The sequence below is a fragment of the Perca flavescens genome, chromosome 22, assembly GCF_004354835.1.
Source record: "Perca flavescens isolate YP-PL-M2 chromosome 22, PFLA_1.0, whole genome shotgun sequence".
Classification (NCBI taxonomy): Eukaryota; Metazoa; Chordata; class Actinopteri; order Perciformes; family Percidae; genus Perca; species Perca flavescens.
In genome coordinates, this window is record NC_041352.1 from 22,997,153 (window position 1) to 23,069,241 (window position 72,089).

Sequence of the window (72,089 nt, forward strand, 5' to 3'; positions counted from 1 at the left end):
TAGCTGACTTTTAAACCCTCAATTCCCCTTTTAAGGCTCCCACTGATCTATATTTTTCTAAAGAAATTCAAAAGATAGTGTTAAGAAGTGTTAAAATATGTAATGCTATTCTAAGGTAATAATAGCAAATAAACCCTAGGTTATAATCCTGGTTTAATGTTTAACATAGTTTATTAAAATAAATAATTTTTCAAGGCAGTTTGGAGGGATTTTTTTGTTGTTAATTTTGTGACATTATGATGATGACACAACTACAACAACACAGGACAGGAACAGACCACAGATTACTTTTTTTTCTCCTCACATTATATTTCCATTTATTCTTTCTCAGCCTCTTGTATCTGCTTGTTTAAAAGAGTCCTGTTGTATTTCAATCGGTAAAGAAGGAAGCCATATACTGTAAAAAAAAAGACCATATTGATACCATCACGATGAATGCTAGTTGAAGCATTATGATTTTGCTGTAGGCAAGAGTTGTGAACCAAAATCAAAATGGTTAATGATAATCAGAAGAGCCTTGTTCCCCTAACTCTTAAATTAATGAGAGACCGCATCATCTGAAAAGCACAGCCGTGCTTTTTTTTTTCTCCGTCTCAGTGTTGCTGTCCGTGTTGTAGTAATTATCACTCTACCGTGTTCATAATGTAATCTGGGGCAAAAAATATATGAGGCAGACATATGGCATCGCAACCTTGATCTCTCACCCTGGAACCCACCTCCATCACCCAATTGTATAACATGTGCGAGTTATAAAAACGATGAGTCTTGCAGCCCTTCTGGTGGCTTTGGCTCGTGAAAACGGGGCTTTGAGAGGGGAGGGTTGGCCTGTCAGAGTACCAACCCACTCCATGAATCAGACAAGGTGGTGGGAACGGAGAGAATGAGAGAAAGAGAAGTGGAATGTAATTGATGGTGTAAAAACGTATGATGGGGTGAGCATAAACGGGGCAGAGAGAAAACGTCACTGTCATGGATCACAAGTGGAGGAAATTAAGTCGTAACACTGCCAGAGACTTCCATTAGCATACAGTTCCATACATGGGTTGAAAAACTCCTGTTTAATGCAGTGCATTGCTGTTGTCCACCCAAGACCTTGTTAAAATGCTGATTTTTATATTTACATTTCAGCAAATGTCATGCTTCTCTGGGCTTTGAGATAAAAATTTGTCTTTTCCGGTATCAGACAGCCATTCAAAATCCATTGGATAAACTCAAAAACGCATGATTGTCAAACAGATAGCAAAGGCTTCTTTCTCTTGGATGGTTTTTACTGCATAGCAGCACAATGCAGCACTGTGTGAACAAAGTCTGCACAGACTTCACTCCACACTCACCGTTGTCTTTCACTAATTCATTTGGTGTAAAACAATATTCCTTCGGTAATTTTCAATTATAGTGACTGACAAAAACATTATTGTTGCTGAGATGAATGTAAGAAACAAAAATGACCCTCTCTGTGTTGTGCTGTGTGTTCTATCAGACTCTACCAAATCAGATCTAAGAGGAAGTCACATGCAATGATGCCACTGTATCGATTTTAATTATCCCATTACTGAGCCTGGAGGTCTTATAAAAACAGATAAGCTGAAGACCTCCAACTAATTACATACGGAGCGGCATTGTGCATTTATTTTGCTGTTGATTAAAGTTGCTTCGATTTATGTTAAATAACAGTGTGATTCAAATGCAAAACATATTGGCTTTGACAGAAAGGATGAGTGGGGAGAGAGAGCTCCAGATACAGAGAGTGAGAGAGAAAAAGAGAGAGAGATGGTAGGTCCACACTGAGCATTCATTTAAAAACCTCAAATGTGGGCTCTGTTTTGGCCATTTTGAAAAATTAGGCCAATGCAAAAGTGCCAAAAAAAAAAAACATCAGTTCATCTAGCGGTCACTTGTGGGGGGTGAATTTGTTTATAACTCAGCCATTGAATTGTATTCAGTCTTAAAGTTGTGCATAGTTCGGCCTGTTCTCATGAACCATACGCTCAAAAAGCTACGAAAAGTTAAGCACTATAATTTGTAAGTATTCAACGTTTTCTTTCCGCTGACAGCGCTACATTGACTGTTGATGTATAAGAAAGGTTGGGGTGGATAGGTGGGCGTTAAAGCACAGGACTTTCCTCCCAGGGAGCGGAGTTTGAAAATGTGTGTTCCTTGGGCGTGTTTTAATCCAAACCACAATCTTTTTCCTAGACTAAACTAGTCGTTTTGGTGCCTAAAATTGACTTGTGTCGCCGCATAACACTCACGTTTTGTGGCCTAAACTTAACCGTAATGTCTGCCGAAATGGCCCTGCAGCTCGCGGTGCTCTGTACCCGGCTCACAGTCACCTATTTTTGGGTAACTGAACCACAAACTATCGCTGATACAACAGAGCACCATTGGGGGCACCATGCGGAGCACCGTAGCCAGTGTTGCAGAGCTCTGTAGCAGCTAAACAAATCTACTAACTGACGCTGATACAGCCGAGCTGTGATAGAGGTTCTGTAGCCTGCGTCAAAAAGCTCTGTAGCGGCTTAAAACATCTAGCAACAACAGCCACTGTAGCCGGCGTCACGTGACCAGCCGGCGGTCTGCTAGTTCCATAGGATATCAAAGGTTTTGGTGTGCATCTATTTTGTACGATATCATACATACGAACCCGTTTATGAGAATGCGTTGCAAAATTACGGGTGCGTCGCTTTAGGTGACAGGTGGGTGTCATACAGCCCGCATCAGCTTTATACACGCTCCACCTGGATAGAAGCCGGGAGTTAGGCAACGTCAGGCACTGCCAAGATGTCGACGGATGGAGTCACCGGGAGCCGCACACTGAGACATTTATTTTGGCTCTTCAGAAACCTATGGTGTAGAATATTAGCAGTTCAAGTTGTTTTCGTGCTCATGGCAAAAGAGCTGCGTGCAGTCATTGAGGAAGAGGAAGTTAGTTTAGGCCTTACATGGCATAAAAGTGCATCGTGTACCATGAAAAACAGGAAAGACAGTAAACGTTAGGAGAACAGAAGAGGAAGTTGCACCACACAGAGGCCCCAACCCTGGCAGTTTCTGCCTAGAAACAAGAAAAGACATTCCCTGTGAGGGGGGAATAAAAGAGAAGGGAGAGAATAGATCGGGGTCTCACTTCAGAAGACAACTTGGTGGACCGAGCCCTGACTTCATGTCTGTCGCTAGGGAAACTTAGTCTCTGTTTGTGAACCCACAATTGTGTTATAACTCTTATGCTGGACTCGGTAAACTTTGCTTAACTGAACTCTTCGTATCAGATTGATCCTTGTGTTTTGGTAAACTTAAGTCCGATAGAAAGAAGGCATTAGGTAGAATTAGGTAATTGGAGTCAGATTTCTCTGGCCTTAGGGCCTTATTTCGGACAAATTCCCACTTCAATAGGTGACGTCACGCATCGCATTGCCATGAACGGGTTTGTATGATATCGTACGAAAACATATGCACATTTGTATGATATCCTACAAAATTAGGCAACATTTACAGCCTATGGTTTTGGTCCTCTGTCAATACAGTAGGTGTTCATTCAGAAAATAGCACTGTGTTGGTGGGGGCGTATCGATATCCGTACCATGATAAATATAATTCAGGAAGGCCCGGTGTCATTGTAGATGTCTGTATAGCCGATAGAGCACAGCTGTTGTCATTAACCTTTATTCATATTCATTCTGTCACTTGCTTTATGTACGAATATGACTTGAAAATCGGGCTGCATGTCATTTTCACACAAAAACAGCATTTTATTTAAAGATTTAGCCGGCTTAGTGTGGAACGTTGTCTCAGAAAATATGCAGGGGCCGATGCAGTAAATAGAAAAGAACGAGGAAGAAAGACTGTGTGATAGAGAGGAAGAAATAGGAAGTAGCAGAGTGGAAAGGTGAGGGCGCAAAGCTTGAATGCTTCAGCACCATTGCCACCACAAACAGTGCTGACCTGGAAAGCCTGTGTGGTGGAAATCAGCTTTAAGAAACCCTTTTAGAGACCTCTTCAGGGGATTATTACTGTTTTGGTGTTTGGGGTCTCTCTTTCTCCCTCTCTCTCTCAGTCTCTTGGCCTGCTTGTGTGCATGTGTGGTCCATTACGTTTGTGTGTGTGTGTGTGTGTGTGTGTGTGTGTGTGTGTGTGTGTGTGTTTGTGTGTGTCTTTAGTATGTGTTGAGATGGCCATGTGAAACAGATAAAGAGCATACAGTGGATTTCCTGCAAGCTGCTGTGTGTGTGTGTGTATTTGTGTGTGTGTGTGTGTGTGTGTGTGTGTGTGTGTGTGTGTGTGTGTCTGTGTGTGTATATGTGTGTGGGAGAGAACAGAAAGGGAGTCAGAGAGCGAGAGGAAAGGCTGATTGGCATTTTAGTATTATGTACTGTAGAGGCAGAGATGCAAGGGAGGCAGAAATAATTTCATTGGTTGAATTAAACCTCAATGGGCAGGGTGCATGATCCACAGTTTTTTTAGAGCACAAGTTAACTAAACCTAAATGGCAAAGAGGGAGCTCTAGTCTAAAGATAAATAGAAATATCATGGCATGGTTTTTTTTCATTCCCTTCATGATTTTTTTCCCCCTACTGTGCTGGACCATTGGAGCACTGAGAGGTTATAATTGCAATCTACCACTTGGGAATTTCCAACTTATGACTTTGAATGGAAGGAAGCATTTGCCAGAAAAAAAATACGGTTCTATTTTGGCCGTGAGAAATGTTAATTTAATGGATACTTAATTCTTGTTTATTATAACTTGGATCTTAGTTTTTGTAGGTTTGGACATCATTTCCTCCGGTTATTATAACATTGTACTCACCAAAGTAATTGCTGGAATCTCAGAGAGCAGTGACGTTAAAAAGGGCAGGAAATGTGATAAATCACACTGTTGTACAGTTTAAACGTACAGTTAGACAACTTACAGAGAAAACAGAGGTGAACAGAAAAATGATTTCACAAACTGTCCACTGTGAACATATATTCCAGTTTACTGACTTTCTGGTGCAACTTTGAACCAGTTTTCCTGGAACCATTTCAGTCCAAATAAATAACACATAGCTCAACTTTTGGCTCAGTGTTTACAGCCTGTCTGATTGTCTGAACAATCAGGTTTCTTGCCCCTTTGGATTTGTTGTTGCAGTGTGTTCCCAAACCCCAGCAATTAACTTTGATGAGCGCGATGTTATCATAGCCGATGAAACGATGGCCGAAACATACACAAAAATAAGATCCATAATGAATTATCGTTCACATAAAACTCCACTCTGCGTATAAAAGGAGCCGGAGCATAGACAGGGAGATAAAGGGAGGAAACCTCCTTGTGCTTTTGTTCACAGCTCTTTTTATCAACGCTCCCCTAATCATGGGACAGGGAATGGACATGGTCTAGTGAAGAGCTAATTATCACTGACAACAAACGTCACATCAAACAGGTATTATGTGAGCTGCATGAGGCCTGCCCCATTCAGCGGATCTCTCACCAGCTGTTTTCCCAACTTTGGATGCTAGATTACTTTTGACAGAAAACATACAAATAAAACATTACCAGGGCTTACAGGGAGAGCTTGCAGAGATACCCACTGAGTAAATTATTCATACATTGACTTACTGAAGGAATGAAAGCTTCTGTCTTCCCTCTAATCCCTGGCAAAGCTTTCGGTAATAGTGCAGCGCTCAAGAGTTGCCTCTCACAAGACTCTATTCATCAAACTTTCCAATGTATGAAATCAGTGTCTGACAGGCTTTTGAAATCCTGCGGCTCCCCGCATTATTATGGCGTTTAGCCTCAAACAGGCCCTCAATCTAATGACTTCACTGCAATGGTGATTGCTTTGATTTTAATTGGGATGTTCTAGGGGCGCTGCTGCTTCTAATCCAGCTGTCTCCCACCAGTTAGACAAGGGTTGCTCACGGTGAGCCTTTATTCCCGCTCTGAAAGCCATCACAGGGTTGTATGGTTGCCCAGTTGAGTTTAGTGATGGGGGATAGGAGAAAGGAGGGGTGCCATATGTCACAGAGGGGTGCCGTGTATTTCTCAGTGAAGTCATGGGTAATTGAGAGATTAAATATAGAAGCAATGGATGTGGGGAACGTCTCAAATGGATGGGGGTTACGGTACAGTAAAGTACCATTTAGCTTGTTCATCCTTGAAAGACTAAGCCATGACCCCTCTGGGGGGAAAAATAAAGAGCAGGAAGGGCTTACCTGTGGACATGTCTCCGCAGACAACCGCGGTATCGTACCAATGTTGAGAGTTTTGTTTGTGCTGCTGTCCTGTGGCGAGAAACGAAATGCCGTAACTCCCCAATGACTTCAACATCGACTCTTAAAACAACCAGATTTCCAATGTTTTCTAGACCGTTCAACCCACAATTAATGTTTGTGTGGAGAGTTTTCGTTAGGATTCTTGTTCCTCCTCGTTTCCTTTTTCCACTTTTTCTTCTCTTTCACTTTTCCACAAAGTATTTGGAACCCAGAAACCACGACACGCAGCAGCTTCTCAACCGCTCAGACACTAAAAACCAAATTGTGGTACCAAAGAGAGTAGTGAAAACTGAGAGGAGCTGCATATATTTAGCAAATTCTGGGGCTAGATTATTTGCAGAATGCACCCAACAAAAGTGAGTCCTTCAAAAGACCCAACGTCTGATCTGAACCTCCATCACATTTTTGTCATTTTCCCCTTGCAGCAAACTTGAATGATGTGTTCTGAATAAATTATGCTAAACAAAGAATGTCATATGTCACTATGAGTGAATTGGACTCTGAGAGTTATTTCCTTTGCCTAAATGGTCATAACTCAAAAATTGGAAATTTCTGTTGACATTTTTCAATTAGATTTGTACATGGTGACTGAAGGGAGGCAAAGCTGTATATTCATATACCTAATGTGTGTATTACGGTATGAGTGAAATTTGGGGGAGTGAGAACAGTTTAAAAAACCACAGCAGAACACAGAACTGGTGATGCCATTAAACACATTCATTTTTGAATGATTTTTTGTGTGCAATGGAGTTGAAAAACTCTCATTATAATCTAATGGCAAACATTAAACTTTTGCAAAAACTATACAAGGAGTCACAGCCACGCAGTCATTATTCGTTATGTCGTATTAGGCACCAAAATGGAGAGAGGAGTTTGATAAGATAAGAAGCCTTTATTGTCATTATATTACAATGAATAAAATGGAATTACAAGTGCCCCTCATAGCGGTGCTTTAAAGAAAATTATATTGCACACAATCAAATATGACATAAAAAAGCAAAACAACAACATTCAATCAATGTACATCATAAGAAAGGGCAGGCAGTTTGTGATAATAAATATATTGCACTTTTCTTAATGATAATATAATATTGCACAGATGAGTAAAATGAATTGTAAAAACACTAATAAAATGCAAAAACTGTGATATGGGGTGCAGAGTCAATATGTGTGTAGATTTAGAGTCTGGATAGCCTTGCATTGCCAGACCTTCCTCCACAGCACTGCGGAGGAGGGTCTGGCTAGTACTCATTCAGTACAGCATTCAGGGATGGGAGAAATCGCAATCGTCTTGGGCGGTGCTAAGCGCCGGACGGAGGCATGGTGCCACTGCAAAACAGCCTCGGTAAGGAACTTGTTTTGGTGGAACATGTGTACATTCAAAAGTTGTTTTAGTGATGCAACAGAAACCTCAGATTGGACAGATAGTCTAGCTAGCTGTCTGGATTTACCCTGCAGAGATCTGAGGAATTCCAACACAAAGAAAGCGGAAGGTAACAGACATCTGGCCTAAAAGAGGGATATCTGGCGGATTTTCCGGTGGCACCGGAGCAATCCCGGAAGTGGAACGTCGTGGATATAGACTAGAGTCTGGATGGCCTTTGGAAAGAAACTGTTCATTTTGCTGAAAAACTCAGGAAAAGGAAGAATATTAGGAAAAGTATGAGTAATTTGAGACATAATAGTATAACTTTCTCAGCACGCACACTAAAAATGGATCCCAGGGTGCAGCTGAGCCGGCCCCTGAAATTAGCTCTAGCTGCAGGTAACCCCTGCCACTGTGAGCCATTTTCTACTCAGTGTGATTTACCAGACTAAAGAGAACTGATGGATGGAAGCAACGATGGATACCCAGGCACACATATTAATGATGCGTGTCCATGTCAGTGGTTGTCAACCATTTTTGGCTTATGACCCCAAAAAAAAGCAAACGCACCTCTGATACCTTAGGAAACTAAATGATGATTTTTATTTTCCCTTTAGAGACATGACTTCACTTGACTAATTATTAAACGAATCCCTAGAGGCTGCAGGTATTCATTATACTAAAAGAACAGGACATTCATCACAGAGATTTAAAAGTTGATAATAAATTTATGTTGGAATTGTATTTTTTAAGATGCTATCAGTCATCATGTCACACTCCCCAAAATCATATCTGCATTGTTTTACAATCCACTGCTAGAATTGATGACATGTTTTTCAACTTTTCCCAAGTCATATGTTAGGCTACTTTCTACTCTACTGTAATAGATAGATAGATAGATAGATAGATAGATAGATAGATAGATAGATAGATAGATTTATGTGAGGAGATGGATGAAAAACATATAGCAAAAGCAAAGAAAAATATTCCATACACTGGCACAGTCTTTTTTTTGCCTTTACTCAGAGCAAACCTAAGATACCCATGGCTATCAATTCTCTCAAAAGTGTGCAAACGCACACAAACACACCCCTCTTTTTGATGATATGTTCCCACTTGCACTTTTGTGTTGAATCACTCCTGATTTCTGACTCGCAATCCCCCTTTTTCCTTTTTTATATCACCTTTGTGTGCCAGGCTATGTGAATATTTCTCCTCTGAACCTCTCAGTATATTTTGACAGGGGCCTATTCTATCTGAACTGATTCCAAAAGAGGAAAATGTAAAGCACTGCATCCATTATTGAACAACATTACAACCTGGGAAGCCTCTACAAGACATTTACATTGTATGGCCTCCGTCAGTCCCTTTGGTAAGCAATCAAACACAAAGCGTTTAGATTCTGAGGCATCCAACTGACAAGTGCTTGCCACATGAATTGTTATGCCAAAGTAAGTGACGCAAAATTTGGCTTTTGGCAACACTTCTTTAAAGAAATAAAATGGAGGTAAATTAGATTTTAACAGGCTTTCTTGAACCTCCCTTACAGCTTTGCCTACAGTTAGACGTATTTTATACACGAGGTTCAGGCAGGTCATGAAAAATGCTATTTGATACAAACTTTATTCTGCACTGTTTCTGCTGCATGTGGTAGAACGATGCAAGTGAGTCCACAGTGCATACTGTATATGTTCCTGCACCCGATGGCTCCCTCTGCCTCAATCCTCTAAAGTCTATCATAGAGAATGGTTTAATGATAAATGACAAGGGCACACATGGCTCGGAGGAAAGTGTGGTATAATTTCAATAATTTTAATAAGTGCTTTGGTGGCTTGTGAAACTGCCATACAGTATTTTGCTGTGTAATGGGCCTGCAGTGATGTGAGCGGTCACTAACCTATTAGGGTGCTTAGTGAAGGAACCGAGTCGCCTATTGTTGCTGAAGAAATATTCTGTGACAGCAACACTGTGTTTGCGTCCCATTTTAATTTGCGCGTCTTCTCCTTTAGAAGATTAATTGAAAGTAGAATCACCACAATGCTTTCAAGGTTAATACAACACATGTTCAATTAAGTGTGGGGAAATACACAGCTGTACTGTATTTCACAAGGCTTCGCTGGCAGAAGCCATACTATTTTCCGCGCTTCCTTATGATAAGCTTCCTCTCCCCCAGTTATTTGTAATTAAGTTTCTTCCCAGCATTTAGTTAGGAAGATGTCAAAGAGGAGAACAGAGGAGGGGCGGGGGTGGGGGGTGGGAAATCTAGTGAGCTGGGGGCTGAAGCTGCCCTATTCCTGAATAAATGTAGAGGGTGAACAGGCTTAGTGAATTTCAAAGTCACCCAGGCGGCTTAATAGCTTTCCTAAATGACTCAGCACATTATTTCCAGTTGTACAGTAGTCCATTACACGGTGCGTTACCATACCCATACAGGGTCCGGACTCCCTCCTTCTGTCCTTCTGGCTCAGGCCTGGCATGTGTTCAACAAACCACTTGAGCCTGAATGCAAAATTAAGTCCCTTGGCTGTAACTTTAAGGGCAGTTGAGTCTTTTTAGTGCTTACCTAGGAGCCTAGAGCCTGTCAGTGACACCCGTAACCCTTCGCACCGCAAGCTCTGATGGCAAAGGTGATAGCTAAAAGTGAATTGCGTTGGCCACAGGCATGGATGTGGATGGAATGAGACAGAAAGAGGGAGATAAATAGAGGAGGAGGGAGCAAGAGAGAGCAATTAGTGGTGCTCTACAGCATAATCCCTAGGAGACAAGGCCCATCAATCATGTTACTAATCCTTTGTTTCTCAATAAAGATAACCATGCTGCAGGGAGTTAACATTTTCTTAATAAGTCATCCCACTATAGTACACCTGAAACGCCAGATTGGCCCAGAATTATCCTTATCCTTTATGTATGACATTGAGTTGATAAGAGGGCGCTGAGACCTATTGAACAAGTGTGTTATTCCTGTTATTTTGATTATAGTTGAGCTATCGCAGGTAGCTTTTAGGGTAGAGAAGGAGTAAGAGGGTTGTCTGGTCAAATCTCAGGTTCTTTTCTTCAGTAAGTCCTTGAACATAAAAGACAAAGCAGCTTTTTTGTCTTTGCCTAAAACAGGCCGTAGGTTTTCTGATCTGGCACACTAGGACGGTCAGTGCCTTCAAAAACAGCTTCCAATGGCTATTACAAAATGATTTATATATTCATTTTCTATGGTTAAGTTTTGGTTACGTTTAATCTACCAAAGGTACTTGGTTGAGGGTAGGGAAAGACTTTAGTCATTGTTAAAATGAGACTAAGATCAAGACTGTGAGTCCACCGCCATGGCACCTTATAGGCTGTACTTTGGTACAGCAATACTTTGAGCTGAATGCTAATGTCAGCATGCTAACATGCTCAGGGTGACAATGCTAACATGCGCACGATTTTAGTTTAGCTTGTTAGCATGCTAACATTCGCTAATTAGCACAACACAAAGTACAGCTGAGGCTGATGGGAATGTTATAAGGTTTGTAGGTATTTGCTCATAAATTATTTTTTTTAAAATAACCACAACTGTGAAGCTTGTGGTGGCAAAAGTGTCAAATTGGAGGATAGGCAAAGTCAATAGAATACATCATCTGCGAACGGTGAATCCCAAATGTGGAAGTTATCCAATAGTTGTTGAGATATCTCAGTTTGGACCAAAGCAGCGGACCAAGAAACGAACCGGCATTGCCATTTCTGCAACGACACTGCTAGCATGGTTGAAAACTACTTAGTCAAGTGAAGGGAAAAATCATTGTCAGGATTAAAGGCAACCAAATTGGGAGGTGGAAGGAGACCAGTGGTGAACAGGGATCCGTGGCCCCCTGTGTCAAAGTCACCGTTTTTGGCAGGGCATTAAACAAATGCATGAATGCAGAATAACTTTTCCTGGATAAGTAATAAAGATGCACTGAAAACTTTCCCTGGATAAAGGTAAAACATTATTAACTGTGTTCAAATATCTAATCAAATAAGTTTAGGTTAGATTGAAGATCTAATTGTAAGCCGTACCTTTAAGGCATATTCTCTGGTATTATACAGTGAAACGAGTTAGCTCAGATATTCATTATGACGGCCCAAAGGCACTGCTTCGAGAATGAACCATCCTTCTGAGGAGCATAAAGGGAATGCCGGGAGGCAAATAACATATCCTTTGGTTCCTCGACTTTCTGCTAATCTTGCATGTTTTCTGTTGAAATAACATTTCTTGAAGAGTCCGTGAAGGCAACCTTTGTAGAATCAAGTCAGCTCTAAATTGATGAATTCACTGGTGACCTCGAAGGCATCTCTTTGTCCGATCCACCGTGCTTCGCTCTATTTGATACCTCTTACACAGGCTAGACCTATCCATCATGTTCCCTCGTTCACCTTTGTCTCAGAGACAACATTTTGCACCTTGTTTTTCTACTCTCTATTTCTTTTTCTTGTCTTTCTATCATCACCCCCCATTCTCTATCATTTCTCTGGGAGAAGTCAGCCATGGATTTGTTGATGTGGATGTGGCTCTGTGCTGTCATGGATGCTTCAAGGTCAAGAGTGCCTAGCTGAGAGACAGATGGGTGTATAGACCAGAGTGGGATGGCAACGCAATGCAATTATAACCCGTGCCCACTGTCCAGCACACATGCACAATCACACACACAGCGCGACGGTGAGAGAAACCAGCAGAGAAAGTGAGTGAGGAATAAATAGACAAGAGATCACTCACTCTCTCAGAAAACTCTCAGAGAGACAATCTAATATCAGCATGAGCGTAAGTCCACAACAGTTAGGGCACGCACACACGCCCTCGTGTACAAACAAACGCATGTGCACGCGTATGCACACACATGGCACAGAGATTGTCTGATAGGAATTGTAATGGCTCATTAAAGCACCAAAGTGATCCTTTGGATGGTTCCAGGAGGAGGAAAACAGAGTGAATGATTGATACAGTGATACAGAGTGTGCTCCCTCCAACAGCCCATTAGGGGTGATTTAGAGGGACTGTGGAGTGCAACTGGAATAGAAAAGAGGCTCCTGTCTTTACATTTTTTGATTCCAACCTACAGCACTCTGTGACTGATTGACAGAGCACAAAGGAAATGACTATGTTTTTCACCATCATAAGATCCCACCGTTGTTCATAATGGAATTTAGGAGAGCGTGATTGCGCAGGTAACAGCCACGACATAATAGGTGGTGCAATTTGGGCATGTGCTACTCTCCGTGTTTCTCTTAATTGTATTTTAGGCTGTACTATGAGTTATGAATAGTGCAGGGTCATGATATGGCTGCGCGTCAGTGTGGGTGACAAACCAGGCTGGAGTGAAATAGTAAAATGGACTGGAAGAAAGAGTTGTCTGAAGGAACAGTACATGATCAAGGCCTGGTGTAATTTGCCCGGATTGGATGTTATTCGCTATCACTAATGGCCATGCAGTTCGCCGCACTCTCTGGTTTGATTAGGTTCACAGGAAATGTTTCACAGTTACAATAGCACACGCATATATCATCAACTGAGCCTCGACTTGTTATTGTTTTCTAAGCCGTGTACTTGCACTACAAATATATTTTACTGCCTCATACCACTAATTAACCATAATATACCGGAGGACAGTTAATAGCATTGCTGGGCAGTACTAATGAGTAAAGGATTACTTTGCCAGGTGCAACGACTCCACAGTGTCTGGCACTTTAAGACGTTCCCAATCCACTTGCCCTACCTACTTGGATTTCAAGTGCTTATCATTAGATTACAGTGCTATTTTCACTAGCACAGCACCCAAAATCCCTTATGTCCTTGCCAAAAATGCAAATTACAAAGCAGGTGTAATATGACTGTGTCTTAAGGGCCATAGTTTTAGTTGTATACACATTTTTACTATGAAATACGTAGATTTTGTTAGTAAAAAGAAAATAATGTCAGTATTCATGCTCAGTAAATGATCCTACTAATACAAGTAAAGGGGAAAAAGTGCAAGACAATACATCAAAGCTGCAAATTGTGTGTAATTATTTAAAGAAAAATGGTAAAAAATAATTAATTAGCTTTTGGAATCCAGATTTCACCCATATTTGTGTATCAAAATAATCATTATGACAGCCAAAAGGTGACCCATACCCATAATTAAAAAAAAAAAAAAAAAATATATATATATATATATATATATATATATACAGTAGATATTACACATATTAAAAAAAGATGTCAGGGTTGGAATAAAGATCAGTTTTCAGAACAGTTTTATGTAGTATTTTGCACTGTGACATGAAGTGAGTCTTTCCTAATTAGCTAATTTAATGTCTTTGAAACTAAAAAAAGGCCATTCAGAGACACTTTAACATTGGTGTGATTCATTAGTCACCATGGAAAAGAAAGTAAAAGCAAGATTAAGTGAGGAATAAACAAAGCCGCTGGTGCCTTCAGGTCGTGCGTGATAATAGAGAGAGGATGGCATTGAAATGGAAACATTCCTTTAGAGGTGGCGATTTCCTTACCGATGTCATCCATGATTTGGTCGGTGATGGCTGATTTTAAACGGCTATATTCACATAAAAGAGAAAAAGAGAGACATTTTCTTAATGCTGTATCATGACCATGCACACAAGAAAGCCTTGCGGACGCACATCCACACAAATATGCACAAAGGCAAACACGCATGCATGAAGAGATGCACAATGATGCTTGCATGCCATCCACTCATTACTCTGACATATCATCCATATGTCAAACATGTAGCTCACTGAACCTGAAGACAAAGTAATGAAGGATAGCACGACTGCTGACAGTCATATTTGTATTTTAATGTAAATTAAATGTTCCATTTTAATTGCCTTTCAAACGGACTTAATTCACGGTTGGCCAATTGAATCTTAAGGCTTCATGGACACTTGATTGCAACAGTGATACTCATTAAAAATGGAAGTCAATCCCATTAGAGATCACAAGGCTGGGATCAGGCATTGTAACGCATGATCACACAATGACCCTTTGCCATTATTTACTCATGATGATAGAGACGTCCGCGGTATGGACTCCCTCATGAGTCCACATGATTGTGGACTCATGAGAGGGAACAGCGGTGCTGTGAAATGGAGCCCAGCTCATGCTGAGGCAATTGAGACAGGAAATGGGGGTCGGTGTGGGGTCATGGCGTCCAAACTCAGCAATCTGAGGATTTTGTATTTCCCACAATCCCTTACTCACCCACCAGCGCCTGCTGTGTAACACACACACACACACACACACACACACACACACACACACACACACACACACACACACACACACACACCTTCCGGTCCTTTATCCCCTGGAGGTGAGAGTGTGATATCAACCAATCTGTTCCAGCCACCCCCGTAACCCCAACAGTCTCACCAGCCCCACCCCCGATCCTCGCAGCTCCTTCCTGTTCTTACCCAGTGTGTGCCACAGTGTAGTGACAGCCACACCAAAACACACTGCAGTGAGCACTGGACCAGCACTCGCAAAGAGGGTCAGAAAGAAGGGTTAAGTGAGTCGGGAAGAGAGAGGCAGCAGACATTAAGTCCTGCTCAGACTCCAGTTTGACCGATATGAAAGAGCTCCTGTTAGGTGCCATTAATTATCAGTCAGAACATTTAGAGCAGCGGTACTGTAGATGACTTTTATGTATCCGTATTTTCTTAGAGGTAATAAAAATGGCATTGGACACAAATGAGCAGGATGATATGTCAGAAACAGCGGTAGCCCCGTCTCTCTGCTGTTCTCATTTCAAAGTGAAATGTGTGGAAACTCATCTGAGCAATGAAGCGAATTTTGAGGCAAAAAACTGGGACTACTTAGCCAGCAGGAGGCCGGCAGGGTTGAGAGGCATGTCATTGCTTTGAGTTTCCAGAGATTTCTTCTCTTTCTCCACCAACTTGCACCGGTTTAGAATCTGACCATTTGACGATTTAAGTAGTACGAAGTAGTGTAGTACTAGATAGACGAAGTAGTCTTTTTCTGCAAGAGAGGTTCCTATTAGATCATGTTCTAACACTCAAACTTTTCAGTAAAGTCAATTTTTAAGAAAACATTTTAGGCTTAGCAGCTCATTAAAGCTAAATCTTAGTCACACATTTAATGTTAAGAGAAACACTGAGATACTGTCCATTAAATATAACCGCCTTAAAACGAAGAATTAATTATTAACCTTGCAATTAAATGAATAATAAAAAACATGCATTTTTAATCATTCAGGGTTCCATTGATTGTTTCTATGTTGTTGGTGATCATTTCGGTAGTCCACAATATGCTTGGATAATATCCCATATTTGCAGTAACCTATATGTATCAGCAAGCCAATTTATTAGCTCAACAGTAGTTTCAACATCGGCTCTGTGAGAGGCGATGAGAGGAGGAGCACAGAGGGGAGGCAGCCATGAAGGCGATGAAGCAGAGCTCAATGTGGACATCAAACACACAGGGAGAGATGTGAAGGCGGTGGCACGTGGGCCTGAGATGTCAGGAAGGAGCGGCATCCTGACTCCATTTCCAGCCCTCCCATGGGAATCCCACGCATGTTGCAACAATGTGGCAACAGACTTCATCCCATTACCCCCGAGGCTCTTTACCCTCAATCTGCTCTTGTCTCGAAAAAACTGACAACTCGACTGTGTAGAAGTTGGTGAAAGGGTTTCAGGGTTCCTGGAAAGACTGGACGGATGAGAAATTAATCATTTCTGTGTCTTCGGAAGTTTGAGCCTTACACAAAATCCATTTGGGAGTGTGTGGGGAAATGTTTTAGATTTCAGATTGTATTGAGTTATTGGGCACTCTGCCATTTAACATACTGAGGAATGTAGCAGTAGAATGATACAGCCTTGCTGAATGATATATTTCCCAACCAGTAATAAAATGCATGTTGGACACCAGCCAAAATCTTCCATCACTGTAACAGTCCAAGATGCATGACAGTCAGTCATTTTCAGTTCAAAATGTGCTGGATCCTTATCCCCTATATTTGAAGCACTGCAATTGCTCATTCTTGACCTTTATATTACCTAAAGAACAAATTAGCCAAATCACAAGTGTTGATATGGTATTAGCAGGTGTTAGGTTTCAGTCACTCATTTTCTTTCTTTTTTTAATTGTGAGAGTGGTCCAATCACTCCCATTCAATAACACAGGGACCAATTAGCCTTGTCATGAAAGATGATAATTATAAGTTGCACTTATATGATTTTATGTACTCTATTCTGAATTGGAAACAGTGTGAGAGTAGCATGTAAGCGGAGTAGCAATTATCACAAGCTGCATAATAAATGGAGATGGCCCAGGGATGCCAAAACTATAAGCTTTTTAATGATTGGTAAGTCATGGTTTCCGGATAGGAATGAATATGGAAAAGATCTTTATCCACCGGTGTACTCAAGGTCACCACTGATCTCCTGTCCCCGGGGTGCTTACCAGGAACTTTTTACAAGGTGCAAATGATACCTGCTGCCCTCCTCTGTTTTGCCTAGCCAGCATGGTGGCATGTGACACAAGCCATATCCCATGTCATTTAGCATCATTTCTGAAGGTGTAATTAACAATATGTTAGGCAAAGAACACCAACATTCAACATATACTCTATACAGCACTGCATTCAGAATGTTGTGCTTACAAAATGTGCTGATATAGAAAAGGGACAGAGGAATGTGTTTAAGGACAACAGCAACATCAGGACATTTCTACAGCAGCAATTAGTGAACTCCACAATAAAAGACAGTAATACAGAGTTTCTCAACCTTCAAATGGGGTCGCTATATATGGTAATGTGGCTGTCAGACATTTTAAGACATATTTTACTATACAAATACATGGAAAAGAGAAGTATATTTGCATAGCCCATTTGAAATGCAGGGACAATTTTAAGTGTTTTACATGAGTCAGAACTTCTAATTAATTAATTTGTTTATTTGGGACAACACAAATTAATTCACATCAAATTGATGTAGATGTGTCAGATTTAGCCAAAGGAAAATGTTGTTGAGGTTGATTAAAAGAAACAAACAAGCAAGACATAAATCAGACAAAACAACATTAAAGCAGACAAAACAACATTGAAGCAGACAAAACAACATTAAAGCAGACAAAACATTAATGCAGACAAAACAACATTAAAGCAGACAAAACAACATTGAAGCAGACAAAACAACATTAAAGCAGACAAAACATTAATGCAGACAAAACAACATTAAAGCAGACAAAACAACATTAATGCAGACAAACAACATTAAAGCAGACAAAACAACATTAAAGCAGACAAAACAACATTAATGCAGACAAAACAACATTAATGCAGACAAAAACAACATTTAATACAGACAAAATGCCCAGCAGACAAAGTAACATCCATGTATTCAAAATGTATTAGAAGATCATTTAAAAAATAAATGAAGAGGGAATTGTACAATTATTTTATTTCATATGTATTTTTATTAGAATTATCACATTAAAACAAGAAAAAATTAACTAAATTACCATTATATAATAATTAAGTTTCAGCTTCTCCTTACGTAACTCTTGAAAATGGAAAGTGTGCCATACTGAATTTCACATGACAACTAGACAACTCTAATTGAGGTCAGGAGAATTTTGGGACCTGAAAACGGGGTCACAGGGCCAGAAAAGTTTGAGAAATTCTGTGCAAATGTGTCCCAGGTGGAGTAGATTGAACTACCTAAAAGAATAAAATGTGTGTTGCAGTGGAGGTTTTGAGTGTCCCGGTATGGTCTAAATCTTTCCAGTTTTGTTAGCAAGAGTGAATGCTTGTTTTCTGACGTCTACAGGTATGTGATTTCTTAGGAGGATTGGATGTTGGCACTTGACCACCTTCAAAATACAAAAATTCAGACCTCACTTACAGTAATGCCTGCATTGGGTGAATCCTAGTCTCGCATTGCCAGACCTTCCTCCGCAGCGCCGCGGAGGAAGGTCTGGCTAGTCCACACAGCATTCCGGGATGGTAAGAAAACGTGCTCTGGTTTATTGGCATTTCTTAAAACCAATCACAATCATCATGGGTGGCGCTAAGCACCGGACGGAGTCTCTGTGCCGCTGCAAAATAGCCTCGGGAAGGAACTTGTTTTGGTGGAACATGTGTATGTTCAAAGGTTGTTTTAAAGGCCAGACACACCGACCAGATGGCCGACCTTCGGCAGAAAAGGCAGTTGGACTGATCAGTCTCCCATAGAGTTGGTCAAAAAAGTGCCTCGGAACACACCAAAGCGACAAGACGTAATACGTCTCCATAACAGCAGGCGGAGCTAATCAGTATTGTTGCCCCAAAAATGAAAACCGGCAGTTGATTGGACGAACACGTCACGTGGGTCTGTTTTCTCTGGAAATGGCGGCTTGTTCAGAATACGATCGCATATTGTACTAAAATAGTTCATGCAGTTGACAGATCGACAAAGGTCAGTTTAAAAGATTTTTGGCAGATTTTGAGAGACTCTAGTCACGCTCATCCCGCTCCTCGTTTCCGGGTTAGCACTCTACCAATCAGATGGGTCATTTGAGTCCGACTGCCGGCAGTGCCTGCCTTCCGATTCAACATGTCAAATCGACCAAAATGAAGGCCGACGGCCCCTCGGACAGACGACGCCACGGACAACGAACAGACTCAAGTCACTGACCTCGCCAGACTGTCCGACGAACGATTATTGGCTTAGTGTGTCTACAGGCAATTTGTATATGCAGACGTTCCCTCAAAACAGATTATATACATTTTTCAAATGAGCCAAACTGTCAGTGATTGATTTTAGCAGGAGGCTTTTCAATAATGAGATCCGTGTTTGATGCCACGGACCAGTCTTTCCAGTGACTGATACCGTGATTGAGTGATGTCACCTGCACCTTGATGAACATGTCACCACTGCGACTGACAGGCTCTGTCGTCACCTCATGCTGTCGCCATCCGCGAGCCACTCACCTGATTTACCGCCCTGATCGCTCCGCTTGTCCTCATCATTTTTTAAAAGCTCCTGAAGTGTCATTTCCTGTGCTATGCTTGACTTGAATCGGAGGAAATGAAGCCTGAGAGAGGTGAATTATTACCCACGGTGACTTTTAGACTAATTGAGACCATTACGCTATGCAGCACAGCAAAGCAATGAGAGAGTGCCGACTCTGGTGGCGAACACAGACGGCCAGCGCGCCCCCCCCAAAGAAAAACAAAAAAAACGGAGCCCTAATTTGTCAGTTAACCTTAAATGTCAAGGTGAGCCTGCTGGTGAAATGCAAAGGTTGAATGTAAATTAGTGGCATAAAAAAACATGCTTTCATGACCCCAATCTGTATAGTTCATGGACTATGTTTGGGTTTGCTTTTTAAATGGGTTATCTTTAATTATCAGTGACCCCAAGGCTGAATTGCTTGGTTAGTTCATTCTGTTAACAGTCCACCGTGCAAGGATAGTTGACTAATCAAATGTCATAGTTCAGTTGCAACCACGGTGACCTGCATCATTCTAGTTTACTGCAGTAGGGGCCTGAACAGGGGGACACTCCATGATATATGGTGGCGAATATGCGGCACCATCTCTGAAATGGGATCCATGTGGCCGACAGATAATACATGCAAGGCTGTAAAGCAGATTTGATCCCACCAAGTGAAAAGGGAGAACAGAATGAAGCAGGGAGCAAAATGGAACCCAAATCCCTTGGGAATAATATGGAGATCTGCCTAACATAAGATCCTCGTGGTAATGCAATTTAAGTTAGAAGGAAAAAAATGTCAGGGTAATCTCATCAGTCCATCAGAGAGAGGGATGTCAGACGTAGCCTGTGGCGAGCCTCCAGCAGGGCTGCTTCTATCCTCCACTCTGCAGCACTACCCTCTCCCCTGCCTTTCTTTCTTTCTTTCCATCTCAGAACCATGCCATCACTCCATTGTGCCGCCAACCTCTGTCAATACTTGTAGACATGCAGACTTTCCAACACAACCCAAATCCTAGGGCTAAAAACCGAACGTCAGAAACAAAAGGGCATGTAAACAAGAATTTGCATAAGGAAAATAGCCTTGCCGTGTCAGAAAACTGACAGATTATGCCTCAGGTGCCATATGCAGAATGTCGTGGGGTCAGTCTAGATATAATACATTCTCCATAGGAGAAAAAACATCCTGTCTGTCAGATGTTCCTTTAAGCCTGGCCATATGGAGATCTGTGAATCACTGGCCCCTGTAGGCCCCAGGGCATAGACGAAGGGGCAATGACATCCCCAAAGTGGCCTAGAGACAGTGGGTGGGTGTGGTGCGCCCTCATACAAGAGGTGGCATCTTTTTCTTTGGAAGCCCTGGGCAGCACTTGCTCTGAGGTCACCAGCCTGTTGGGGAGAGCAACTCAACGGGGACAAAACCACAGCAGGAGTACAGGGCAGCAGCAACATGATGTGGGACTCATTCTTAGTTAAACTAATGGTTGATGTAGGGTGAGTACAGCAAGTGAAGGCTGCCAGGAATGCTGCAGCCTGTGATATTTGGGAACAAAATTAGCTCTGTTTTTACTTTCTGTTGTTTTTTTCTCAAGAAAGTTATTTCACCAAATTTAGAATCTCCGACTGTTGCTTTGCTATACTGACTTATTGGTGAGAAAAAAAAGTGGCAATCCATAATTGCTTTCAGCGTTCTCAGATGCAATGCCGGAGGACATTGGAGGGTGTGGAAAAGTGGCTGTGCAGCATATCACAGAGGGAGATAAGGCCAGATTGTGGTGTATTGATTATAGATAGGCATCTACTCTCCAACACAAGCTGCTGGTCTGCTCTCAAGCGCTGGAGAAGACCTGATAGGTTTGGATGTGCATGTCCCCTGTTGATCAGATCTGTTGCGGAGTGAATGTGCGGTTGGAGCAGTTATAGTAGTTTTGTATACTGAGGCTCAGATTTATTTAAAAGGTTTACACAGGCAGTGCTCAGAGTGTCACCAAAAATGAACAAAATGGCAAAATGCCATGCTGTTACTCACTGTGTGCAATCATTGGAGAGTGTGCCTAACAGTGCTATCTAAAAATAAAACCTGTTGTCATCTATCATAGTCTTAAACATAAAAGGCGCACGTAAAGCAGATTAGTTTAATCATATGCGAAAAAAACACAAGGGAGCAAAAGTCAATGTCAACACCCAGTTCACGAGGACATTACACTCAAATGATCTGTCAAATAATCCTATCGCTCTTCGTATCTTTAAAAAAGTGTAAAATAAAAAGTGACTAAAAAGGTGATTTGCTAGTTTCAGATGTCTAATCCATGTATCAAGATGCATGCGTCACCGGCACAAGTCAAGTAATTAAGAGCTTCAGAAGAGAGTGCCACCCTCTGACATTAGTCCTATAAATAAAGCATGCAACTTGTTTAAAAAGAAGTAGGAAAACAACTTTTGCTTGCATCTTGTTTATAAGGTGGAAGTATGGACAACAGTGAACCATTGTTAACTTCTATAAATTAAACTATGCACATGACTGCTGGCGTCTGCCTCCACTGAACGTCCAAAGCCTCTTTGTTACAGAAGCTGTACGTGATATATGTATTGCCTTGTTTATAATGGTTGTTTTTTTACTTCATCTTGTGTGCATTGATCGTCTCTATGGTTAATAAAAATGCATTGATCTGAATTGACTTGCCGATTTGCTCTTAGAGGTCTCCATCAGCAGCCATTACACTGAGCAGTCTTCTGTGTGTCTCTAAAACTCTGCCAAAGCTATGTGGTAAAGTGCATGAGAGTTACAGTAAAAAAACATCCCGGTCTTTAGCTCCTATCCTTCTTATGACACCACATCCTCATGCTTAAATTACATTATAATTCAATTTCTAAAGACTCCCAAAACGACCCAAGACAATTCTATTTAATGCTGCACCAACCTGTTCTCTTCCCAACTCGTAAAAATACCGAAGCTTGGTCAGTGGCGTTTTAGTGTCTGTATGGAACCCACCGGGCATAGCAGTAGCTTGACTGTGGCGCTGTAAGATGACATAGTATTAAAGTGCCCATATTATGAAAAAATCACTTTTTCTGGGATTTGGGGTGTTATTTTGTGTCTCTGGTGCTTCCACACCCATACAAACTTTGAAAAAAATCCATCTATGCTGTTTTGGCGAGGCAAGGCAATTTTATTTGTATAGCACAGTTCAGCAGCAATGCAATTCAAAGTGCTTTACACAAGACATAGTCGGAAATTCATACAAATTGGTAACAGATAAAAAGCAGTTAATACGAGGAAAAGAAAATTAAAATGAATTAAGAAAAGGCAGTGTTAAAAAGAAAGGTCTTCAGCCTTGATTTAAAAGAGCTAAGATTAGGTGCCGACCTACAGTTTAGAGGTAGTTTGTTCCAGATGTACGGACCATAGAAGCTGAACGCAGCCTCCCCCTTTTTTGTTACAACTCTGGGGATGGCAAGCAGACCTGTCCTTGATGATCTCAAAGATCTCTGCAGCTCATAGTGTAGTAGCAGATTTGATAGGTAAATTGGTCCTAAACCGTTTAGTGACTTATAAACTAACATGAGTATTTTGAAATCTATTCTTTGGTGCACAGGACGCCAGTGTAAGGACTTCAGAACTGGAGTGATGTGATCTATTTTCTTGGTGTTGGTAAGGACTTGTGTAGCAGCGTTCTGAGTGAGATACGGTTCCTGAATGTGTCCTGCCTTCAGTCTCCGGGTGAGCTGTTCAAAATCTGCAGGGCTTTCTCGTTTTAAGCCGAAACGAGCTGGCTAACCGCAACCGTTAGCATGCTAGCGTTGCTACCTCGTTCTCAATAGCAAAGCACTGCTACAACACACAAAAGTTCACCATAATCTACAATAGAACTACTTACATGTGCGTTTGTGCGCCCTTGTTTAGAAGAAGTCTCCCAGCTAACTGACCGAAGTTGGAGAAACAACCTTTCTTTTACTGTCTATGGAGCTAACTGACATGCTCTACATCTGAGCCACTGCCATAGACTGTTAATATTAATGGACAGAGCATGTTTTGAGTTAGCAATGCTGCTTACACCCTTCATTACGTTACACACGTTCACTGGCAATCTGGATGCAACTTCTGCTGAAAGCAAGCATACATAATTCAAGGTAAGATTTATCTTCGCTAGGTTTTAAATATATCTTTGTCCCATAGTCATATTACATATAAGAGGAGTCACATTGTAAAGTAAATGTATCTGATGTTACCATGTAAATTGTCTGTAACGTTAGCTAGCCACTTATGGTAAAACATGCTAACGTTAATTTTCTGCAAATTGAAGTTTAGCTACATTTTCCTAATTTAAACGTAGTGTCAGCGAAATGCAAAACGGTGATTGTCAATGCTTATCATTATCTAACGCCAACTATTAGCAAATGTTTAACCAAGTTTCTTAGAACGTTTGGTTAACTGTAATAACCTTAAAGCACCGATAAAGTCTTGCTACTGTTAGCAAGTATCATCAGTCTATGGTTGGTGCATTTAGCCTTTACATGCTTAAGAGCTAACGTTAGCAGAAATAAGATCATTTAACTGAGTTAAAGTTACACTAAAGAACAATACACTGTTGTTAATCCATCTGTATTCTCCTACATAATTAATGAAGTACAGTTACATGCTAGTGTGCATATATATTTAACTATGAGGGGCTCAAATGGAAATTGATGACTCTTTTTCTTTCTTTCAGAAATAGGAGTGTGGAGAGCCACGATGGCATGTACACTCAACCCAATGCCTCAGAATTAAGTAATAGTTACTTTTCTTTTTCCACTGTGCATTACAGACAACCAACAGACTGTCACACTATGCTCACTGTAATTGTAAAGGCAGCTTTTTATTTCTTTGCCCAGGCATTTGGACAAGTGCTTTAAGCTTTATATGTTAAGCTATATTTTTATATTGTGGTTTGTAATGTCAACCATTTCTACAGTAATTAACAATGTGGCACTAGTGATTCAACTACCTCTTTTTATTATGCAGACTTCACTTGTGACAGTGAAGTTTGCTTTTACCTTGACCCACAGCAGTGATTTATGTGTGGATTTACACTGGATTGTATTGAATTCATCACTCTAAACATAATGTTAAAAATATTGCCAGTGTTTGTGGTTTATGTAGTTTTTGTTAAAGTTAATGCCCATATTCAAATAAAGGTCTTTCTAAAGCTACATTTGTTGTTTTTCTGAAGTAACTATAGGAACATACAGTATTGTAGTCATACAAGACATAGGTAATTTGATAGTATTTGTAATTGATTAAAAGTGTCTATTTGGGCTTTAATCAACATAAATGATTTCTTAAATGTTACCATACTTACTTGAATGTTGACAAAGGATCAGCAAAATGTAGTTTGTGCTTTTCTTGTGTGTCTTTATGTACTTGTTAATTTTAATCACCATGAAAACACTTCACCAAAATCCTTTTAGATTAATTTATAGGAATATATTTGAAATACGTAGTCAAGTGTTTAGTAGGTAATTGAAAATGCACTAGGTGCTGTTTAATCTGTGTAGGGTTATTGTAAATTCATTATAACAAAAGTATGATCACAAATTGCAAAGAAAAAATAAACAACTTATTCAATATAATAATTAAATCAATGTACCTTATATTTACTGCACTGACATTTTAAGTATGAAAACTAAAAACCATACAAGGACATGCAATGTCAATATCTAATTCTAACAGTTTAATACTATACATAAAATATCTCAATGATATGCCTAATACATATTTCTAAAGTGCTAACTTTTAGGTTTGAATGGTGAACAGAACCCAAATGCAGGCAGAGCCAGGAGTGTGAATTAACAGGTTTTATTTAAAGTATCGAGTCCAGGTTTCTGAGGGGGGAAAAGCACGTCAAAGTTTCCAGGATGGAGAACGGGAAGGAGCGGGTCCGTCAGAGGTAGATAGTAAGCCGGCTAGTGGTGGGTCCAGTGGTGGTGGCTGTCTGCTCCGGTGGATGGCAGGAGTGAAGCAGTAGCAGGAGTCAGGTTCCAATGGCAGCTGAGGCACAAGAGAAAGGATAAGGACAGACAAATGTTTGTAATAGACAAACATGTAGTTAAGGCATGGTAGATCACAATGAATTATATTAATATATGCGCTTGTACATGAATCTATGCTTCAGTTGAGGACATGCAGTATTAAGTAAACATACTTCTACATGTCAAATTTATCTTAGACAATGTGTATTGTACGCAACACTTTTTTAATGATATGTACATCTTGGTAATAAACAGCACTTGTAAATATAGATTGTAACATGTATGGGACTCATCTTAAAACTCATCTTCAAATAGATTAGCAGACACAACTACAGTAAGTGGTTAATAACTACTGCAACAGCATGCTTGTACATTAACAGTCTGAAATAATGTATTTAGAATTGTTTGAGAAAAGATTTTACATAGTGACTTTATACAATACATTTGGCTGCAGAACTTAAGATTTTTCAAGATATAACACTAATGTAACTTAGATAATATATATATATATATTTTTTTTTTTTTTCTTCATGTGCAACATTTTATCGCAAAAACGCATATTCTGGCCCACTGTCCCTCCCAGAGACCTCCGTCTCCGACTCTACGCGTTCCCCCCGCGGCTTTGTCCGAGGGTGACGGTGATGCTTTGTGGGTATTCAGTATATTCAAGTAAAAGCAGTCTCTGCTTGTCCTGTGCAAATGCGCCACACGAAACTCAGATGTGAGGGAGTAATTTCTAAATCACACGCAGTCCCAAAATTATTCTAATCCCGTGCGAATATAGGGTTTAATATGACTTTGCACCATAGCATTAGCTATATCAGGCTTTGATTTTAAGCTAACATTAGCTACCATTAATGGTAGTGTTAGCTTGCGGGTATAGGGAGGCATGCGCATCGATTAGCACCACATATGGTTAAAAATAGATCACCGGCGAGACCGTTGTGCATACCTACTGTATACGACTGTAACGTTAAATATATATTTGAATCCGTTTATAAGGTCTGCATAACGTTAGCCCGCTAGCTTGGTTAGCAAGGTGCAATCTAGCTAGCAAACTGATATTATTTGGGATGCTAACGTTGGCTAACGAAAAACCGTATTTAAAAAAAATTAACGTTACTTACCAGAAAAACTGAACTGCCGAGTCCTTTGAGTGTCTTGTTGTCCAACCGAACGCTGAACAAGACATTATTAGGCGACCAAAGTGTCACAGTCACTACAAAGAAAGCTGGTCAAACTCCAAAATGAAGTTGACGTGCCTTGGATAAGCTTTGCTAAACCTCTGTCATGATTGACAGGCCGCAAACTGCCAATCACATCATAGCCACGCCCTAAAACACCCTCTGCTTTATCGCCGATTTTAAAATCAACGAGACCATAATTCAAAAAATGAACATCATTCTGTGTTGCAGAATACTTAAAACTAGCGATAAACTCATTATGAAGAGGTTTACTGAGGTAATAAATCAGGTGAGAAGTGGGTCACTTTCTCATAGACTTCTACAGAAACCGACCTCCTTTTGCAACCGCACGTGTCGCCCCCCTGCTTGAATTTAGATAGAATGCAGGTTTAAGTCACTTCCGCATTTGCAGCACTTTGCGAAACCGGATGCAAAATTACAAAACCCACTATGGCCACGCCAAGACCCGCCCTACGAAGCAGCCCGATTGGTTGGGGTTAGGCATTTCACCTCGAGTGGTTAAGGTTAGGGTTAGGGGATTGGTCAGGGGATAGGACCTGTACGTGTAAGCATGGACGCCTGGCCAATTGTAGTGTGTGAATGCTATTGAAGGGGGGGTCTTGGCGTGGCCATAGTGGGATTCGTAATATCGCAAACCGGATGGGCTGTCCACTAATAATAAACAGTCTATGGCCACTGCACATGTGCGAGTGCAATCAAAGAAAGTACAGAAGAAGAAGTAGAAAAGAGGTCTCACTCTGTAGCTAAAACAGAAACCAGGTGAAAAGAGGATCTGCAGCAGTGAGAGAGAGCTGTGCAGTACAACAAAAATATGGTGTTTTTTGAAAATTAAACCATGTAAACCTATTCTGGTACAACCTTAAAATACAATTATCAACCTGAAAATGAGCATAATATGCGCGCTTTAAGAGCGACAACGGTAGCCAGTAGTATGAAAGACTGAAAATTTGCGCAATGAGCCAGGTCGGGGTGGTGGATGGGTCAAAGAAAACAGGACTTTGACCCAGGAGACTGGGGTTTGTTATTTGTGCCACATGTCACTGAAATGTAAATTTTTTAACCCCACCCATGATCTTTCCATAACCAAAACTAGGTGGTTTTTACCATGCACAATAAAGAAATGCGTCAAAAAGTGCAAGACTCCAGACAAACCCCGTCAAGAAGTGATGCCAAGGGTCCCGACCAATCGCGTCGCAAAAAATGAAGCTAGATTGACCAAGCGTTGTTTTTGGACGCGTTGGAAGGGGGAATGTGTTGGCTGCAGTTGACTTTTGGTTTCACACAGGACACAAACTCCGGTCTCCTGAGTGAAAGTCTTGTGTTTGTTTGACCCATCAACCACCCCAATCTCCATATCATTATTTTAGCACTCCTATGTATACTTTGTCACCTCACTTCTTCGTTTGCTATTGCGATAATTACCACAGAAACGAGAGGTCGCAACATTAAAATGTAGTGGTGGGTCTTTATAAGCTGCTTGCATAATCGCCCCATACGGTGGTTTTTCTATTGAGAACACGCTGGTTATCACCACTGTTTTAATAGTCTGTCAACGATTTTTCACATCCGGGGATTGTACAGGTGCCGCTGGAAATTCTGCGGGATGTCCCTTATTTTGGCCAGTTGTCCGTCACCTTCCGCTTTCTTTGTGTTGATTTTTGAGGACTATGGTTACCTGCTCCTCAGATCTCTGCAGGGTAAATCCAGACAGCTAGCTAGACTATCTGTCCAATCAGAGTTTCTGTTGCACGACTAAAACAACTTTTGAACGTACACACGTTCCACCAAAACAAGTTCCTTCCCGAGGCTATTTTACAGAGGCAGCGTGGCTCCGTCCGGCGGTTAGCGCCGTCCAAGACCATTGTGATTGGTTTAAAGAAATGCCCATAAAACAGAGCACATTTTTCTCCCATCCCGGAATGCTGTGTGGACTAGCCAGACCCTCATCTGCAGCGCTGTGGAGGAAGGTCTGGCAATGCGAGACTACTGTTTTGATCCAAAATTCTGTAGCTACCATCAGGGACACTTCATTGTCAATGAGATCAGAAAACAGGATGGCCACAGTAATTATGAAGGGAGCAAAGGAGAAAATAAGGTGACATTATTATAGAGCTAGAAGGTCCACATAAGGTGGTTGGGGTGGATCGTTGGCTCAAACTATTTCTGACTTTAACAACTCTAGAGTAGCACCTGGGCCTCTCTTAATACTGAGTATTCTCGTGAAGTTAAATGTAAGCAAGAATCTTGGCCAATACTGGATGAATTAAATAAAACTGCTTCTGTAAACACAAGTCACACAATAACAATGTAACGGTAATGAAGTGAAAATGTGCTTTCAATTAAAAGTAAATAAGATTTTGTTTTTATCAGACGAGGACAAAAGGACAAACACATGCACATAAAGGAACAGAATAACAATGCCACCAGCTGAAAACAACACAAATTAAGGAGAGAGAAAAAAAATAATAATTAAAAGGAAAAAAGGAAATAAGATTTGCTGCTACACTGCGGGAATATATCACTTTAACAGATAAATAATTTACAGCGTGTTCTCTAATATATGTGTTTTTTTGTTATTCTTTGGTCACATAAAATATACAGCTTAATGACACTCTTTGATGCCCCTTTAAACAGCCATTTGTTTATGTCTGCATTGCACTGCACTGTATGTCTGTAATATAAACCCAACCACACTGAGGAAATAGAAACCATTGGTTAATAACTCTCTTCCTTTCACTTTCCCTCCCTCTGCTGTCTTGCCTGCATCCCTCCTATGTACTACACGTGCACACAAGCTTGTACAGCAACGCACACACAAACGCTCGCACACAATGCTGCACATTGAAACGAGAACAGAGAGGGCATTTTTCTCTCTATGGGTGAGAAATGGAGAGGACACTGTGGTTTTGTTGTTCTGTTGCCCTGTTTTCTTCTCCTCATTTATTCAAAGCTGTAAGGCAACAGTCTGGTGCCATCAATCTCAATCGGTCTGCACTTCCTGCGCTGCTCTGATTGGATGTAATGATCTCCGGATGTCACTCCACACACTGATATGTTTTTCTCTGTGACCCATCTGCTTCCCTGTTCTGCCATGAGCAGCCGGGTGTTTACCATGGACAGACAGGCAGGATCCTCCCACGCTCCATTCACTCCACACTGCCTTTCAATCCTGTGTTATCGTCGTCTCTCCTCGCCATCTCTTTTGTGTTCAGTTTAAACGCTTCTGTGTCGCTTGCTTGTGTGGAGGTAAAAAAATAACATTGCAGCTAATTTATATTAGAAGGTATTTTTGTGAAGAAAAAGGTTCATGTAGCCTCTCTCTGTGAACTATTGATGAGAGCAGTTAGCCTCCAGACATGTACAGAAAAGAACCTAAAAATATACCACTGCATGTTGCTGCCTGTATTGTGTGTGAGTAATTAACTCAGTTTGCCATGCAAGAACGTAGATGAATCATCTCTGCCAATTATTTCACAGTTTTCAGGGTTTTTTAGTAACTTCATTAAGAATTCTGCATTTCTGTTTCAATGTATAACAAAGTTATATATCCAGTTAGATAAGTGAACCCAGCTTTCAAATTCATGTTCCCATAATTCCTGATACTGTATAGATAGATAGATAGTCTTTATTGTCCACAGGGGAAATTTGTTTTCACAGTCTGTACAGGGCTTGTAACACAGCTTTGTAATTGAGGCCCATTTTCTTTGACCAGTGCAGCCGAGCACTCAAATTACTTACTATTACTCCGCTCTTATTTTTTTTCCAAGTTCCAAATGCGAACAAACCTCTGCTGTTTGCCAACCAAAGCAGACGCCGTGTAAATCTGTCTAAGTGGCTTTTGGTGTGGATCAGATAGCAGTCATGTTTCCGAGATTAGGAGGGGAGAAATGGCACCGTTAGGAGCCCATATCTGTCTAAAACCAAACCCCCAAGAACACACATTAGCCCTGCGAAAACAGCGCGGGCGAGACCCAGCACGGAGGACGGCAAGGCATTAGTGGAACAACAGCACGAGGATCACGATAAGGACGCTGCTAAGTCAGATGATACCAATCTGTTTTGTCTGTCTGACTTTCTACTTGACATGGAGGAGTGGACAGTGGGCTGTATAACTGGCAAAGGGAGAGCCTCAGCTTAGACACCTGAGGCAGTGATCAGATAGGATGCTTTTTATTGCCCAGCTTAACATGCAGCTGTAAGCATCACAGGTAACAGGAACATTTGGGCCCAGATCTATCAAGTGTCTCAGATTCCCTTTCTAGAAACCATTAGAGGACTAAAAACACTCAGCCTGCGGTAGGACTTGGGAGTGAATGACGTTTCCTACTACCATTTTCAGCAAGGAGACTCCTGGGAGAGTGTGACGTTGCTGTTTTAGGACACTTTCAGCTGCATAGAGAAATGTATCTTAGCAAATTGCGCAGGGAAAACATGGAAGATTCCAAATGCTGAAATAACTACCACGTTTTGATGCTGTATGTAGGCTTCATATGTACAGTATAGGCGAAAAGGCCTAGATAACTGTGTTCTATATGCAAAGATTAATGCCAAAGGGAACAAATAGCTGAAATCACATAGTGATATTTGAATATAAACTGTTCACATAATAGTCTCGCATTGCCAGACCTTCCTCCACAGCGCTGCGGAGGTGGTTCTGGCTAGTCCACACGGCATTCCGGGATGGGAGAAAAACATGCTCTGGTTTAATGGCATTGTTTTAAACAAATCACAGTCGTCGTGGCCATCGCTAATCGCCGGATGGAGGCACGGTGCCGCTGCAAAATAACCTCGGGAAGGAACTTGTTTGTGTACGTTCAAAGGTTGTTTTAGTCGTGCAAGAGAAAACTCAGATTGGACAAATAGTCTAGCTAGTTGTCTGGATTTACCCTGCAGAGATCTGAGGAGCACTAAACATTGTCCTCATAAATCCACCAGAGTTTGAAATGACACGAAGAAAGTGGAAGGTGACGGAGATCCGGCCAAAAAAATGGGACATCCGGCGGAATTTCCAGCGGCATCTGAGCAATCCCAGAAGTGGAACGTCATGAATATACAGTAGACTATTGACATAGGGAATTCAAGCCACCAAGCAGGCTTAGAGTAAAAAAATTACAGAACATGTATACACAGGTTTGCGAGATTATTCTATCTAGCCCTATCCAATCACATATATCGTAATGCCTATAATAGCAAGCACTGATTTATTTACCCATATACCCCACTGAGTGGTTGGGAAATAAGTCTGCATGATTTAAAAATGTTGTAACATCAAACTTGTTGGATCACCGCTATCACAAAGCTGCATTTTGCCTGTTGCCAACAGCTGTAAAGTTACAGGGATCTTGTTTTTTTGCAGAAACAGTGTGTGTTCTTATCATTGATGGAGCAATTCCATCTCAAACAAGGTCAGTTACGAAAGTTATTCAATTTCTGTCAAAATTTTTCGTTTTTATGAGCTGATTTTCATTCGAGTGTTCCCAAACCATGTCTTCTCCTGGGGAATGTGCCCACATTTCTTAGCCTGACAGCACTCTCTTGGCAACTCAGGTAGGGACACCTCTGGAGATCTCTTAACTATTGGCAGAAATATAACTCATTTCCAAGGATAAGAAAGTTGATGAAGTGTTTTTACCCCTGAGCCTAAAAATACAATCAAATGTTCGTCACTCTGAGCCATTTCTGCCCAGTTAGGACTGATTTTCTACTCTGAGATGCTTGATGAAAACAGACCCTGAAATGGCCCAGCATGCTTAAAGTGATCAATCAATTTCACATGCCAAATGATGAAACACAATGGTGATTGAGCCTATCGCCCACTGATGAAAGCCCTACATTTACAGTATTACGAACTGGGTGTCTGAGGTTACATTGCCAGGAAAAATCACCTAGGAGACACACAGTTAGGACCCTTTCCCACTGCAAAAAAACCCCACTAACATCTGGCTTTTTTTTTGTCGTAAAGGTTAGAATCAGCAATCATTCCCGGACCATATGACTCTGCAATAGTCATAGGAAATTTTCGGCTCCTGTTCGATCAGCATTGATGGAAACATAACACCCAGGTGTACGCACTCATTTTTCGATTTGCACATGCTATCACGTGCATCGGCAACTCCTGCGACTCTTTGTTATCTCAGCCACAAATCCCGTCTGTTTCCGTGTAAGCAGCGCTCGCACATCCAAAGATTTGTCGGCACACAGTTTGAAAGAGAGACTGAAAAAAAGAAGGGTAACCACTCACTGTCAATAGCCTCCATGCTGCTTTCTAGTGTTTCCTAACCTTGTTTTCCAGCGCGTTTGTGATGTCATACGTGACCACTCGTCTACTGGTAATGAGAAAAGAATTTGTTTCCATATTTTTAGGGAGTTTTCCCGAGTTTCAAAAACATGCATACAGTATATGCACAAATTCTGGTGGGATGGGTTGTCGTAGCTAACAAAACAGACTCGCTCTGTAACTCACTTGTGTGTACTTTTTTCTGAGCCCTGCTTGCGTCGTGAGTAAATGGTCAAAACACACACCTGCAATTATCGGCAATTGCCATAGAAGCCTACCCTGGAAATCCAGGGTAGGAGTTTTTGCGAGGGCACAATTTGAATTTTCCCAGCGAGTCACTCTGGCATTCATGATGCTCATTAACTATGCCCTTGTAGCTGAGCTGCACCAATCGCATCGGTGTATCTGATATAGGCGGGCCAGAGGCGAGCTAAACAGATGATGACAGCGCTGCGACATCGAAGTCATTAGTAAACGTTGCAAAATCGCTACGGATGAACACCAGTTGTTTGAAACGTCTTTGGCCACTACAATGAACGAGTTAGACCTGGCTTTTTATCTAAAAGAGGAACAGAAGACGCAGCTTGAATCGTTCCTTTGCACGAAGGACGTTTTTGCTGTTTTGCTGACCAGATACGGCAAGAGTTTAATATACCAGTTAGCTTTGCTGGTAGCTAAGCCTATGGGGCTCTAGCTACGTCACCCCGTGTATTGTTGTGATTGGTCATAGTGTTATCCAATTGCATGCAGTGAGATTTTCAAATGCATGCTTGGTACCGCCCCTCCAGTTGGGCCATTTTCATTACTCAGTGCCAGACCCTTGGTCTGGATTTCCAGGCTTATAGAAGCCGCCAAAAAGAACAAAACGTAGATCTTCGAGATTGTAACTTTAAATCTTAAGTGCGTAACTTTTTGATATTAATTACATTCAAGCCATTGCCAAATGAGTTGCTACAAAGCTAATTAAGACTATCACCTTCACAAAACTCTCTCTGTATTTCTCAGTATGGCTATGTTCAGAAGATTGTGTCGTCCGGTGACTTTCCCGCGCAGAAACTCAAGTGAAAATAATAACCTCTTCTGAAGAGTCCATCATGTTTTTTTTAATCCTCTGTGTCCTCCTTGGCTACTAGCAACTGCGTGGAGAAGGGGTGGTGGAAGGGTTGTATCATGTGGACGCGCCGACATGGGGAAGAAACGAAGCAGTATAGCTCACGAAACAAACACCAAAAAAAACTTGCATTTAATTAAGCATTACTTAGTTAGCTTAGAGAAGCACAGGATATAGAAAGTGGAAGTATTTAAGTGCAAGTTTTTTCTGCTTGCTTGTGCAGAAAAGTCTGAGAAGCCCTTTATGAAAGTGAGGACGGTGCTCCATGACGTCCTGCTTGGGAGAAGAGAGCGAACAAGGTTTCATCATCTGGTCCAAGAGATCTGCTTAGATAGCGCTCATTTCAAGGGTTATTTTTTTTACATTGCTGTAGCAGGGCGAGGCTACGCTGGAAATAGGTTCGTTATAAACTATAAAGTAGCCACATACTGTAGTTTGGAGCAGCTTGTCATGTCCAGAACATTAATAATGCATTGGCGATGCATGTGTTTTAAAAGAAAAGCATGCTACGTAATCCTGGCCTTAAGCCCAGTTGCTCAAGGTGTAGCGGTTGAACAAAACAAAAACTTTTGGGATATTTTTCGAGCTAGCTACCACAACAGCCCATAGACTGTGTGTTTAACAGTGTGTGCATGTTTGTGTGCGGGGGGGCTTCTGATGATCAAAGCCCTGAGAAGTCTGTGCTCAGCAGGTACAGAATGTGTTTGGTGAACTTGAAGGAAGTGTGATCCACTTTACATACAAACCCCTGAAAATTTAGAACATCATTCCGCCATATGGACAGGACACCACTGCAAGGGAATTCTTAACTAAAGGAGTTGGGGAAAAAAAGGCAGTGCATTAGAAATACAGAGAAAACACAAGAAAGAAAACGCACAAAAACCAAAGCAAACAACCCAGAGGCATCTGTCTGAACCACATTCCTTTATGGTTTTATTAACATGAACAAACATTGTCCTGTGTGTATGAATAAAAAGAAAAAATAGCGTTTCAGGGTATCTAGTCCCCGAACACTCCTCCCTCCCCCCTTGTGATGTCGTGGCTTGACAGTGGACATGGACAAGCACAATGGACGACATAGAGAGAATACGTTACAGCCAACAAAAGGCAGGGGTTAACATGACCGCCGCGTGTCATGCGGGCAACGGGAGCTGACGTGCGACTATATGACTGTTTCATAATTCATCAGATCTCAACCCCGAGAAATGAAACAGCAGTCCCTGTCAAGAGCATTTAATCCGGGCTCCAGCGTTGAGTGAAGATGTCAACAATCTGTCAGCTCCATTTGACGCGCAACTTGTCACGGCTTCTGCCAAACACCTACACAGTTAAGTGACAGAGAACAAAGGAGGTGGGGACCGAGGCGGGGCGAAGAGGAGAAGAGAAAGCCGACACGAAAGATCCGGCGTGACAGCGGTGTGAACATGTCACATTGTCTATTTGAAACTTTTGTGGTTACAACTTCAGATGGGTGTACCATTACCCCTTTGGATTCGCCCCATTTTTCCTCCGGGTGTCGGTTTTTGGATACTTCTCCACTCACAAGTGAAATATGAACCGTCTCGGCTAGAGCTCTGAGCACTCTGTCCACAGAAAGGTGGACTCAGCAGTTTTAGATCATTTAACTCTTTGGTCAATTTGTCTCTCTAGTCCCTTTGCTGTCCTGTGGCATAAAGGGATCACAGAGCGTCTGGGTTGCTAAACATTTGCCTGCTGTCTGCAGTTTACTGACATCGTGTCATTTGATTTGCTCACATTAAAGCTTACATTTTTCACCGTTTACGCCATTTGCTGCAAAGTCGCCCCCAGTGCCACCTCACTGTAAGCTCTGTGATTATTTTGATGAGGTACGGAAATAGCTGTTTTGCTTTTTCTCGCACTTAATTATGTCAGCTTCCAAAACATCTTAATCTTGAACTTATTTCCAAACACTACATAATAAACTAAGATGTAAAAATGGAATCATGAATCATTACTGCTGTAGGCAAATAAACAGCAACAAATACAATTAGGGTTGTTGATTTTTGGGGTTTTTTTTATAGCAGGATTTACTGATTTTCTAATTTGGACTATAGTGGCACTGTAGCAACCTTGAGCTAACAGAATCGACTGAGGGAGATGCTGTTAATGCTACTCTCTTCCTGTCACAGGTAAATTGACGAGGACATAAATAAATAAAAATCTGTATCCTACCCATCTAGATTCAACGTCGACAATTTAATCTTTAAACAATCAAAGCTGAAATAAAATCTGGTGACAACATTTCACGTTGCTAAGTTTACGCATCACAGACTTAGACTAAACACATTATGTACACATCATTACGGACTCCTTGTCGAGCACGAACGTGTGTCTATAGATGTTAACAGGTGAAATCACAGGTCAGACACCTTGTCTTGTCTGTGTGATGGAAGATAAGGGCCTGTAGTAAAGACATGAGAATGATTTTTTTTTAAACAGAGATTGAGTGGTATTACCCTTTAACCTCAACTGTCCATGTACTGTTTCTATGCCAACAGCAGTCTTTTAGCTCTGACTGGCTACTGGTGTGTGTGTGTGTGTGTGTGCGTGTGTGTGTGTGTGTGTGTGTTGCACTGCTCTGTTCTGCCCAGCAATGGCCTATTTATTGCAGTTTTTGAGAAAAAAAAAAAGGTACACGTTACCTTGACATATTTCATATACAGTGCACTACATGCCCAAAAGTATGTGGACATGCGGATGTCACACCTGTATGCAGCTGTTGAACATCTTATTCCGAAACCATTGGAATTTCTGCTAGAACAGGCTCCACTCTTTTGGTTTCAGACTTTCCAACAGATTTTGGAACCTGCTGGCAGCAGGGATTTGCTCCCAATCAGCCACAAGAGCATTAGGGAGTTCCAACCGCTGATGTTGGCTGATGTGGTCTGGCTTGTAGTCGGCATTCCACTCCAAAGGTGTAGGCTGGGGTTGAGGTCGAGTTCTTTAGGTATTGTTATGTTGAACCAAGAAAGGGTCAAACTAAAAGTGTTCTGTTTACACTGTGTGTAGCGTGAAGGATGCCACAACTACATGTCATTGTGCAATCCTGCTTTGTATAATGACAATAATAAGTCCTTGAATGTGAGAAGCACAATATTGTCTAAAATATCATTATATGCTGTAGCATTAAGATTTCCATTCGTTTGAACTAATGGATCTAAACCAGGGGTCTTCAACGAGTTTTAAGCCAAGGACCCCTTAACTGAGAGAGAGACGGAGCAGGGACCCCCTACTACATCGCAAACATTTTATTAAATTGTATAAAAATGAAGTTGCGTATTAAACTGGGCCTACAATAACATATAGGGCGGCCTAAAGCCTTTAGACATACCTTTTTTTTTGCATAGAATACTACGCTATTAAAATAATACTTTTACTATACTATTTTATAAATCATGTTTAAATGTTAAACATACATGTGGCCCAGTGAATCCTTAGGATGAACTGGATCTGTGGAGTCTACCTTGGTGACTACCTTACCTATGGGCCAGTAAGCCTATCAGCAATGGTTTTTTTCCACAAATAGGCTGATTTATATTTGCTAATAATATGTTGGATTCATGTTAACACATTTTTATTTTGTTGAAACAACCCCCCCACCCCCCCTGCAGTTACTCTGAGGACCCCCGAGGGGCCCCGGACCCCCTGTTGAAGATCTCTGATCTAAACCATGAAAAACAGCCCCGGACCAAAACTCCACAAAAAGTGTGTGTGTGGCCTCAAAGTTATAGTCATATCGATAGTTACGTATTGTAACTCCAGATTCTATGAGTATATATGTACCACCCTCTAACATAACTTAACTGGTCAATATTTGCCAAGCGCTAACCAGCCATCCTCCTGTAATGTCAATAGCAGTTTGCTTTCCTGTGGCAGAGTAGTTTTCAACAGAGACTTTATTTTGAAGGGGAACACAGAAACATATTTCACTGTGGAATGGCCACGTGACGTAAGAACACTATTGAGGCCATAGTTTTTAAAGGATTGAGATCAGATCTCAGTGTTATATTTCCTCACTGCCGTGTAGCTTTTTCTAGCTTAATGGTCACTGAGAACATGTGTGTCACTTAACAAATGGGCTGCTTTGCTCAATATGCAATTAACCTATATCGCCGGATGAAAGTTTTCAGTCCACCGAGAAGAGTTTTCATATAGTGAATTTCTAAAAGTGGCAGTATACTGTGCAGAAATCAATCCCCTTTTCTCTCCATTGATTCCATTAAAAGCCTTTTTGGAGATTGATTACACTGAAAGCCTCCCTCCGCTTTAGATTACAGTTGCACAGTTCCCATCTCATTTTTTACAGTCCAAAGATATGGGCATTTATTCTATTACAGTGCAAGGTGCAAAGCCTGAAGCCTGAACATCAGAGACCACCCTTTTCTAAGAATAATACTTTGTACAGATAGTGGAACATCCGTTTGAGTATTGGGTATTGCCCTGCTTTCTCAGATAAGCATTATCACTCTTATCATTCCCTTTCAAGATCCGTTTTCTCCCATCGCCATCAAATTGCACGTTTCATGAAATCTGAAAACAACTCTGCAAAGCGAAGTGATTTTACCTGTTTTCAACTCGCTGTCGCGCTCGTTTTTTTGCGAGCACTGACGACGCTGCACACAGTTATTTCAGTGCAGTGGGAGCTCTGTGAACTTGCATTGTGTTCTGGATGAAAACAAAATAAATTGCATATAGATTTCTTTGTATGCCGTAGCTCTCAATACTGCAGGCTTATCTCTCTAATGGAATATTTATCAGTAAAGAGTACAGCAAAAAGGATGCTGCCCATGGCGACTGAATGCATAACACATTTAGTTATTTCCTTGTGTTTGTATATCGACCAGATACATGCTCAACAATATGAAGGCTTGTACGGGGAATTCCTTACTCAGCACCTTGTGGAAGTAGCCATCTTGAGGGTAACGTCAGTGTCCTTGCTAGCCTGCTCTATGATTCATTTATCCGTCACATATTTCTGCTGAGCATACCACTATCTGCTACTGGGGTGTTTATGAATATATCCACAAAATGATATGAAAGCAATACCACTTCGAAAGATCTGGGTTATTTCACTGAAAAATTGATCGGATATGTCTCTTGAAATTGCATTTCTCTCACTCCCAAGTTGTTTAATAGTGTGAATTTCACAAGAGTGCAGCTATGTGTATAGGGAGAAAGACAGCTGGGTTTTGCATATGGTTGTGTATGACCTTTCCTTGGTCCGCTGCGCTGCTTAGTGCAGTATTTTGGCAGACTTAGGTGTTGTTGCTGAATAGATAAGTGCTCATCCTGAAACCTGTCCCTGTGAGGTCTGGCTTCTCAGTACCATGCTTGCATTTTAAAAGGTTACTTTAGGATGCCAACTTGAGCCTCCGCATTGCCCAAGGCTACTTCTCCGTCTCGCCAGCCCCTCCTCGTTACCCTCCTCCTCTGGCATCTACCAATAGGATATGGATCAGGAGAATTACGGGGGATGGGGTAGGAGTTTATGAGTCTGTCCCGGACTGCCAAATTGAGCCAGATGACAGAAAAATCTAAAATTAGCCTACAGTCACTGGACGTCTGCCCAAACAAGTTTATGACTCTAGTATGTCCTTAAAACATTTCCATTTGCTGTAATTGTCTAAACAATGTCTTATGATTATTATATGTGTGGTTGAGCCTTTGTGTTCATTTATTTCACGTACAAGTGCCCTGCCAAGGATACGAAATGAGAGAAATCGATCACAGCGAGGACATGTAGCCTTCCTGCACTTGAATTTGAAGTGGAATTAAGAATGTAACCTAACATCCATTGGCAGTTTGGTGTGGCACCCAATGCTGCTTTTTAATGTCACTATATTTTGGGCCAGATTTTGATAAATCAATTAAATTAATATGAGTGACAAAAAATACTACTGAAAAAAACAAACCAAAGAAGTACAAATCTGCAAATCCTGTCGCACAATGTTTAAGGCTCAAACACCGTATTTAACCATATACAGTAAAGGGTTGACATTACGATGTGGTCGCACACAATGCAGCTTGTTGCCTGTGTTCCCAAGGCTCTCTTGCTTTCCGCGCAAATCTTGTGTTGTCACTTGTTTTGTTGAGCTTCTCTTCCTTAATTGGAGTTTCTGCCACACAGCAGACCGAAAACTTTAGTTTAGCCTGAGTCCGTCTTGTCACTAACTACATCTACACAGTGGATGAGTAAGTTGGACTCAATAAAGGTGTGATTGTTCTCTAGTCTTCAAAGGATTCAATGGAAAAAAGTGCATTCTCATTTCTTTAAGAACAGCTGTAAAACTTATATGCAATGCATACTGCTGATTGTTTTTAGCACACAATTTCCAAATCCACGTCCCTCACAATTTAGTTTATTTAATGATTTTGCAGCACACAACAAGAAGATTCTGCAATACATGAGGACACTCCCATGTCTATATGTAGATTGAAAGAGTATTTTTTCGCGGTTTGCAGTTACTGTCCATCTGGAGACCCCTTACTGACGCAATTTCAATCTAAGTGACCGGGGGACAAGATCCACACAGTCTTTATTCTGCCTTTTGAAGCTCACTCGAAGCTAATATGAGGCGTCAGCAGTCTCAGTTAGTTAAATCGAGTGGGCACTTTCCAAACATCCAGGCTTTTTGGTGCAACATTCCGTCTCTGTGCTTCCACAGACAGTGTTTGCTTGCTGAGCCATGGCAGAGAAACAAGCTTGAGCTCAACTTTAGGTTGCCTTTTTACAAAGAACAAGGATTGTAGAATTTGTACCCCATAACTTACATTGAAATCACTTTAGTAAGGGATCTCTTTGTAGCCAATAGCCAAAAGGAACAATTCCAGCAGCCAATAACCCTTTCAATGTGGACATGTGAGTGTAGAACCTATCCTTTATCCACAGTTAACCTTTCCATATCCTTAACTTAGTTAAGTACTTACACTAGTTGCCTAACCTTATACTGTAATCGCCATGCACAGATGTTGTTCGAATAATCAATGTAAAAAGACAAAGAAACATTATCATTTGTCATTCAAAATGTCAGTGAACATAATGTCACGGTCATTCTTAAAGGGGAACCATTTTTACACAGAAAAGGTCAGTTGACTAGTCACGGGGAGTACGACTCAACCTGTGAACACAGTTGTAAAATGTCTTCTGTGACTAAAGAATATAAGCAGTCAAGGAAATCAGCCCATCATCAGGGGTGATTTTCTTGAAAGCCTGCTTTGCCAGGTGGTCATGAGCGTACAGTACAGGCAAGGAGGGTCTAACAACAACATGTTATCTGTTGCATTATGGGAAATGTAAGAGACGGCGGTTATTGTTTTTAGCTTGACTAAAAGTCACAATATCCTCACCTATGCTACTTTGATTTTCACCATTGTTAAATCAGTCCAGTGTCTTTAGAGAAGTGGGGGTGGTGAGCTGACTGACAGGGTCAGACTGACACGTCACATGAGGGGGTGTGGGGGTGTTGGTCTGACTTAACACAGCCATTGCAGCTGTGTGGAATGAGATTGATCCAGGAGATTGTTTCAGGAAGGAGAAGCCTGTGGCAGGCTGACAGCTGCACGCAGAGAACACTATTGAAGACAAAAGACTCTGAAAGACTAGTCTTGCTTCTTGTTTCCCACAACACACCGTTTTGTTAAATACGCCTTTTAAAACCTGAACTACGACACAAGACGGCGTGGTCAACGAAGCAAGCAGGCTCCAGAGTCAGTTTAAAACCGCACAACCACTCTTAGGTAGGAAAGTAGACACTCATCCAGGCAAGCACAGGTCTCATTGTCACGTTAAAGTGATGGTTCGGAGTAATTTCGCACCTCGACCTCTAGCCAAACCACACCCAATAAGCTTTTTCCCCCTTATTATAACGTACCTATTTGAGCCTGAATACACAGAAAAGCCACTGTTGTAGAAGCTCTGGGTCTTTGTATCGAAACGGCAGATCATGGAACGTCTCTGGATTGAACATTTTAGCTTTTAAACCGCAGCCAGGATATATACAACTGTGTGGCATCTTGTCCTATTGCCTCACGCTGCAGTAGCTGCTTCTGCTGTTCACTCGCTTCTTGATTCTTCTTTACCATTAGTCTCTTCCGGCAATATATGTGCTCTGTGCGTGATCACGCGTGATGTTGCGTGATGTCGCGGGATCTCGCGCGATAGCAGCTGTGAGGAGTATCTATCAGGCAAGTGTTATTTAAATATACTTCTGGTGTAGTTACAAACTTTCTAATGCCTCTTTTTATAAATACATAAAATATTTGATCTAGTGTAGACGTTTGGTATTAATCCGGGCATTATTAGTGGGGTTATTTACGAGATACAAATGTGGGTCCATTAGCGCCTGCACTAAGCTAACCAGCTGATAACGCTTACTCGACCAACGTTATAACAAGGGGGGAAAAGCTTATTGGGGGTTGTTTGGCTCGAAGTCATGGTGCAAAGCAGCCTAGAGTGAAATTACTCCGAACCATCACTTTAAATGGAGACAAATACTAGCTGTGTTCCTTCGTTGTTCTACGAGCCCAGGTTAGCTTAGCTTTGTAACACCATTCTTTTATTTTTATTTTTTTTTATCCCTCATTAATGGGAGTTCAAAAATAAATTGCTGGTGTACCCCTTTAAGATTTAGGTTTGGTTTATTGTTATTGTTTTATAATCTGTGATAAATGCATTTCACCTGCGGACAAAAAAAAGGAACAAACAAATGCAAACCCTCTCACACATGTGGACATACACATGCACACCTACCCCCACAGAGCCATGACTAAGCCTGCTAGATTACCCCATCCCTGTTGGCACCGTGCTGCTGTTGGGGACATCGGGCCTTGTCCTGTGTGGTTGGCTGGCTACTGTGCTGTGTGTCCCGGGGTGCTCAAGTCACAGGGTTTAGCTGCTGCTGCCACTAACCACAGCCATCTGAACTCCTTTCCCATTCTGACCCCAGGCAGCACACAGTCTGCTGCTTCATTAGGTCACTCCACCACCTCTAGCTAGGGGGGGATTTTAAGGCAGGTCCAGTCTGGATTACCATATGGCTCCTCTTGGTTGTGCTGTCATGAAATATGAATCCTACACAAAGACTACTGCTCCTAACACGCTTAGAAGTGTCACATGCACAGTTCGACTCTGGGGGCATCCATGTTGCAAAGATTTCATCACGCTTGAAAGTCAAGAGGTATTGTATTGTGAGTTGCTTGGTTCATGGTAGAGTCCACATTCTTTACCTTAGCTCAGTCCGCATTATCTTCACCTACTTCGGTGCAGAAAAATTTTGCGAGACACAAATATAAATGTGTTGGAAAAATCCGCTCTGCTGGAAAAATCATCGTGTTGTGGTTGTAGTCCTGAAAGACTTTCTTCAACTTTGATTGTCTTGTCTTCTTCTCGATCCACACCCTCAATTAGTGCAAATAAAATCCTGCCTTGGCGAAAAAGTGCTCTGCAAAACTACAATTGCGGTCTTACTGAACATGACATGTAGCATGCAGAGACTTTTAAACATTGCAGAGGCCCAATCTGTATGTCAGGTATGGAAGAGGTTTTATTCCTTAAGGCACAGAGGTGGTTTAAGCGACAGAGGCCAGATAGTGGAATCAACATGCCTGGGAGGTTAACACAGAATGACAAGACAGCCAAGGGTCTTGCATGATGAAGTGTGTACTGTAGAATTATCTTTTGCTGAAATTTTAAACATACAGGATTTGCCTAAACATGTCGATTAGGTTTCTTTTGCACACTTTCTGTATGCATTTCACTTGGCAGAACTGGTATGGTAGCACTGCCACAAAGCAGATTGTTTAAATAAGACAAAATAATATGATGAAAATTATTTTTTATTTTAGGTCACTGCACTAATATAAAAAAATGATTGTAATGGAAACATCTTATAAAACACCACTTGAACAATCATTGGAAACAACTTGAATCGTCTCCTCCATCTGGCAGATTGTCTCACTCATCTGGCAGTATGTTTCACCCAACTGGCAGCATTTGTCTGCATGATGGAGAACTGGAACTGGTTCTGATTCACGTTGATAAACTTCTTTGGTCCCATTTGCCATTTCTGACAGGTGTCGGCCCTATGTATGAAAAACAATATCTCAAAGTCCCGGCCTGAGCTGTGGGACAACCTTTGGGGTGTTGAATGTCACCATCTGTTGAGGACCTGCTTAGTTGAAGTCATTACAGCATGTGGAGTAGAGAGCGCAGCTCCAGCTCTTATCCATGAGGACCACCACGGTTTATTGCACAGAAACTCAGGTGGACCCTGATCTGATTTCAGAGGCACAGTCAGCGATCGGTGGGAGTATTTGGGTTGACATTATCAACTTCTAATTGTTGTGCACACAAGAAAATCCACTCACATTACATACAAGTCCAGTAGGCTATTGTTGGGAGTTAGGTCCCATCATGTTATGTACCTTATGTACTTTATGCCTTTAAATAAATACTGTAAGCTACACAGTCTAAACTATGACTAAACACAATGTTTAATTACTTCCACTTTGCCATTTCTTGGAATAATGTAGCTTCGATCAAACTTAACTCGTCCTGCACAGATGTTTCGCATGTACTATGTGAGACTTTCTGAAAACTTACAGTATGCTAACTAGTTTTCAAGTTGCATTAACTGATGCATCAGCCTACTAACAACATTAACATTGATTTTGTGTTGTGGGTCTACCCTAGGGTGACCAGATTTCCTGGAGCTAAAACGGGACACTTTGCGCGTGACCGTAGTGTGTTTGTGCACGCACACGCTTTTTAACGTGAACATATGCCTGCCCAGGTCAGACACAGACAGTAACTTCATTATTTTGATCCTAGGCTCCTCCTTTAATAATAAGTGTTTTTTCCTGTGAAATTAACAAAATTGCAGTAACAGCCTTTTTCAGTTTAGTGTGACATTTATGTTGAGATTTTTTCTAAAAAAGATTTTTTGAAGTGTTATTTATTCCAATAACAGCAAAGTAATTAAAATGATTTATTGAAAATTTTGAGCATTAAACACTTAATTTCCTGCATTCTGGTGAATTTTTATGCACCTATTTCTACCTTTTTCTGAATCAATGTATGCTGCAAATATCTTTATTTAAAGAGAAACAGATTACAATCCAAATATAAAAACATAATGGAATATATTGCAGTAAGGCTGTCAGGCATTCTGTATTGCTTTCAACTATTTATTCTCCTTTGGATGGACTTTTCTAATTATATCTGAGTCAGCACCCATGTAGCCTGTTTTGCGTCTTAAGTAACCTCCTTAATGTGCATATGACAATTATTCACCTCAATGATACATTCATTAATTTTAATTTATTAATAAACCCCTGGACTGTAATATTTCAGATGTTTGAGCAAGATTTACTGCTCTTTGTGCACATTCAAAGTATATAAACACAGTATATGTGTTCTCTGTGATTTGGAGGAGTCGTGATATTTTGAGAAAAATAAAGTGATAATAGGCTATTACAAGAAGAAAGTCACAAGCTATATTTCAGAAAATAATCTATACCTGCACCATAGTCTGCTGTGCATTACGTGATTGCTCTGCTGATACAGTAGATCTCAGACCTTCTGACAGACACAGAGCCCCGTTTGGGTCTCTGGTCTCTGAATGAGACAAATTGTTTAGCCATGGAAGTGGTTGTACGCTGCTCTACGTCGGAGGTGGAAACCCGAAACTAAAGAAATACACGGAGCACAAACGCAACACATCTGCCGCAGCATGGCCACAGCTGAGCTCATCCATAAACCTGAAGCTGCCCTGCATTTTACAGAGAGAGTGGACACGAAGAGACCCACAGGTCTGCTTCAGAGCTCCGTGTGTTTGAGTCTGAACCGTAGACTGGAAACGTCACGTCACGGGAACTTCAAACTAAATCATTAGTATTGCGCTCCTAAACTTTGTGTTGATGGCATCAATGTATTAGACTGATTTGGCTACGATTCCTCCGAAAACTTTACCCGGCTTTCACAGCTTTCCTCACGGAGCGACGGTTGCTAGGTGATAGGCAACAAATACAGCATGGTCGGACCCCGCACGTAGCTGCCCGTTCTATTCGCCTCGGAAAAATAAACTGGACAAAGTTACATTGGGGGCTACATTCAAAACATTCGGGGCTGAAGACACGGCAAAATCGGCTGACGCCGCTCCTGGTGTAAACCGGGACATTTTAGCGTCCCGACAGGCTTTTGTCGGGACTCGGGACAAGCAATTAAAAATCGGGACTGTCCCGGTCAAACCGGGACGTCTGGTCACCCTAGTCTACCCACTTTTTCAATATTTACCCTCCTTTCAGCTCTGGTTTGTTCTTCACCAAGCCCTGACAAATATCTGTCTAGCTGCTATATGTTTCTATAGTTTTCTCACAAGCTAGTTGCTAACTTTGCTACTAGCTTTTCTGATAAGCTAGCTGCAGACAAGGTTAGCAACCAGGTTGTGAGAAAAGCTGCCATTTGGAGCTATGCAGGTAGCAGACAGTGAATTGAGGTTTTTTTGGTGAAAACGGGTGACTGCTGCTGCTGATAATGAGATTGTTCAGAGCAGTGATACTAAACCAAAGAATAATTGTGCTGCAAAACAAAAAACAATGAGCTAAAGCAGGCTACAAAGCTCAGTAGAGCTGCAGAATCTGGTGAGGAGTAACCATGTACCTCTTTAATTCTTTGCTATGAGAAGCCTCTTACGTTACAGGTAGTGTTGTACTTTATTTCTAATATAAATATATACATAGGAAGGCTTTAAGTATGCATACAATGCACAGTTGGGTTCAATCAAGCTCCCATCAGCAATGAGAACCCAGCTGTGTTCAGTCACTCTGTTCAGTCCTCTGTTTTGCAAATATGCAGAAAGTGTATAGTATATTCAACGGCCACCCTTTAAAGATGCTTACAGGTGAGTAAGGTCCAGTGCTTTGAGATAGGCCTACTGCACAATTAGTTCCATCCATCTTCCATGGTAAACAGAGTTTGATTACATTTTCTGGTGTTGTACATACTGCAGGGCGCTCCGTCTTTCATCCCTGCCTTAGGATTCTGTCACACATCAGCAAGGAAAGGAGACTGAGGTGCGCCGATTCACCATAGCTAAACTTATCTCCGAGCAGATAATTCTACCGCGAGGAAGGTATTATGTTTCTCTAAACCAACTCACAGCCATAGAATCCCAGTTGATGCGCTTCTCAGGTGGCCATCTTTTTGCCTGAATGGATTTCAAGCTGTGATGTGGAATGATTCCTTTGAGAAAGGTACCCATTCAGATGAAGATAAAGTCATTTAACTGCGACAGCTGTCCTTGGATCTTTGCTTTTTCCTTGATTGCCTGTGATGAAAATATGTGTGTTTCAAGATTAAGACACTTTTGAGAATGATGCTCATTCTCAGTGCGCTATTATTGAAAACTGTTTTCTCTATTACTACTTAAGGACCGTCAGTTGTCTACTCACTGCTGTCATCATGTGGTTTAAATCAGTTGGAGTTCTACAGGTGTATCTTCATGGACTTTGAATATGGGCATTTTAAAGACATCTTGCACACATACATTCATCCTCATGCATCCATGAGCACACACTTGCAAAACTCATTTCTAGAGCCACCATACATGGCAGAACTCATCCAGCCTCCCATTGAGTGGATGTTTTTACACCCACCTTGTCTCGTCTCAGGGATGTCTGCCTGCTGGCTGGGCATTCTAGCGATTTGTTACAACCTGGCACGTTTCCCATCTTTTCTGAAACCATCTCTGCCTCACCTGGCTGTGTCTGCTCCATCTCCCCATGCAGAATGAGGGTATTGCTGTCCCCACAGGCCTACAACATGCTAGCCTCTGGAGGTGCAGCATGCTCAGTTGGCACAAACATGTTACTCAGTAACAAAGTTTGTTTTGGTAAACCTTTGCACATAGTCCTCATAGTCCTTACTGTTTCAAAGCCCATTAATACTTTTGTTGCTGGTTTATATGTATTTGAAATCCTATATTTGGACGCGTTATCTGCAATTCTTTAGAGAGAAAACATCATGATTGATGTTTTTTTTAGTTTTTAATGTATCTTACCAAAAATTGTCTATCGTATTTTTGATGTTTTTGTAATCTCATGTGGAACGTGCCAAATGTTTGGCACGACATGAAAATTGAAATAAACTAACACCGTTTGGATCTTGGCAAACACATCTTGTGCATTTTATTCAGCCTGTGAAGTTTATCCCATTTCTATGGTGCATTTAAGTATGAATGTCTATTTTCACCTTACTTCGTGTTATCTTCATTGCACACGTAAAACACTACCGCTGAGGGACTCATAAGGTTACCAGAGTCATTGAGTTTAAAATTCTATTCTTGTTTTTTTTTTCTTCTTCAAGCGATGAGGAACAAAAGCAAGAGGTTGCATTGGATGGGGCCATGTTGCTGTTTTGCTACAGGCTAACAGTGAGAAGATTACAAACCAGCATGTCCTGTTTAAAGGCTTTTCGGACAGCAATGGGATAGCTTAGTTTTTCTTCTTTGTCTTAAGCACAATGCTACAATCTGCCGGCTGTTAGATGCACTATATGGCCCTCGATGGTGCCCCCAGACATTTCTTAAAGTGGTTGCCAGATGGGGCAATGAAAATTAGGGGTGTGAATCTTTACTGGTCTCACGATTCAATTTGATTATGTTTATCCTGTCAACGGTTCAGATCGATTCCACCAAGAACTGAAGTGCCACTGATGCCCTGTCCACTTAAGTTTGGTCTGAGGCTTTTTTCTTAGTTAAAATGAAAGAAAACCATAATACTACAGCATAAAATCACATTTTAGACAGTAATTAGTCCAATACCACACTCTGAAAAGTCTGAAAGGGGGGCAACGCCTTAATACTCAAAAGTTTGATATATTTAGAGGTCCGAATCCAGGTATACAGAGGCAGCACAACACTCGACCTGCCTGGCACTACCCATGAACAAAAACAGGTCCATAAAGAAAGGATTTTCCCAGTTTGGTGTGGAAGAACTTGACTGGCCTGTACAGAACCCTGACCTCAACCGCATCCAACTCTGGGGTGAACTGGAAGGTGCCATGTCATTTCTCCGACACTCCATTGTTCCGAACTCTCAATAACCCGAAAAATTTCCTTTGATCCTACAGCCCACTAGTCCGACGTCCACGAATCCCACTATGGCAATGCCAAGACCCGCTCATCAATAGCATTTATTGGCCAGGCGTCCATGCTTACGCAAGGTAACGTAACCTGATGTGTACAGGTCCTATCCTCTGACCAATCGGCTATCTTAACCTTAACCACTCGAGGTCAAATGCCTAACCCCAACCAATCAAGCTGCTTCGTAGGGCGGGTCTTGGCGTGGCCATATTGGGATTCATAATTTCATCACCAGCGGGATGTCGGACTAGTGGGTTCTAGGACCAAAGGGAATTTTTCGGTTTATTGAGAGGTCGGAACAATGGAGCGTCGGAGAAATAAGCAGTCCATCCAGGCAATGGAATGCCATCCAGGCAGTATAGACCAACATCAGTGTTGGACCTCACAAACACTCTTGTGGTTGAATTGGAGCCAATCCCTGCAGCCAGGTTCCAGAAGAGTAGAGGCTGTTAGAGAAGTAGATTAATGCCCGTGGTTTGGAGATCTTCAGCAATCACATATTAGTGTTATGCTCAGGTGTCCACATACTTCTAGCCATATTTAATTTCCCAACGCTGTGTGTTGTCAGATGACGTTGCAATGCACTGTGGTAAAAGTTGATTCAGGGTTAACGCACTCTTTTTCTCCCAGAGTTTTTCTTCACTTTTCCTCTATATATCTTGCTGAATATGTTTTTTTAGTGTGCTGAAGGATGTGGGCTCTGAGTGTCGATATATCTGAGAATTTGTCTTTTGGTCAGAGAAGAACCTTATGTTTACGCCTTCAACAAACTTATGAACAAAAAGCCTCGAGGCATGTGAAACTATCCTAGGATGTGATGACACCAGTGCAGAATGCAGCAATGGGTAAAATAAAACCATTTCTGTGCAGAATCAAACAGATGGATGGCTAAAACGCAGGTGAGTCATGTCCAGTAACAGCAGAGTGGTAAAGGCTGAAATCATTTGGTTTCCAGTGGAGTTTTATCTTTTTGGATCATTTTCTTTTAACAAGTGCCTTGAGGGAGAGCCTTCTGGTTTATTATCACTACAGTTTCCCTCAGATGTCTTTTTTAAGTGGTAAAAACTGCATGAGACCAGAAGAGATTCCTAAAAGAATACATATGTCGCCATTTATTAAAAAGCAGTTGAAATGTTTTGACCCACCAGAACAACTTACAGGACAAGTTTTTTAGTTCACACATGTTTGATGGAAGAGTTACAGAGCACTTCAATTGTAATGAGTTAAAAAGAATGTGTGACATGCCTCAGAAGAAAAGGGTATGCTTTTTTAGCCATGCTAGCTGTATGGCTTTAGGGATGGCAAAACTGATATTTCCATCAGTCACAAATAGCACATTGTGATCACTTTAAACATTCAGTCCCCACCATAAAAAATAATTCAGCACAGGCAAGTATACATACATATATATACCAGAAAGGGGGAAATCCAATGCATTCCCCCACAAGAAAATCGCACCCTGCATGAAACAATCACAGTTCAGGTTCACCGGTTGAGACTTGGACACGAGTGGCTACTTTTGATTTGGGCACTGAGCTTTAAAGTCAATATGACTCTGCCTGCTCAAATGTTAGCACAGCAAACTAAATGACAATACAATGTTTGAAAGCAAATAGTGCTTCTCTGGTATTCTTAGTCGACCCTGTTAATTGACTGAGTAAAAACAAGTGCATCAGCCAGTCCTATGGGAACAAAAACCCTTTCAAGTCCATACAACAAACAGCAGAAAGTCCATTTGATTTGTTTTATACAATTGCATAACCCATGATAATTTCAGACCCAGCATTACACAATTATCTTAAACAAGTCATTGTTTGAGACGTGTTGTTATCTACCCTTGCACTTAAATTAATTTTGCTGGTACCCAAAGCCTGTTCTGGCTGATGTAACCTTGTTATACCAACACAGCACTATAGCAACACACTTAAGCATTCAGCCCACTGAAACGTTGGATCTAATCTCAAAAACTTGAACTTGAGTGAGTCTGTATTGATTGTGAGCCCAGAGAGCAACAATGGGCGCTTTACCCTCTAATGGGATTGTGTTCTTTGTTTGAACACAAAAGTACACCTCTGACATGACTTTTTTCATTTGCAATTAAACAAACCGTGTCCGCCTGCATCATGGGAAGTTAGCCCTCTAATGTTACCGAAGCCTGAAGCGCTCCTTGATTGTTGCTGTGCCGCCAAAATTAAATCTTTTCTAATTTCACCCAGCACTTGTCGAGATTGTTGTCTGTGATTTTTCAGATTGCTTTCTTTGATTGTTCTGTCTCTGAGCAGCTCATATTGCCTTCAGTAATAATGTGTCACTTTTCATGTATCATTTTATTGAAGCCTGATCAAATGCGCTCTGAGAGACAGTAGCTGGATTACATTAAAAAGGCCGTTGGCTGTACCCGAGTTCATTATTCATTTTTTCCCCAGCATTATAAGCCTTGTCCCAGAGAAGCTTCAGAGATTTCTATGCTTGATTGTATCCTTGGTGGGAAAAATAAAGGAGTCTCTGAGGCTTACAGGAGGATTATGACTCCATCGCTCTGCTTTTATTCAGCCAAATTGGGTGTTAGGTTGAATTGGTAATCAATTGAAAATTCCCTGTCCTTTGGTTAGACGGGAGTAATCACAGACTGTTCACTCTCTACTGTAGATCATCACAGTATATGTGTGTCTCTATCAGGACATCTGGATGCATTTCTGCTTCTCCAATTTTCAGTTTTAAATTGAGTGCTGCAAATTATGAGATGTCTGTTTGCATTGGTATATTTTTGGTTGCTAGAGACTCCAGTTGACGGGACTCCTGTAAATAAGGTGTTCATTCTCACATTACCTGATGAATTGGTATTTAATGGCGAAATGGAACTACTTAATTAAAGCTGCGAGCAGCGATGGACGGGCCCTCGCGCCTCTGCACGCGTCGGGGTTACCGGCGGACGGCGCTCCTTGCGACCGTGCATTTGCGCGGCACTCAGACGCCGCAAACCGTCACCAATGAAAAGGGAACTCCCGCCGAGTTCAACGATACCTCACACAAGACTCTACGTCATACGGTTCATTAGCTGTGAAAGGGGGCATGGCTAAAGCATAGGGTGCGGGTCCAACCATCACCAATTAAAAATGAAGACTCTGCTGAGATGAATGATACCTCACACAAGATTCTACCTTAAATGGGTCAGCATGTATGAAAGGGGCGTGGCTTAAACATAGGGGGCGGGCCAAACCATCACCAATTAAGAAGGAAGTCTCTGCTGAGTTCAATGATACCTCACACAAATGTTTACATCAATCGGGCCATTAGTAATAAAACAACTTTTCATCTTTAACATCTTAAGATGGCACAGACCGAGTTTGAAGTTGATCGGATGAAATCTCTAGGAGGAGTTTGTTAAAGTACGACATGTGGAAATGGCCAAAATCGCACTAATTTCGAACATTTAATTCAAAATAGCGGACTTCCTGTTGGGTTTAGGGTATGGCTCTAATGAAGTTTTCTGTACATCTTGACATGATACATATGTGTACTAGGTTTCGTGAGTCTACGTTAAACGCACTGCAGGGGCTCAATTTTCTTAACTTTCTAGGGGGCACTAGCGAGCCATGTTTTTGCGCCTATTCCCGAAACCCTTAAAATACGTAAATTTTCACCAGACTTGATGCGACCGCCAAATTTGGTGAGTTTTTGAATATATTAAGCCCCTCAAAAAGCCAATTCATTTGACGGGAAAATAATAATAGAAAGAAACAATAATTCCTTCAGTTTCAATAGGGCCTTCGCCGCTGTCAGCGCTCGGGCCCTAATGACACATAAATACAGTTTCCAAGTTTGAATCCTGTGTTCCTGTACTTAAGTTGTGTTGCCTCTTGGTATCAAATGTATGCAACAAGTCCTCCAAACCACATGATCATATAGCTTGTTCATTCCTTCCCTCTAATTCGACCCAAAAGAGTGTTTCATAAATTAGCATCCCCAGAAGTGGCACGAAATACGACCCTCAGGAGCGTGTTCTGTCCTCATCTCTCAACGTAACGCTCGTGGTTTTAAGCAGCATTCAGCTTTAGAGATGAAGAAGACCTAAAAATTACAATATGATAAAGAGTCCATCATGCTTTTTAAAAGCTCTAAGTAAGTGGAGGAGGGGTTGGGGTGTGGGTGGGGGTGGCTTGTGTCATGTGGATGGACAGTTTACTTTTATTTTCAAACGGGACAGTTCTCAGCATTTACCTTAGTGAGTACAGTGTTACTACGTACCTCTGCTCAATTTTCATTTTCCTTCAGTACTACGTCTGGGTTTGCGGTATATTCTTGGTATTCTTGGTCAAATCTGAACAGAGGAAGTGGCTGAGAACGAGACGTTGAGGCCATACGCTAGAGTTGTAGTTCTGTAATGGCGGCGGAGAAAGATGCTAGCAAAGCCATTTGGTCCGTTGTGGAACGCTGCCGAATATCCAGAAGTTAAAGCCCGAGCAAGAACAATCTTTGCTGAGTTTTGTTGGTGGCCATGATGTTGTGGCCCTCCTCCCCACGGGGTTCGGAAAAAGTTAGATTTTCCAGCTCACTCCTGGTGAAGTAGTTAGCTAAGGCAAACTCTAGCGATGCTAAGCCGACGTCACGACCAAAAGTTAGCGATTGGTTATGGCAGACCCAGAGTGGCTCTGGGCAGATCCAATAGTTTTAAATTTCAACAGAGTAACCGCCTTGAAGGAAGTTAACACTTGTCACTGGAGAGTGGCCAGACTCTCTGTAATAATGAAATGTCTGGTAGGACCAGGCTACATTGTTATCACAACTGACAAGAAATGACAGCTTAACATGCAAAAAGAATATAGATGTTACAATGAACCAGAATTATCCTTCAAGTAAACTCATACTATAAAATAAGCATGATTTAGGTATTTGGATTAGCATAACTATTATCAACCATCAACCATACCAAAATCTGATCCGATTACTAGGGCTGGGCGATATATTTTTAAATGAGATATGGAATTAGACCATATCGCATATATCGATATAGTTCAAATGTGATCCTTGCTCCCATAGATATATACACAGATGTCGCCTTGAGGTTCTAAACATATGTCAAAACCGCCGCCATCTTGGAACAGGGGTCCGAAGCATTCAGATCAACGCTAAAGATGCCGGACTTTTGTACTGCTTAATTATGTTCGATAGAGGAAATGAAAAGAACAAACAGCAATGAATAACATTTAACAGGTGACAATTTGTTTTATGATTATGTATGCCGCCTTCGACCAGCAATCTGAGCTCCGGCGGCAGCGGGAGGCTGAGAGCTCCGTGGCCGGCCGCAGCGTCTCTTCCCCCGGTAAAAACACAGCTTTGCCTCGCTGCTGCGCCGGTCCCCGCTGATCCAGATCGGACCAGCCAAAGACAGAGTGGTGATCGGTAGGATCTTACACGTAGTCTAGGACGACCTGTATGTCGATATCGGCGGAAAGTTCCACTAAGTTTGCCGGCGGCAGGCGGACGGAGAGAAGCTACAGAGGGGCAGCAGAGACCGTCTGCGGCTGCAGGATCTGGAGCTCAGTGCCCGTTAAAATTACATGTAACGCATAAATACATACAGAAATAAATAGTGGAGGAATGAGCCTGGACATTTCAGTCTGTTTTAAACTTCACCTTGAAGCAGAAACTCTTAGTTCAGAAGGGTGAAGTTTCCGTTTCAGATCTGTGAACCGATCATAATAAATATTCTTTGTATTAACACATTAATTAGTTTCTTTGTTTTGTAGTCGATAGTTCATCTTTTAGTTTACTTAAGTGGAAGCAGTATCAAGTGGAAGAATGGGACTATAAACCTAGGCTTACAGGCATGAGGCATTACATTTTGAACAAAGTAGATTATATTAATATCAAAAGCTTAATTGACCTTTGGAACGAATCACAAATATGGAGCTTTGATTTCAAAAAAGGTACTCCTGTTATACAGTATTTAGGTTTACATTTTATTGTTATTTGAACAGCTGAGCATTTAATCATGAACCAGGTGAAGAAACCGGTTTATTATTTATTTGATTTTGCAACTGTCTCTATGAAACTACTTGTGACATGTCATATTTGATTTTGGCTTTGACTGAACATTTGCTCTCACTTTGCGGAAAAAAATATCGGGATATATATCGTATATCGATATTCAGCCAAAATATATCGGGATATGACTTTTGGTCCATATCGCCCAGCCCTACCGATTACTGCCTGATGCCAGTGTGTTGAATGGACAGGTTTTGGTTCCAGCTGGTGAAGATTAAATGAGATGAGTGGGTGTGTTCCCTGCAAAATGCACATTAATAAAGCTCAATGTTAGAGTGAGTATCAAACATATCAAATATAATTATTATGCTGAGAAAACCGGAGAAAAAAAAGGCCCAGTTTGAACATAACCAGGATAATCTTTTAAATTTAAGATAATAATAGCGTTACTTATTATACTGTAGCACCTTTAAATTAGGCATTATTTTCAGAACAAAGTGCTTCACAAGAGTAAGACCAGAAACGTTAAAGCTTTAGTGCGTAACTTTTTGATATTATTGAACATCCGGGGGCGGTGCGCGGCAACAGTTTTGTTGTCATTACTTAGAATTCCTTATGGGGGCGACAGAAACTACGCACTACTGCTTTAAAAAAGACCAAGCAATAAAAAAAGGAATGAAATAAAAATAAACAGTAAAATAATACTTAAAAATGAACAAATTACAAACATTAGACAAAGGACAGTTGGGTCTTCGGCTGCTTTTTAAAAGCATCAACAGACAACACAGATCGTATGACAATAGGTGTTCCACAGTGTCACCTTTTATACAAGCTGTCACGTTTTTTTTGTTGTTTTTTTTTTATGTGTGTGTATTTGGAGATATTCACTCAATTAAAGGAAATGTTCTTCTGGACAACTATGAACAAATTCTTTGAAAACCCTTGAACTTAACTTGGGATATGTTTTTAATGGTCCCAGACTTCAGTTTCTCTGATGTCAGCTGGAAGCGCCTCGCAAAAGAGCCTGGCTTCCACTTGCACTGAATTTTCTTGGATGGGTCGATCTCAGTGGGACACTGTAATGTAATTTCTTTTTTTCTTCCTTCATTCTTTTATCTACTATTTCAAAAAAAAAAAAAAAAAAAAAAGCTTTTGATCTGAATCTACAAGGGGGAGCCTGTGAATGTTATCATTATGAGCATAATTTCAACTGGAATATTATTTTTCAAGGAAGCGGGCACAATAAGTGAAACTGACAATTTCAAGATGAGATAGAAAACAGATGGGGACAGAGACTAAATGAATAGTTCCCAACTTAAGAGAGGACTGTAGTTTGTGAAGATAGTCAAGCTGTCTGCTTTAAATTATATTTTCTTGGAGCCCTTGTTCTTTTTCTGTGTCTCCATCAGCTACTGAATGGAAAGTGGGCTCCATTTTTTGGTTTTTATTTGTTTCATGAGTGAGACAGTCTGGATGTGGTGATGTAAAAAGCGCGTACGCTTTTAATTAAATCTTTCACCGTGGACAAGGGGAGGGTGGACAAGGGGAGGCATTGTTTTTGTTTTGCAGAAGTAGTGCTTTAGCGAGGAAAGGTCTTCTATAACTGCATGTATACACACACAACTCTATCATATTAGAATGAACCTCTTTATAAACACAAAAGCCTTTCATTCCCAAATTATAGCCACGGTTTGAAAAATTAGAACGTGTGGCAACGAGGTTGTTTTCTAACTAAATGAAAAAAAGAAACATTTATTTTCTCTGTATATGTGACCTTTATTTAATCACAGTGGTGTCTTGAGATCGAAATCTCATTTTACACAGAGTCCTGGCCAAAATGGCAACATAATTATGTTACAAGAAGCACTAGAACCAACACTCACAGAAGGAAAAAAACTAAACATGAAAGGCATTTAAACACATTTCCTAACATGGCACTAAAACAAAGACCTTTGCAAATAAAACGTAATAACTGATTAATAGCATTTTTTATAGACTATATAGTTGATATCAAAAGATAGAATTCATCCATTTTTTATTTTTTTTCTTCTCCAGAATAGATATAGCAAGCGTCCTTAATGCAGAGGAAGTCCAGTGTCTGGTTCACTGTTTGTAGTTGAGCCCAGTCCTGAGCACTGGCTGTATAACACTGCAAGGGGAGCGATAACTTCAGACAGAGTGTGTGTTTTATGTCTCCACAGAAAGTACACTATAAAGAAACTTCAGTAGCATCAGTGCACCTTCAAAGTGCCGGAAAGCACGACTAAGGCCTTGATTTTGTGTCTTTCCTCCTTCTGTCTATCCTCAGCTGGAAAAAGTAACAGTCAACTAGGTCAGGGCTCTGTCGGGTTATCAACCTGTTTGTCCAACCTCTCCTCAAACCCACTTTCAAATACAGTATGTGCAAAACTCATTTCATGTACTAAAGAATATTCGGGAGACCTTGATGAATTACACAGAAGCATTTAATGAGCACTCAATTGAGGAAAGAAGTCCAGGCAGGCAGTACAGTTTAACTATGGTGTGTTATCGTGTCGGGCCGTCCCAACCGTCTGAAGGTCCTGTCTTCCTGAAGGTGTATTTAAACCGTAGACTGTATACTAATGGACAGCGCATGTGTGACGTCACCCATTGGTTTGTGGAGATCTGCTATCCGTTGTCGAGTTTGCCGTTACGGGCGAAGCCATCCTGGTTGCGGATGTGATGATTTTAGATGAGAGGGGTGAGGGAGGAGCCCTTACACTCTACGTTACGTTACACACTTTGACTGGCAATCACATCATAGCCACGCCCTAAAACACCTCCTGCTTCATCGCCGATTTCAAAATCAACAACATCATAATTCAAAAAATGAACATCATTCTGTGTTGCAGAAGACTTAAACCTAGCAATTGAGACCATAAACTCATTATGAAAATGTTTACTGAGGTAATAAATCAAGTGAGAAGTGGGTCACTTTCTTATAGACTTCTAAAGAAACCCACCTCCTTTTGCAACCGCACGTGTTGCCCCCTGCTGGAATTCAGATAGAATGCAGGTTTAAGGCACTTCCGCATTTGCAGCACTTCGCCGAACCGGATGCGCTGTCCATTAAGTCTAAGTCTAAGTCCAGTCTATAAGTTCAACGTATGCTGGATGCGTTTTAGCTGAACCTTCGATGTAAACAAAGCTATTGCAGGCGCCTAAAACACAGATGCTAAAGCCTAGTTCAGCATTTCTCTCTCTCAATCTGGGCATGAGTTCATAAGCTGGAAATTCCACCCCAGTATGCAGTGACTAGTGTTTGTGCAGGTGTGAGTATGTGTCTCTGTGTGCGTGGTGGAGGCAGACCACGGGGTGAGGGGTGTATATGAGGAAGGGAAAAAGCCAAAATGTGATAATAATTGGATTGCAGGTTACTGTCATGTGCACCTGATGGAATAATAATAATATTTTTCATTATTCAGTCAGAACTGACGGATTCTGTCAATGTCACTTATAAAACCCCCAATACATTAGTTATTTCTCTAAGTAGACTTACAACAACTTGTGTAACTGTGTAGTTCTTCACCAATTTTGAGTTAATTTTTTTTGTTGGAATGTTTCTGGTTCCGTCGATGAACACCACTCAATTCAATTCAATTTAATTTTATTTATAGTATCAAATCTTAACAGAGTTATCTCGAGACACTTTACAGATAGAGTGGGTCTAGACCACACTCTATAATTTACAAAGCCCCAACAATTACAGTAATTCCCTCAAGAGCAAGCATTAGCAGTAGCTATTGCGACAGTGGCGAGGAAAAACTCCCTTTAGGAAGAAACCTCGGCATACCCAGACTCTTGGTAGGCGGTGTCTGACGGGGCCGGTTGGGGGTGTGATGAACAGTGGCAAATAATAGTCACATTAAAGATAGTGGAACAGTAACTTTGAAGGTAGTCGTGGAAGTTCATGTCACAACAGGGCGTTGCGGGATGAAACGTGGCTCTGCAGAGCATGGGTGGATGCGGCGGACGCAGCAGAACGCGGCTGGACATTGCAGGGAATCGCAGAGTATGGCTCTGTGAAGAAGAAACATAAGGAGCTAGGTTAGTAACAAGCAGTTCTGGGACAGGATGCATACAAAAGGAAACAAATGAAAACATTGATCAGAGGTACTGGCCTGCCTCCCTCTACTCTCACTATTTTATTGATTATATGATAAACAAATCTGATGACTACGAAGAGAAGCAGGTGGGCCGGGTTAGGCGGATGCTGCAACTCCTCACTTCTTAACTATAAGCTTTATCAAAGAGGAGAGTTTTCAGTTTACTCTTAAATGAGGTGACGGTGTCTGCCCCCCGAACCCAGACTGGGAGCTGGTTCCACAGGAAAGGAGCCTGCTAGCTGAAGGCTCTTGCTCTCATTCTACTTTTAGAGACTCTAGGAACCACAAGTAACTCTGCATTCTGGGAGCGCAGTGCTCTAGTGGGACAATAAGGTACTACAAGCTGTTCTAGATAGGATGGTGCTTGACCATTTAGGGCTTTGTAGGTCAGGAGAAGGACTTTAAAGTCAATCCTGGATTTTACAGGAAGCCAATGCAGAGAAGCTAAAACAGGAGAAATATGATCTCTTTTCTTAGTTCTCGTCAGAACACGTGCTGCAGCATTCTGGATCAGCTGGAGAGTCTTAAGGGACTTATTTGAGCAACCTGACAGTAGGGAATTACAATAGTCTAGCCTGGAAGTAACGAATGCATGGACAAATTTTTCAGCATCGTTTTGAGACAGGATATTCCTTATTTTGGCAATGTTACGAGGATGAAAAAAGGCTGTTCTCAATGTTTGTTTTAAATGGGCGTTAAAGGATATATCCTGATCAAAAATAACTCCTAGATTTCTGACAGTAGTGCTGGAGGCCAGGACAACACCATCCAGAGTAGCTATATCTTTAGATAATGAAGTTTGGAGGTGTTTAGGGCCCAGCACAATAACTTCAGTTTTGTTACAGTTTAAAATCTGAAAATTATAGGTCATCCAGGATTTTATATCTTTAATACATGCTTGAAGGTTAGCTAACTGACTGGTTTCGTCTGGTTTGATTGATAAGTATAATTGGGTGTCGTCCGCATAGCAGTGATAGTTAATTGAGGGTTTCCTAATGATATTACCAAGAGGAAGCATATATAAGGAGAATAAAATTGTTCCAAGCACTGAGCCTTGTGGAACGCCATGTTTAACTTTCGCGTACTTAGAGGATTTATCATTAACATTAACAAAATGAGATAGATCAGAGAAATAAGACTTAAACCAGCTTAGTGCAATTCCTTTAATTCCAACTAAGTGTTCCAATCTCTGTAACAGGATTGTATGGTCAATAGTGTCAAAAGCAGCACTAAGATCTAATAAAACAAGTATGGAGTCCTTTGTCTGCAGCAGTTAGAACGTCGTTAGTAATTTTCACCAGTGCCGTCTCTGTGCTATGATTCTTTCTAAATCCTGATTGAAAGTCTTAAAATAAACTATTGCTATGGAGAAAATCACATAACTGATTAGCAAATACCTTCTCAAGGATCTTGGAGAGAAAGGGAAGGTTATATATAGGTCTATAGTTTGCTAAGACCTCAGGATCGAGGGTGGGTTTTTTCAGAAGAGGTTTTATCACAGCTACTTTAAATGACTGCGGTACATGACCTGTTAATAAAGAAGAAAAAATAATATGGGCAGCAATTCTGATCTGGAGCCAGGCTACTGTCATGTAAAAACCTCACACATTGTTCTAGCACAAATACACATGTTTTGGTGGGACTATCTGGGCAACGCCACAGCCAAAATAATTGAATAGATTTCCAGTGATTCTGAAAATCTCATCATGTCAAAATGCATTCATTAGCAAATCTGTTTTTGTGCTTTGATTAAAAAATGGAAATTATGGCAAAGGTAATGACATATGCTGCTTTTCAGCTTAGGTTTGGAGCAGACATGAGTTTCAAGGTTGTATATAGTACATCTATAGTATACGTGTGATAATGGTGACCGGGAGAAAAGCAATATTGAATATGTGATTGGCTCTTTGCATTGGCTGGTTCTGCTCGTTTCTCGAATGGCTCTCCTTATGGGCACTATTACTACCCAATGGCTGACAGCCAATCAATGAGCACTAACTGCATCAATTAAAGCTGTTGTACTAAATACTCTAAATCGACAGAATTGTTAAAACATATAGAGTTTGGAGAGCAGCTGTCATTTTGTAGAGGGAAGGTGAAGGGAAAATGATTCCTTTAATGTTTATTACATGTGTAATTGTAGTTTGAATGATTATTTTGACAAGGATTGTATTACCACAACATAACAGTAATTTATGACACATAGAGTATGCTTTTTGTAACCAAAGGAACATTAAACACTGCATGTTCATCAAGTAAATAAATCAATCCTCTGAGTTCAACAAATTAGAGGCTGTCAAAATGACAAAAGTTATTTCTCGCTAATGATATCCCTTATATTCTTTACTTTATGTAATAAATCAGTAAATATAAATATATGAATCAGCCATTTTCAGATGCTGTATTTCTAATTCGGGAACAAAGCTGTTCATATACAAACACAGTCTCCTTACAAACAGCCTGTGTGATCATAGAGGGTCTTATTCATTCTGCAGCAGCAGCCTCTAGTCGCATATGGCAGCGTACAGATGGACAATCTGTTTGGGGCTTCAAAGTTAGGAGGCAAAGTTCATTAACACGCCACGAGCTTTGAGACTGCGATTAGAAAATAATTTCATCACCCCTCTAATTATATTCAAACGTTTCCAAAGTTTCTCCCTGCGTGCCAATCACTGGAACTTTATATAAATAACGTATGCATCGAAATCAATTCATTTGCTGCACAAAATTAATGTGCATCAGTTTGTCTTGGTGTGAAGGAACATCAGCATCCATTAGGGAAAAAGCAGTGCATCCTAGGAAATATGTCACACAAATAGAAGGTGTCGCACTTGAGAGAGACAGAAGACTTTATATAAAACTGTGGAAGCATACGTTCAATACCTTATCACCATATCAGGCTGTTCTCATGAACAATTTGAACATAAAACACAGGGCTGGCGAGCGAAATTCGTGTCTTGGGAAAAAAACAAGTCTTCAACCAGTCTTCTTACTCGTTTTGGTGCCTAAGCTTTATTGCCGCTGCCACATGACGGTCGCTTTGGCTAAACTTAACTCCAACTGCCTCTGAAAGGACTGTCTGTACCCGGCTCACAGTCCCCTTTGGTCGGCTAAACTGTACCGCAAATGCCTCTGAATGTGGGAGAGGGTAAACGAGATAAAGAACGAATATCGTACAAATTGCGGTGCATACGTTTTCATACGATGTCATAGGAATCTGTTCATGGGAATGAGAGAGTGACAGAGGACTTTATATAAAAGTGTGTACAAGCATACTTTCAACACCTTGTGCTGCTTAATATATGTATAATAGAATATGAAGATGGAGTTCCGGATTAAATAATGAACCAATTTTCATCCAATTAAGGTACTCTCTTTTTTTGTTTAACACAAGCAGGCATGTTTACTTCATCTCGTTTACTCTCTCCCAGTTTCCCCTGCTTCCCCACCTGCGTCTCACATGTGGGATGTGGGAAAGAAGGAAAAAGAAACATCTGTGAGAGCGTGGGGACATCTTCCACTGAGGTTCAGAAAATAGCTGGCTCTCCTGGGCCGCATTAGTCTGAAGGTCTTCGAAGGGGAAAATGACCCTGGGTTCCTCCCCTCTCCTCATCTCTCCCCCTGTAATTGAGTATGGTGCGTGGTCAGGGAGCCTGTGCTCATTGGCGGTCTGAACATGGTAGTTAGTTACACACGTTTTCACCGTAATTACCAGGCAGACTCTCCCTGTCTCCAGATCTTTTCAAGGTCGCATCAATTTCACAGCTATCCACACTATCCGCCCCCGCTCCATGTCTCCGTGCGCCAGCCGCTGTCATTACAGGCTTTCAGACCCTCTGCCTCATTGTGGATTTCCCCCCTCCTCCTTTCTTAAAAGCATATCAAAACCAAAATGGCAATTATTAGTTGATCATCCAATCTTTTTCTCTCCGCAACTCTCGCCGCTGCAGGAGGAGTGTTGTGATAACCTTCTAGTCTGAGAGCGACTCGTCTCTGGCTGTAAAAGTTATTACTGACTCACAGTAATGCCGATTTACTACTTCCCTCTAACTGTCATTAAATGCTGCTTGACTGCCTCGGAGGGAGGGCGTCAGTGATTTTGGCAAAGGCACCTAAACATTTGAGTGGCCTCGGAGTGTCGAGTCCCTGACACAAGCAGTTCTGCAACACCGATGCATTCTGTTCACGTTTCCCTCTCTTCCACCGCATGTCTCGGATCAGCTGCGTTGCTTCTACGAACGGATGTCTGCTTCCTCCGTCTCTTTCTCTTTTTCGCCCCTCCACGGGCTCCTCTCATTTGCTTGACACCCGTGTCAGACCAGCAAGGAGTCAGAGTCAGTACTTACTAGGTTCACAGCCGCTGTCAAGTCCTCCAGCAGGCCCGTCAGCCATGCCACGGACAGCGTATACTTCAGTAGGCTTTAAAAGCATGAGCACCACTCAAATCAAGGCACAGCACAGCACAACATCTGTTTCGCCATTTTATTCCATTTGGTGCTGCGTGTGTTGGCAAAGCGCCGATAGAGCCACCTGTTTACCAGCATCACGCCATAACCCAATCCCCTCGACCACAGTCTCAATTTTGGAATCTCGCGGAAAATGTCCACCGAGTGCTGCTGAAAATGATGGCTCCGCTAAGTGGTTGTGATTTGTTTATGTTGCCTATTAAACTAATAAGTCCTCATATTGTTGTCAAGGCTTGACACTGGAAAATGGAGGAGGATGATACTAGCTGTGACTACATGGAACAGTGATGGCTTAGATTAGCAAGAGTGCCGCTCCACAGATCCTTGTCCTATGAGAAAGGGAGGGGGGGGGGGATGCTTTATTGTGCCTCTGTTTGATTGAGTTGCAATGTGTCATGACTATCAGCCCATGCCATCTGCACGTGTCCCGCATCCTCAGTGCCGAATTGATTGAGATTTATTGTAAAGGATGATTAAAGCACTGGCGGCATAGTCGATACGAGGAAGAGTAAAGCTGTGAACACACATCAGCTTCCTGTTCTCTGACAGAAGAGGTTGACAGAGCCAGACAGCTCCAGCAGCTCAAAGTAACGAATCGTTAGAAGGGCCCACTAGTGCCGGTGTACCCAAATAGAAGTAGGTGAGTGTAAGTCCAGGAAACGCATGGCTTAGCAAGAGATGTGTGCATCCCCCCTGGGCTGACCGTGCCCTGGGATTGGCAGCACTTGGCCTAATGCATCTCAAAGCTGTCCTTGAGTGGATACAGTATCCACCACGCCAATACCAGCATGATTAATTGCTTGGGTGGTCTCATCACTTATAGTCCAGAAAAGGCTCTGAACCCCTAAGGAACAAACAAACCTACTTAACCATTTAGTGCTTTCTATGCCTCCGGTTACTACTCAATCCACCCACCTGGATACATTCTGACAACCGTGGACACATGGGAAGCATGGATCTTACAACACTGCTCTCTTAATCATTCTGCATCTTTGGGCATATACTGTATGTAACCTGGTTAAAAAAAGCATGTAATAAGTGATGCTTGTAATATCATTTAAAAAACAGAGCATATAAATAGTGTAATTAAAAAGGTTAAAATTAATTTAAAAAGTTATGATAAAAATGTTAAAAGCAGTTTAAAATGTATTCTATGTTTGTTGTTTTATGTAAAAGATAATGTATTTCTGAAACATGTCTAAACCAGCATTTATGGGGTTAATGACGATCGGCCGGAAAGTCAGGTCTTGGTTTTTTGTTTTTTTCAGCACGAACGAGAGGGGGGAGAGTGAAAAAAGAAGAGTGAGCGTGACACAGAGATTTTCTGAGTTAAATTGTGAAGTAGCTAATAGTGCACAAACCAATGTGTAACTTGTATCTTATGATTGTTTGCACAACAACCACTGAGAAGAGTGACAAGCTGCATATTACGAAACAGGAGGAATTTCTACACGATGTTCAGAGACTGTTTACTTTTTGTGCTAATGCTAACGATACTGCTAACGCTAACGATAACGCTTAGACACTTTGAAGTATAGGCTGGAGTCCGTTTATTACAAGTGAACGGCATTTTCTAGTTAACTTTTGACTCCCTCAGTTGAACTGATTGAGGGGTTTATCTGTTGTTTTCGACCTGAAGACGGGAAGAGACTCAGACAGAGCTTGGAGCAACCAGGATTTCACTCGTGAGTTTTACTGAAACGTGGAGGAGAAAAGAGAAACCGACGGAGTTCGTGTTGAAATGCTGATCGGATGCTGAGCCTGCTCCTGTGACTGTTGGAGAAAGGACAGACAGAAACATTAACTCAAGGTATCCTTCATTTTGTTTGCTCGCCGACGAGGGAAACGGCCAGTAAGTTTGGGCTGCAACGAACACAAGCACCGCATCAGGCCTGCTACGGTATTTTTGTTTTATAATAATTTTGGTTGCCGGCTTTAGACTGCGTTAAGGTGTGTGTGGGCCCACAAATTATATTGGTTTAAGTGACTTTGAAGTTTGTACATTGAGGTCTGCTGAATTGCAGGTTAATAGTGTTTAAATTGTTGCATGTATTGTTGATATGTGGTACAGTATTTACAGTTGTCTTAAAAAGAGGATAATTCATTTACCGTTGCCATAAATAGAGGGACAATTTAATTGCAGTATTATCCTTTTGAAATAGAGGGACATTTTGTGTTGAAGGTTTATAAGGAAAAACAATCATCTTTATTTCATTTTCTTATTTCATTGGAGATAATCATTTCTTTAGTGAGTAAATAATTGAGATATATTTTCTAAAACCTTGTGTTGTGTTACTTTATTATTTACCTGGAAAGAGGTTATCTTTTATTCTAAGAGACATGTGTGAACACATATGGTTAAAATCTTTATTATTTATTATTAACTTATAAAAGGTGAATTCATAGATTGGAAAAAACATTTCATGGTGTACTAAAAAACAAAAGAGAGATCCAAGATAAAATTTAAAACTGAGTTGATCAGGGTTAAAACACATTTGATGATATCTTAAAAGAACCCAAAAGCCCTGCCCTCATCGATATAAATACTGAGGGGAGCGCTACATAAAATGGAGGCACTGCTAGGATCGTCTTGGATTAACCAGTAAAAAAAAGAAAGAAATAGAATTAAAGGTAAAGTGACTAACTAAAGTTACTAAGCTAATTTACAAACAGTGTTAACATGGAAAAAACTGAACTAGTGTCAGAGTTAAAACGCTGGTGCCGTGGTGAGGGTTTGGATGAGTCTCATGCACTTATGACAATCACCCCAGAAGATGTTGAGATCAGTGAAGTGGAAGAAACACTGGGAACTATCAAGTCTTTAGGACGGGTGCGCGTCCGTGGGAGAAACTTCAGTGCAAGACTAAACCGACGTATGGTTTTGTGTGAGAGTAAAGAGACTGTGCAAGAGGAGAGTGTTCCTTCTGAAGTCGTGCCTCGATCGATGGTGGAGAGGCGTGGCCTGTTGTCATCATAGGAGGGGCACAGGCAGCTGCTGAAGAGTTTAATAGTAAACTAAAAGGATTGCTGCAGGCTGAAGGTAAAACCATGGAGGATCTCAAATCATTATTCCCCAGTACACCCCCGCCCACTAGCTCCACTGAATCCATCCTTCAAGCTGTTGGAGATTTGTTGGAAAAGACAACAAAACCAGCTGATGGTGGAAGTTATAGTCGACTACGCATGTTCTCGGGAGCCCTACCAACGCCGCCAGGTGAGGAACCCTTTGATCATTGGCTAGAGCAAGCATGGCTTATGGTGGAGGAGACTGAATGCTCTGATAGAGAAAAAAGACGCAGACTTATTGGAAGTTTAAAGGGGCCCGCACTAGAAATTGTGAAAGCAGTGCGGCACGCCAATCCTGACGCCAGCCCAAAAGAGTGCTTGGAAGCCCTTGAAAGTGCGTTTGGAAGTGCTGAGTCCGGTGATGATCTCTACTTTGCTTTCCGATTGATGCAACAACAAAAAGGAGAGAAACTATCAGATTTCCTTCGACGTCTAGAGAGGTCTCTAGCTAAGGTGACTCAAAGAGGGGGCCTCCCTGCTAGCTGCAAGGATCACGCCCGACTGGAGCAACTGCTGAGGGGTGCTATTGCCTCAGACCTGATGCTGATCCAGCTGCGCTTGAGAGAAAGGAAGGCCGCACCACCAAACTTTCTACAGCTGTTGACTGAGATTCGTGCTGAGGAAGAATACGAAACTTCTAGAAAGAAGCTCAGTGCCTCAGTACATCAAGTGCATGCTAATACAGAAGTGGATACAAGGCAAGCTGAGATCCAGAACTTAAAGGCTGAAATAAAAGAGCTAAAGTCAATGGTTGCATCAGTGGTGACAAAATCCACTCAAGTCAAAGATGATTACATGGAGATTAAAACCATTAGTGCACCGCCTGGCTCTGAGAATCGGCAAGTTGCCGAGCTGGCTGCCTTGAAAAAACAACTGGAACGACTAAAACAGAAAACTAGCAACAAGATGTCTGAGCAAGATGCTGCAGTTGCTGTTTCAACCATGGAAGCTTCTAAACAGGTCCCCAACTTCCCCAAGGGAGCACCAAAAGGTCAGAAGAGAATTTCTGCTATAGGTGTGGTGAGAGTGGACATTTTGCCACAAAGTGCCGCAACCCTGAGAATCAAGCCAAGGTTATCAGAAAGCTAATTCATGCTTTGAAGGTGACAAAAGACAGACAACAGTCTGGGGACGCCGCCAACAATGAAGTCAACTGTGGGGTCAAGAAAAGTGCTGTTACCTCATCAGAGCCGGCTGACATCCCTGAAGGCTTGATTGGTCCACCCAGCATAGTACCTGTGAAAGTAAATGGACAGTGCTGTGAGGCCTTGTTTGATAGTGGCTCTCAGGTCACCATTATCTTTGAGTCTTGGTATCAAACTTACTTGTCTGATGTCCCCATACGCCCCGTGTCTGGATTAGCCCTGTGGGGACTAAGTGAATCTGAGATCAGTTATCCATACCGTGGGTATGTCGTGGTCGACATTGAATATCCAGCCAAGGTTGCAGGTGCCGACCAGACGGTGACAGTTCTTGCTCTTATTTGCCCCCAGCCCCGAACTACAGACCCGATTCCTATCATTGTGGGGACCAATGCCAGTCACATCCGACGTCTTGTACAGCAGTGTAAGGACAATGGCATTGACATCACCCAGACACTGGGGATACAAGCATGTTACAAAGACAACAAGCTAAAAGCGTCTGGCATGGCCACAGCACTGGAGGAGGAGGGTGATATTGGCTGTGTTTTATGGCAAGGCCCTGGCCCACTGACTCTGCCCCCTGGTGGTGACTGTACGGCAGTCTGCAAAGTCGAGTACAAGCTCCAGGTTGACCAAGAAATCTTGATGGTTGACTCGTCCCCTGATGCTCCACTCCCAGCGGGTGTGCTACTTCAGCCCATGGTGGTGCCCAGCGAAGAGGTGAACGTCAGCCATTTCAGAATCTTGGTCCAAAATGAGTCTTTGACAGAGACAGTCATACCAGTGGGATCAGTTATCGGGCATATGTATCTGACAGATGCAGTCACTCCTCTCTCTCCATCCAGGACAGCTGACACTGAGTTTGATGCAAACCTGATCAACTTTGGAGACTCACCTGTCTCAGAGGAGGGAAAGAGACTCCCGACAAAAGCTATCCACCAGGTCCCAGGTGTTCTCTTTACAAGAATGGGATGTTGGATTGGCAAAGGGAGTAGAGCACACAATCCGGATGTCAGATCCACGGCCGTTCAGGGAGCGCTCTCGTCGCCTGGCTCCAGCTGACCTGGAAGACGTGAGAAAGCACCTCCAAGAACTGTTACGTGCAGGGATCATCAAGGAGTCTCGTGGTCCCTATGCATCCCCAATTGTGATTGTTCGCAAAAAGAATGGAGCTGTGAGAATGTGTATTGACTACCGATTGTTAAACAGCCGAACCATCCCAGATCAGTACACAACACCTTGTATTGATGACGTGTTGGATTCAATGACCGGAAGCAAGTGGTTCTCCGTTCTTGATCTGCGGAGCGGTTATTACCAAATTGCCATGGCCGAGGAAGACAAAGAAAAGACGGCATTCATCTGCCCATTGGGGTTCTTTCAGTTTGAGAGGATGCCGCGGGGATAACTGGAGCCCCAGCCACCTTCCAAAGATTAATGGAGAAGGCTGTGGGTGACATGAATCTGCTTGAAGTCCTTGTCTACCTCGATGACTTGATTGTATTTGGCGAACTTTAGAAGAGCATGAAGAGCGACTTCTTAAAGTCCTTGATCGTCTGGCAGAGGTTGGATTGAAAATCTCATTCGACAAATGTCAATTCTGCCTCCCAAAGGTAAAATACCTTGGGCATATTGTGTCGGCAAATGGAGTATCACCTGACCCAACCAAGATAGAGGCAGTTACAAGTTGGCCACAGCCTACGCACCTGAAGGCTCTTCAATCCTTCTTGGGATTTTGTGGATATTACCGCCGTTTCATCGCCAATTATGCAGCCATAGTCAGGCCATTGTCTGAGCTCACAAAAGGCTATGCCCCAACCCAGCGTGGCAAGAAGCCTGAGAAAGACCACACAAAGACTTACCTCAAAGAGTCCGAGCCCTTTGGTGAGAGATGGGACGAGTCCTGCACCGAGGCTTTCCACAAGATTATCCACTGCCTTACCCATGCACCTGTGTTGGCCTTTATGGATCCTAACAAGCCATACGTCCTGCATGTGGACGCCAGCTTGAAAGGGCTGGGCGCCGTCCTATATCAGGAACACAGTGAGGGTCTGAGACCAGTCGCCTTTGCCAGCCGGAAGCTAAAGACATCTGAGAGGAACTACCCGCTCATCAGCTGGAGTTTCTGGCCCTTAAGTGGGCAGTTGTGGATAAATTCCATGATTATTTGTATGGGGTCAGATTTACTGTACGTACGGACAATAACCCTCTTACGTACGTATTGTCGACCGCCAAGCTCAGCGCTGTGGGGCACAGATGGCTCTCTGCCTTATCCAACTATGACTTCAATGTCAAATACCGACCAGGCAGACACAACATAGACGCTGACCTGCTCTCAAGGAATATGCCTGACGAGAGTTCAGAGGAATGGGAGACCATACCACAACCTGGTGTGAGATCCATCTGCAAACGAATCTGCATCCCTGGTTCGGCAGACAGTCCACCAAGGTATGTAGATCAGTTGGGAGCTGCGCCTGATTGTGTGCCTGATATTTATGCATTCCCAACTCACCTGGAGTTGAAATCATTAGGTCAGATGTCAAAGCAGGAGCTGATGGAAGCTCAGGAGAATGATGCAGACATCCGATTTGCCATACAAGCTGTTAAACATGGCAAATGGCCGGAAGAGAATGGATCCTGTTCAGAGCGCTCTCGTCTGAAAAAAGAGATGGGGAAACTGATGATGAAAGATGGGCTACTCCATCGCTTAAGCAAGCGCCCTCTGGAGAAGAACTCACTCAACTTGTCTTGCCAAGCGAGTTCAGAGAAGTGGTGCTGAAGTCCACCCATGATGATCTCGGACACCTTGGTATTGAAAGAACTACAGACTTGTTGAGGAGCAGGTTCTTTTGGCGAAACTGGCATGTGATGTTGAGCAGTACATAAAGAACTGTGGAGAGTGTGTCACTCGGAAGACCCCCTGTCATAGGGCAGCGCCTTTACATCACATTTCAAGTAATGGACCGATGGATCTGGTATGCATCGATTTTCTGTCCATGGAGCCAGATTCTGCAGGTATCAGCAATGTGTTGGTGGTCACGGATCATTTCACCCGTTATGCTCAGGCTTTCCCATCCCGAAATCAGAAAGCGCAGACGGTGGCCAAGATCCTGGTGGACCAGTATTTCCTGCATTATGGTTTGCCAGCCAGAATCCACTCAGATCAGGGAAGAGACTTTGAGAGTCAGTTAATCAAAGAGCTCTTGAAGATGATGGGGATCCGGAAATCACGGACCACTCCTTACCATCCACAGGGAGATCCGCAGCCTGAGAGATTCAACAGAACTCTTCTTTCCATGCTGGGAACCCTGGGCTGTGAGAAGAAACGGCAGTGGAGCAAACATGTTGGCTACTTGGTTCACGCCTATAACAGTACCAAAAGTGATGCTACGGGGTACTCACCCTATTTCTTAATGTTTGGCAGAGAAGCAAGGCTTCCAATAGACTTGTGCTTTGGAACCTCTCCTGATGGCAAAGCTGATGGTGGCCATTCACGCTATGTAGCCAAGCTAAAAGACGACTTGCAAAGAGCTTACGAGCTTGCCTCTGAAGCGGCCTACAAGACACATCAGAGGAACAAGAGATCCTATGATAAAAGAGTGGGATTCCAGACACTGGATATCGGTGACAGAGTGTTGCTAAGGAATTTAGGATTGAAAGGGAAACATAAGTTGGAGAGTCGTTGGAGTCCTATTCCTTACGTGGTTCTGGGAAAGATGCCAAACCTTCCAGTGTACAAAGTGAAACCGGAGGACAGAGGAGGAGGAGTCAAAACTCTCCATCGTGATCATCTTTTGCCGATTGGACAGTTAGTGAGAATGCCAACAGTGGAGACTGAGGACAAGTCACATGTCAAGACAAGAGCAAGAACAAGAGCTGAGACACAAAAGAGATCAAAGAAAGTCTTACCTGAAGTACAGGAAGCTCTTCAGGAGTTGCAGTTTACAGATTCCTCTTCAGATGTGGAGTATTATGGACCTGG